The sequence below is a fragment of the Trachurus japonicus genome, chromosome 15 (genome assembly GCF_045865225.1).
Source record: "Trachurus japonicus isolate A0001 chromosome 15, Traja_1.0".
Classification (NCBI taxonomy): domain Eukaryota; kingdom Metazoa; phylum Chordata; class Actinopteri; order Carangiformes; family Carangidae; genus Trachurus; species Trachurus japonicus.
Genome location: NC_140921.1, coordinates 1,740,142 through 1,799,323, shown reverse-complemented (window position 1 = coordinate 1,799,323; position 59,182 = coordinate 1,740,142). Strand labels below are relative to the sequence as shown.

The 59,182-nt window shown below is 43.6% G+C and overlaps 9 protein-coding genes across 14 annotated transcripts; all 9 read left to right on the top strand.

Moving 5' to 3' along the window:
- Positions 1-9,433: 9,433 nt before the first annotated feature.
- LOC146972981 (tripartite motif-containing protein 16-like) lies at positions 9,434-11,174 on the top strand. 2 transcript variants are annotated; one of them, XM_085799190.1, is made up of 2 exons: positions 9,455-10,546; positions 10,577-11,174. In XM_085799190.1, exons 1-2 carry the CDS (start codon positions 9,455-9,457, stop codon positions 11,126-11,128), a joined length of 1,644 nt encoding a protein of 547 aa, XP_085655316.1. In that variant the 3' UTR covers positions 11,129-11,174. The 2 variants fall into 2 exon arrangements, with proteins under 2 accessions (XP_085655317.1, XP_085655316.1); XM_085799191.1 differs by having other exon boundaries at positions 9,434-11,174.
- An 883-nt stretch (positions 11,175-12,057) lies between these two features.
- Positions 12,058-13,786, top strand: LOC146972980 (tripartite motif-containing protein 16-like). Its single transcript, XM_085799189.1, has one exon. The coding sequence runs from the start codon at positions 12,058-12,060 to the stop codon at positions 13,717-13,719; it is 1,662 nt and encodes a 553-aa protein (XP_085655315.1). The 3' UTR covers positions 13,720-13,786.
- A 948-nt stretch (positions 13,787-14,734) lies between these two features.
- Positions 14,735-16,523, top strand: LOC146972979 (tripartite motif-containing protein 16-like). Of its 2 annotated transcripts, XM_085799192.1 has the most exons (2): positions 14,747-15,835; positions 15,866-16,523. In XM_085799192.1, exons 1-2 carry the CDS (start codon positions 14,747-14,749, stop codon positions 16,415-16,417), a joined length of 1,641 nt encoding a protein of 546 aa, XP_085655318.1. In that variant the 3' UTR covers positions 16,418-16,523. The 2 variants fall into 2 exon arrangements, with proteins under 2 accessions (XP_085655319.1, XP_085655318.1); XM_085799193.1 differs by having other exon boundaries at positions 14,735-16,523.
- Positions 16,524-17,447: 924 nt separating this feature from the next.
- Positions 17,448-19,126, top strand: LOC146972978 (tripartite motif-containing protein 16-like). The gene has a single exon (XM_085799195.1). It carries the CDS (start codon positions 17,448-17,450, stop codon positions 19,086-19,088), a length of 1,641 nt encoding a protein of 546 aa, XP_085655321.1. The 3' UTR covers positions 19,089-19,126.
- A 978-nt stretch (positions 19,127-20,104) lies between these two features.
- On the top strand, positions 20,105-21,870 carry LOC146972977 (tripartite motif-containing protein 16-like). The gene has a single exon (XM_085799187.1). It carries the CDS (start codon positions 20,113-20,115, stop codon positions 21,799-21,801), a length of 1,689 nt encoding a protein of 562 aa, XP_085655313.1. The 5' UTR covers positions 20,105-20,112; the 3' UTR covers positions 21,802-21,870.
- A 931-nt stretch (positions 21,871-22,801) lies between these two features.
- Positions 22,802-24,517, top strand: LOC146972976 (tripartite motif-containing protein 16-like). The gene has a single exon (XM_085799188.1). The coding sequence runs from the start codon at positions 22,802-22,804 to the stop codon at positions 24,458-24,460; it is 1,659 nt and encodes a 552-aa protein (XP_085655314.1). The 3' UTR covers positions 24,461-24,517.
- A 979-nt stretch (positions 24,518-25,496) lies between these two features.
- Positions 25,497-27,321, top strand: LOC146972975 (tripartite motif-containing protein 16-like). Of its 2 annotated transcripts, XM_085799184.1 has the most exons (2): positions 25,497-26,588; positions 26,619-27,321. In XM_085799184.1, exons 1-2 carry the CDS (start codon positions 25,497-25,499, stop codon positions 27,171-27,173), a joined length of 1,647 nt encoding a protein of 548 aa, XP_085655310.1. In that variant the 3' UTR covers positions 27,174-27,321. The 2 variants fall into 2 exon arrangements, with proteins under 2 accessions (XP_085655310.1, XP_085655309.1); XM_085799183.1 differs by having other exon boundaries at positions 25,497-27,321.
- An 885-nt stretch (positions 27,322-28,206) lies between these two features.
- LOC146972974 (tripartite motif-containing protein 16-like) lies at positions 28,207-29,975 on the top strand. Its single transcript, XM_085799185.1, has one exon. It carries the CDS (start codon positions 28,207-28,209, stop codon positions 29,860-29,862), a length of 1,656 nt encoding a protein of 551 aa, XP_085655311.1. The 3' UTR covers positions 29,863-29,975.
- A 915-nt stretch (positions 29,976-30,890) lies between these two features.
- On the top strand, positions 30,891-38,073 carry LOC146972973 (tripartite motif-containing protein 16-like). 3 transcript variants are annotated; one of them, XM_085799180.1, is made up of 2 exons: positions 30,891-32,237; positions 34,908-35,300. In XM_085799180.1, the coding sequence occupies exons 1-2, from the start codon at positions 30,891-30,893 to the stop codon at positions 35,250-35,252; spliced, it is 1,692 nt and encodes a 563-aa protein (XP_085655306.1). In that variant the 3' UTR covers positions 35,253-35,300. The 3 variants fall into 3 exon arrangements, with proteins under 3 accessions (XP_085655306.1, XP_085655307.1, XP_085655308.1); XM_085799181.1 differs by lacking the exons at positions 30,891-32,237; positions 34,908-35,300 and adding exons at positions 33,588-34,064; positions 36,758-38,073; XM_085799182.1 differs by lacking the exons at positions 30,891-32,237; positions 34,908-35,300 and adding exons at positions 36,281-37,369; positions 37,400-38,073.
- Positions 38,074-59,182: the final 21,109 nt, after the last annotated feature.

The following is a 59,182-nucleotide window of genomic DNA, read 5'->3' as shown; positions in this document are numbered from 1 at the left end:
AATCATAGCTTTCTTTGCCTTCATTCATACATTTCTTCCAATGTTTTTTAATTTAATTTCCCAGGGAGAAGAGGGAGTTCAGGGAGCACCTGTAGGATGGTGGTCTGGTCTCTGCCCACGGGACCCGACCAGGCGCCGCCACAGCTCCCCACAGCTCCACTCAGCCTCCATGTGTTGGCGTTCTCCCCGCTGAACGAGAGCGTCGCCGTCGCCTCCCTGTGCCTTCGGGCCGGGGGAGGGGAGGGGGGAGGGAAGTCTGGCTGCCCCTGCTCACACTGTTGCCCCCCCATCCCCTTCAAGCAAGTAAGCAAAACTTTATTTATATGAACATTTCATTCCATATGGAAACTAGGGATGGGCATTTTGAATAAATTTCCTAATCGAGTAACCTAACCTGGTGTTACCCGGGTAACCGAATACTGTAATAAAAAATAAAATGATGTCATGTCTGATGGACAGAGAGCAGCCGGTGCATAAATGCGCTCTGTCCGTCAGACAGTCGCATTACTGACACACAGCGTCGTCAGACTAAATATCAGGTGGATAATAAGAGTAGAGATGGAGTTTAAAGCAGAAGTAAGTGATATATTTGTGTTAATCTAAGTCTTAAATAGTTATATCTTCCGACAGCAATCACTTCTATAGAGTGTTTGGTCTGAAACACGGGTCTGTCAGTCACTCTGCTCTGCTCTGAGCCGAAGAGAAAACATTTATTGTATCCTACAGTTTTTATCCAATGAGGAGAGAGAACGGCATAAAGGGGCAGTCCTCTCTGTGTGTGCAGCCAAGGAACGCGCTTGAATGTGGCGACGTAGGGACGAGGACTGTTATGGTGCGTTCAAGGAAACTCGTAACTCCTGTTTTTCTGACCTGTGAAGTGGTACCAGTTCGATCTGGTACGAGTTCACCGGTCGGAAGTTACGAGTGGCCGTTATAGTGACTTTCACAGGTATAACAGGTCGGAAAAACACGAGTGGGTTGCCTGGAACGCTACAAAGTCGTAAGTTGTGACTTGAAGCTGTAATTTACGATTTCAAAAGCCTGCCTGGAACGCAGCATTAGCCAAAACGACCGGATCGCTTACTTCTGCTTTAAGATGCATCTTTATGCCGGGGAATAAAGGCGCTGCGCTCTGAGCGCTGAGCGCAGCACCTTTATGCCGCGGCTGCCTCGGAGGAGAAAACTTTTTTTTCTTTTTTTAAAATCATTAGCGGTGCTTATTTATTAGTCCACGCTACATGTTGGTGCCTTCAGTCCTCTCTGCCTCGCATCGTCTCAGGAAATAACTGGGAAGGTTTCAGAGTGTTTGTAAACTGAAAGCAGCTGATTTTCTAACAGACTTGATGACACCTGTCGTCTCCGAGGGAACCACCACAGATTATTGTAAAAGGTTTGAAAGTCCGAGGCTCGATCCAAAAATGCTTTTACACAGCAGAAAATCATGTTGCTTGATCTGAAACTGTTGAACGCTACAAAAAGCCGAACCACGGCATGATGATGTAGTTTGATCCGACGCTAGACTGTTGCTCTAACGTGACGTTTTTTTAATCCGAGGTTAACCGGGTAATAAATTCATAACCGAGGAGCAGATTACCTACTCGGGTACCCGGGTACTCGGGTAACCGTGCACATCCCTAATGGAAACACCATAGATATACAGTGAGAGCCTCAGCGGAAGCAGGAAGTAACGTCGCCATGGGTCCTCAACTCGGAAAGAGTCTCCATGTATTTGAACTAGGGCTGTCAGAGTTAACGCGTTAATCGCGATTAGATTAATTAAAAAAATTAACGCGATTAAATTTTTTAATCGCGGCCCATTTTGTCCTCTGTCTGCTGGACTGGAGGACTGGAGTGTGGGACCTCCAGTCCAGTAGGTGGCGGTAAGGCACCTTCAAGTTGGTTGCTACACAAATATACACAGTCTAACATATATCCACAGCTCCATCCATTGATTGTTTGACGGCTTTGTTGTCAACAAATGCACATGGCATGTATTGATTTTTTGACGGCTTCTGTTGTCAACAAATGCACATGGCCAGGCAGAGGCGTAGCAAAGTAAAGGGCAATTTCCACTGGATGCAATTCGTTTCAATTCTGTGTGAGTTTCATGCATCATGTGTTATGATTAGGTACTAGGCCTGCTAGGTCTGGTCTAAAAGTTGTTTGTCTAGAGATTATAACACTTTGGAGGGATGAAAGTCCAAAGCGCCATATATAATATTTTTAATAGAGATTAATCGCGAGTTAACTATGGAAAAAAATGCGATTAATCGCGATTAAAAAAATTAATCGTTTGACAGCCCTAATTTGAACGGAGTCAAAGTTTTATTTCGTGATCCGATTGAATTGCGCCATGAGAAAAAAATATGACCTCTACCTGTTTAAAACATCACGTTTCATGCCGAGAAATCAGCAGTTTGTTGTAAAACTATTGTAAAATAAAAATGATCCACCGTTTCCTGTGTGTTAAGTATGAACTAAATTAGAATCATAGCTTTCTTTGCCTTCATTCATGCATTTCTTCCAATGTTTTTATTTCATTTCCCAGGGAGAAGAGGGACGCTGAGTTCACCACTGGCCTGATGATAGGTTAAAGGATGTTTTACATTTTGCACCTGTACAAAAATGACAGTAGGATGGTCTGGTCTCTGCCCACGGGACCCGGCCAGGCGCCGCCCGAAGGAGCGTCATGGGCTCCCCACAGCTCCCACTCAGCCTCCATGTGTTGGCGTTCTCCCCGCTGAACGAGAGCGTCGCCTCCCTGTGCCTTCGGGTCGGGGGGAGGGGAGGGAAGTCTGGCTGCCCCTGCTCACACTGTTGCCCCCCAAGCAAGTAAGCAAAACTTTATTTATATAGAACATTTCACTCCATATGGAAACACCATAGATATACTATATACTGACTAGATGCCACCTTCTGCTTCTCAGCGTACGTCAATAGCGCCGCCATCTTGGTCCGGGGTTCTGACCATAGACATAATATACGTCTGACCAGCAGTCAGACCCCGTAGAACAAATTTCAGTGTATTTATGCATGTGGGTGTCTGTAGTATTTGTAGTAAGTGTATGTTTAATACATTTTTAAAAAATTATAAAAAGAATAATATACATTTTCAAAAAAAATTTTTTGTTGTATCATAAATATATGTCTGCACTGCAAAAACTCAAAATCTGTCCAAGAGTATTTGTCTTATTTCTTGTCAAAATGTCTAATTTCTAGTCAAAACTAATCTCTTTCCACTCAAAATAAGACTCATCACCTAAAAATTAACTTGTTTTCAGATAATTTTCACTTGAAATAAGTAGAAAAATCTGCCAGTCAAAGCAAGTTTTTTTTTTTGTGCTTGTAATAAGAAAGAAAAACTTGCTCCACTATCAGATTTTTCTACTTATTTCAAGTGAAAATCTGCTTGAAAGAAGTAAAAAGTGTCTAAAAACAAGCTGCTTTTAATGTGATGAGTCCTATTTTAAGGATAATGAGATGTGTTTTGACTAGAAATGACATTTTCACTAGAAATAAGACAAATATTCTTGTAAAATATTTGAGTTTTTGCAGTGTGACATAAAACGGCTTGAAAATCGGTTGAATATTTGTTGAGTTATGGCGATTTTAATGGTTAGACTAGGGATGGAGTGATTTTCGATCGGATCGGCGATCGAAGGGACGATCGTGATTTTTATTTTTTTTTTCAAATGGCGATCTTTAAGGCGATCTTTAATTAATTTACTGCTATAAGATGTTAAAGAAATAATCTCTAGAACCTGCGCTCTACTGTGTAGCTACTTGAAAAATGTTTCGTGGAGCAACATGTCTGCATACAGAGCCCTTGGATCTGTGCAACAGAGGAGTGAATATTAAACTCTGTTGCTGTGCTGTGTGTGTGTCGTAGTTGTGCTAGTGTGCGCAATGGCACAGGCTGCACTTGTCAAGTTTGTCCCGATTGCTTTTAAATCTCCCCCCACACGCTTGGCCACTTAATCCATGCTTGCACACTATATGTAAATATACGTTCCGCCGGCAAAACGTCACCAAAGTGTGGTAACCAAGCGCACTGAGCCAAGTGTGGAGGACTGGGACAGACCCAGAGACTCTCCTCCTCACGAGCTCCACACTAACAAGCTACCGGCAACACAGCGCCTCTGTCTGCCCTTTCAAAGTAAAAAGCCGCTGTCTGACGTTTAATAGCGGCGGGGCAGGTTGTGAAAATAGATGCGGTGGTGCGGGGCGGCCCCCCCCCCGCGATTGACAGATCGACAGTGTCCACGATCGAATGATCTGAATATAGGGCCGATTTCTCATCCCTATGATTCCCATCCCCCTACCCAAGATGGCCGCCGCGTTGACGCATTCCACTCAATAGAGCTGCCTGGGAACGTGGCATCTAGTCAGTGTGTATCAGTGGCGTCATTAGGCATATTTTTATATATTTTATATCTTAAGCCCCCCCAAATAATTTGGTGTTCTTTTATTATTTGATTTTTTGTGACATATATTCTCCTTTTAAGAACCCCAGCTGTCATCGCATTTGTCTCTTGTTATTTCTGATTTGTTTAATTTAATTAGTTTGTTGAATGTGTGACCACCCCCCCTGCCAGTTGTGAGTTGGTAGCGCCCAGGTAGCGGCGGCTTGTTTGAAGCTCCGCTGCCTCCGACGACGAGCTGCAGGAGGGAGAGAGTCAGTCCACCTGTAGCTAAAAGTGTGTGTGTGTGTGTGTGTGTTGTTAACATCTGGTACTTTATAGCTTGGCTGTGTTTAAGAAAATAACATTTAGCAGTAAAAACAGGTTATTTAATGGATCAATTTAAAATACTAATGCTATCTGGTGACACTGCAGGCAGCACAGACAGACAGGGAGAGAAATGCTGTAGGGAGAGGCCAGACTGAGACATGCCCTGAAGATGCAGAAGATCAGGTAAGACACAGGAATATATAAAAACAGCATGATAACAATATATAGGTAGGCTATAAATATATATATTTTTAAACCTAGTCCAAATAAAACTACTAATAAAAGCAGAATATTCAAATTAAAATGATTCTCAGGATCAGTCATTTGAACCACCCACCAATGTCTATTTCAGCTCAGAAAAAAAAAATCAGAAATTTCTTGTGAAGGTCCTGGTTGTGTAGAAGATGAAGGGGTTTCTAGGGTGAAATGTGCATATAAATATCTGCTCCAGTTGGAGTCGCACTTCATTTCTGTTGTCTGGTCTTATTTGAATGGGAAAATGTGAAGAGGTCTGAGTGAAATCAAAATGAGCCAAAAACAGCTGTATTTGGATGGAGTGTATAACCATTATGACACAGGCTACTAATTCCACCTGGACATATCCATGATAGTCAAACATCTGAAAAATTACTCAGGTTCACTTTTTTTTAGCATCAACTTTTACCCAGTTACTCATTAGATGTACTACTATACTTATTCTTAGATTCAACTAGCCCATGATTCAATACTCAAAATTTACTCTAAATTCTAAATATTGTGTTTTTTCCGGGCCATTGTGAAAGTTCGTGCTTGCGCACTACATTCGCTCACATCCTGTGCATCTACTGGGGGCTAAGCCCCCCCTGTCCTTAAAACCTAGTGACGCCCCTGGTGTGTATATATCTATGTGGAACCACAATGTGCTTTACAGAGCAGACAGTTTAACCTCTTCATGCAGAGGCCATTTTTGGCAATTTCCGCCTGTTTTTGTATCACTGCAATTAAAGCTTTATAACTACAGAAGTACTAATCCCACAACTATGGTTTATGGCTTAAATGAAAGACAACCTTTGTCCCTTTACATCTATATGTATAAAATATTGAATTGAGTCATTCCATAAAAAACTGAGCTTCTGAAGTTTGAAATTTTTGGTGAAAAGGTGATATTTCAAAATCCTAATTATAAAACAGGTTGAATTTTACATATATGGTTCACACACTCCCTGTCCACATATGTACCAAATTTTAGGTTGATATGTAAAACTACTGAGGCACTATAGAGTTTTTCCAAACAGTGTCCCTTGGTGATGTCCAGTGTGCAAAACCTGTCCAAAATTGTCCAATTTGGCTAAAATGCACACTGCAAGATTTTAGTGAGATTTTTTTTTTCCAACAGATAACCTATTGGGGCCAATCACAAACTTGATGGCTTTTAGGAACACCAGTTACATAAGTAAAATGCCATTTGTAAATTTAATTTAGGGGGATGGATATTTGGTGTCCAAAACCCATCCAAACAGGAATTTGACCTATTTTCGCCTGTATTATATTGTTATTTTCCTTTATAACTCCAGAAGTAAACATGCCACAACCACCAGTGATGGCTTAAATTAACAAGGACATTTGAAATAGAATAGAAAAATAGAATAAAACATTATTACATTAAAACTGGGGCAGTAAAAACACACATTTTGTGGAGACTTGTATTGCTTACTTGTTGACACTAGGGGGAGAGGGAACCACAGGAACCAGCTGGGTGCAGGCTTAAGCTTTGCCCAACCAGGGATCATTATATATCAGGTCACACCTTAGAGTCTCTGCTATTGGACGAACGACTTTTCACCCCCGTGACTTTGACAGGAGACGAGAGATGCGCAAAGCGGGTGCCCAGTCTGACGGGGAATGACTCATTAGCATTAGCACTGCGGCTAAACGTAACCTATGATGGATTATCTGGTCACGATGGATAAAATCGAGCCATGCATCCTTGTCGAGCACATCTTCAGCTTTAAAAAGAGGGTAAGCTATTTTATTCAGTGTCTTAGTGGGTCTTTTATTGATTGATGATTGTCCGTATTTTTCGGGACTCGAAAATGACTTCCGGGTTTGTTTGTGTTCAGTGAGCAGGCTTGTTTAAAACTTTGATGGGGTAAAAACTGCATTTTTGTTCTTTGCTTTTGTTTATATGACAGTATACGATTTTTTTTGGTGGTGAAAGAAGAGGTGTACAGATGGTACATATATGTTTAAATCACCTTTGTTGTTGACGTGACTTCGCTTGTGGGCTGCCGTAGTCTGATATTATTTGAGACATTTTCAGTGACTGTGAAAAAACCGTAGCGGGCAGATAACTGTAATAATCGTTCACTTCTGGAAACAAGCACCAAAATTGGCACACATACTCCTTAGGGATTGCTCTTTTGATAAAACCCGTTAGCCACCTAAAAATTAAAGATGGCGGCCAGTGAGTAAGTCCATGGGTCCAAATTTGGATTCTGCATAGTAAAAAATGTATTATTTGATACCAAGATAATTAAAATAGGACAAGTCTTTGCGATTGTATTCCGAAATGCAATATTAACAAAGACGGTTTATAAACCAAGACCTTCCATGACGAGTCAGCTTCCTGTATGCATGTCACGTGGGCTTCTGCACGGCCACGCCCCTTTAGGGAGACCAGAGGCAGCATAGAGTGTCTCTACGACACACTCTCGCCAGATTTGGCTCAGATCTCCTAGGCAACGTCAAACAAACGGCCGCGAACCCCCGTGAAAATGATTAAAATTATTTTTGGCATGCTGAATATGACTGTTAGTAGTGTAAATATTTAATGTTATCATAAGAAAATATAAATATCTCACTTTCATCTACCTACAAATTGTATAAAACCACACACACGTTCACAGACGAGGTGGGGTGACGGTTGGCCACGCCCACTTAGAGAGACAGAAAGTGTATACCATTTCATATCATTGAAGCAGCCGCTCATGGAGTATCTTTCCATTTATTGAATATCTTTGATATTACTGTGTATTCAATGGCGGCCATCTTGAAAAATGGCCGCCATCTTTAATTTTTAGGTGGCTAACAGGTTTTATCAAAAGAGCAATGTGTGCCAATTTTGGTGCTTGTTTCCAGAAGTGAACGATTCTCCTGTAATTTTGCAGTTATCTGCCCCACTATAGAAACTTCTTTTTTTTTTCTACATGTTGCCGAAAGTGTCCTTAAAAGGTCTGTGTTTTCACTACCTACTTTTTGTTGTATTAAGGACGCCCTTCATGTGTTAATTTGGGACGCCGGCGTCCCAACCACTAGGGGGCCCTGCGTGAACAGGTTAAACAATGGGCCACCAGGAATGTTTTGTCTCTTGTTAATTTTCTTTATGTCTTGATTAGTTTGATGTGTTGGTGCTTTATGTTTTAGTTTAGTCAAGTCACTCATGTCCTGTCCTGCACTTCCTGTTTTATTTTCTACTCACCTTTGCCTCTCCTCCTTCCAGATCATGACTTCCTCCCTCTGTGTCCTTTCCCTGTTTGGTTCCACCGTTGTCCCCCCCCACCACCTCATGTTCAGAGAGTCCTCGTCACGTTTTTTGGGTTTATAATCTTTCCTCCAAGTGTTTTTGTTGTATTTTATTAGCCTCCTTGAGAGCGCTTTTTGTTTGCAAATAAATTTCCTTTGAGTGGTGCATTTGAGTCCTTCCTGTCATCATTAACCGTGTTTCTATTATTTTAACCGGGTTTTTATTGTAATTACTTGCAACAACCTTAAAGGGATAGTTCAACATTTTGTCAAATTGGCCCATTGCCATAACCCCTATAGTCATAGCAGTACAGTAGGTTTGTTACCTTTTTATTAATTGTCGGTGCAAGCTATTTTTAGAACGGCGGAGCAGAGCCGTGAGCTGCTCAGAGAAGGAGGCTCATGGGATTTCTTGGTTTCCCTCATCAAATACACAATCCAACAACTCCACAACGCTCTGGTGGACAAGTTGTGACCTGCACATTCACCACGCTATGAGATAATAACACAACGTTACCACACAGAGTTGTTTTAGAGGGAAATACAGAGACTGCTTGATGAAAAACTGTCCCTGAAGGCAACGCTCATGAGAGGTTTTGCATGAATTTCCCTCTAAAACAACTCAGAGATAAATTAATCAGTCTGAGCTAAACGACCTCCTTAGTCAATCAGCTCCATATTTCATCTCCACAGCGACTGATGAGCGTATAGTTTGGAGCAGCACCAGCTTCAGTCTGGGCGCTATAACGTCCATATTGGATATTAAAATAAAAAAACCCTTCAGCCATCTGGTGCTGGAGCAGCTGATACCACAAGTGTTCCCACGCCGACGCCGTCAATCATCTGCCACATCATTTATCACAGAGGAGCGATGGATCCTGTATTCAAACACATGCTGAAATCCCACAATGCATCATACTTAATTAACCCAGCATGTGTTCAGGTGTTAGAGTTAGATGTTCAGCCACAAACAGACACACCTCATCCTCTTTGATTGTGTGGTATATTGATGTTGACATCTACAGCTGCTGCTCCTCGCACTGGAATGAGGAAATATCTGATTATCTGCTGTCAAACACACTGAGCTGCTGCAGCCTGTTCACTGTAGATCTGAAGGGGAGGGAACAAGGAAACACACCTTGTTCCCTCCCCTTCAGATCTACAGTTACACTTCTGAGCAACAGAAACCCAGACAGTCGTCGTCGTCGTCTGTGAGAGGTGAAATGGCGCAGAAAGGAGTTCATCTGGACCAGGAGACCTTCTCTTGTTCCATCTGTCTGGATCTACTGAAGGATCCAGTGACTATTCCCTGTGGACACAGCTACTGCTTCAACTGTATTAAAACCCACTGGGATGGAGAGGATGGGAAGAAAATCTACAGCTGTCCTCAGTGTAGGCAGACCTTCACACCGAGGCCTCCTCTGGTGAAAAACATCATGTTTGCAGCTTTAGTGGAGCAGCTGAAGAAGACTGGACTCCAAGCTGCTGCTGCTGCTGATCACTGCTATGCTGGACCTGAAGATGTGGCCTGTGATTTCTGCACTGGGAGGAAACTCAAAGCTGTCAAGTCCTGTCTGCAATGTCTGGTCTCTTATTGTGAGAAACACCTGCAGCCTCATTATGAATCTCCTTCATTTAAGAATCACAAGCTGGTGGAGCCCTCCAAGAAGCTCCAGGAGAACATCTGCTCTCGTCATAATGAGGTGATGAAGATGTTCTGCCGCACTGATCAGAAGTGTATCTGTTATCTCTGTTCTGTGGATGAACATAAAGGCCACGACACAGTCTCAGCTGCAGCAGAAAGGACTGAGAGGCAGAGAGAGCTGGAGCTGAGTCGACAGAAAATCCAGCAGAGAATCCAGCTCAGAGAGAAAGATGTGAAGGTGCTTCAACAGGAGGTGGAGGCCATCAATGGCTCTGCTGATAAAGCAGTGGAGGACAGTGAGAAGATCTTCACTCAGCTGATCCGTCTGATGGAGAAAAGAAGCTCTGAGCTGAAGCAGCAGATCAGATCCCAGCAGGAAACTCAAGTGAGTGGAGTCAAAGAGCTTCAGAAGAAGCTGGAGCAGGAGATCACTGAGCTGAAGAGGAAAGACGCTGAGCTGAAGCTGCTGTCACACACAGAGGATCACACCCAGTTTCTACACAACTACCCCTCACTGTCAGCACTCAGTCCATCTACACACTCATCCAGCATCAACATCCGTCCTCTCAGACACTTTGAGGATGTGACAGCAGCTGTGTCAGAGCTCAGAGACAAACTACAGGACCTTCTGAGAGACACATGGACAAACATCTCACTGACAGAGACTCAAGTGGATGTTTTACTGTCACCACCACCAGAGCCCAGGACCCGAGCTGACTTCTTAAGATATTCACAGGAAATCACACTGGATCCAAACACAGCACACAGAGAACTGTTGTTATCTGAGGGAAACAGGAAAGTAACATTAATGAGTGAAGTTCAGTCTTATTCTAGTCACCCAGACAGATTCACTAGATGGCCTCAGGCCCTGAGTAGAGAGAGTCTGACTGGACGTTGTTACTGGGAGATGGAGTGGAGAGGAGGAGGAGTTTATGTAGCAGTCGCATACAAGAATATCAGCAGAGCAGGGAGGGAAAGTTTGTTTGGACGTAACGACAAATCTTGGTCATTAGATTGTTCCAACAACAGTTTCACATTTATGTTCAACAACATCCAGACTCCAGTCTCAGGTCCTCGGTCCTCCAGAGTAGGAGTGTACCTGGATCACAGAGCAGGTATTCTGTCCTTCTACAGCGTCTCTGAAACCATGACTCTCCTCCACAGAGTCCAGACCACATTCACTCAGCCTCTACATGCTGGAGTTTATCTTTACTGTTATGGATGCACAGCAGAGTTGTGTAAACTCAAATAGACAAAGATGATTGAAGGAGCAGTTGGTTAAAATCTGTATTTTAGTTCATCACTTTCTTTAGTCTCCATGTTTGTTGCTAAAAGGTCATTGCTGTCGTGTCTCTGCACTGCACAGAGATCAGCTGTCAATCATTAAACATTGTGGGCGGGACTTTGACCTCTAGTTGTCATTTCTTCTTGCGTTGATGTTTGAAACTAAGAAATCTACAATCACATTTACATTGACGTGTTTGTCAGATCAAAATGTTGTTGTTAGAATCCACTCACTAATAAGGTCTATGAGCTTTAATCAAAGTGTAAACATCATGATTATAATCATACCCATGTTACTAATTAACCTAACTAGTTGCTCCTCCAGCTGTTTATTATTCCTATCATTTACTTTTCCAGCCTTTCGTTGCTCTTGTTCCAACTTTACAGAAACAATCAGTGTATGTTGAACTCCAGGTATCAATAGATGAGATCATTACACTACAGAGAATGATGTATGACAGCTAACAGACCAATGTTTGCATTCTCTGAGTGAAATGTTTGAATATATAGTTAATGTTGTTGACAATAAACTTTGTGTGATATATATTTTTGCACTTTGTATGTATATGTTGTGTGGGAACTGAAAATAAATATGTTGAGCAACATCTTCCATGTCTGGAATGGATGTTTTCTTGAGTCTATAAGGTAACAATAATATAACCAGACTTCATTGTAAACGGGAGAAGTTGAGTTTTACAGCTGCTGCTCCTCGCACTGGAATGAGGAAATATCTGATTATCTGCTGTCAAACACACTGAGCTGCTGCAGCCTGTTCACTGTAGATCTGAAGGGGAGGGAACAAGGAAACACACCTTGTTCCCTCCCCTTCAGATCTACAGTTACACTTCTGAGCAACAGAAACCCAGACCGTCGTCGTCGTCGTTTGTGAGAGGTGAAATGGCGCAGAAAGGAGTTCATCTGGACCAGGAGACCTTCTCTTGTTCCATCTGTCTGGATCTACTGAAGGACCCAGTGACTATTCCCTGTGGACACAGCTACTGCTTCAACTGTATTAAAACCCACTGGGATGCAGAGGATGGGAAGAAAATCTACAGCTGTCCTCAGTGTAGGCAGACCTTCACACCGAGGCCTGTCCTGGTGAAAAACACCATGTTAGCAGCTTTAGTGGAGCAGCTGAAGAAGACTGGACTCCAAGCTGCTGCTGCTGATCACTGCTATGCTGGACCTGAAGATGTGGCCTGTGATGTCTGCACTGGGAGGAAACTCAAAGCTGTCAAGTCCTGTCTGCAATGTCTGGTCTCTTATTGTGAGAAACACCTGCAGCCTCATTATGAATCTCCTTCATTTAAGAATCACAAGCTGGTGGAGCCCTCCAAGAAGCTCCAGGAGAACATCTGCTCTCGTCATAATGAGGTGCTGAAGATGTTCTGCCGCACTGATCAGAAGTGTATTTGTCACCTCTGCCTGGATGAACATAAAGGCCACGACACAGTCTCAGCTGCAGCAGAAAGGACTGAGAGGCAGAGAGAGCTGGAGCTGAGTCAACAGAAAATCCAGCAGAGAATCCAGGACAGAGAGAAAGACGTGAAGGTGCTTCAACAGGAGGTGGAGGCCATCAATGGCTCTGCTGATAAAGCAGTGGAGGACAGTGAGAAGATCTTCACTCAGCTGATCCGTCTGATGGAGAAAAGAAGCTCTGAGCTGAAGCAGCAGATCAGATCCCAGCAGGAAACTCAAGTGAGTGGAGTCAAAGAGCTGGAGAAGAAGCTGGAGCAGGAGATCACTGAGCTGAAGAGGAAAGACGCTGAGCTGAAGCTGCTGTCGCACACAGAGGATCACACCCAGTTTCTACACAACTACCCCTCACTGTCAGCACTCAGTCCATCTACACACTCATCCAGCATCAACATCCGTCCTCTCAGACACTTTGAGGACGTGACAGCAGCTGTGTCAGAGCTCAGAGACAAACTACAGGACCTTCTGAGAGACACATGGACAAACATCTCACTGACTGAGACTGAAGTGGATGTTTTACTGTCACCACCACCAGAGCCCAGGACCAGAGCTGACTTCTTAAGATATTCACAGGAAATCACACTGGATCCAAACACAGTACACAGAGAACTGTTATTATCTGAAGGAAACAGGAAAGTGACATGGGGTCAACCACAGTCTTATTCTCGTCACCCAGACAGATTCACTACATATCCTCAGGTCCTGAGTAGAGAGAGTCTGACTGGACGTTGTTACTGGGAGGTGGAGTGGAGAGGAAGAGGAGTTCGTGTAGCAGTCACATACAAGAATATCAGCAGAGCAGGGAGGGAAAGTTGGTTTGGAGGTAACGACAAATCTTGGTCATTAGAGTGTTTCAACAACAGTTTCACATTTTGGTTCAACAGCATCGAGACTCCAGTCTCAGGTCCTCGGTCCTCCAGAGTAGGAGTGTACCTGGATCACAGAGCAGGTATTCTGTCCTTCTACAGCGTCTCTAAAACCATGACTCTCCTCCACAGAGTCCAGACCACATTCACTCAGCCTCTACATGCTGGAGTTTGGGTTGGTTCTGGATCCACAGCAGAGTTGTGTAAACTCAAATAGACAAAGATCATTGAAGGTGCAGTTGGTTAAAATCTGTATTTTAGTTCATCACTTTCTTTAGTCTCCATGTTTGTTGCTAAAAGCTCATTGCTGTTGTGTCTCTGCACTGCACAGAGATCAGCTGTCAATCATTAAACATTGTGGGCGGGACTTTGACCTCTAGTTGTCATTTCTTCTTGCGTTGATGTTTGAAACTGAGAAATCTACAATCACATTTACATTGACGTGTTTGTCGGGTCAAAATGTTGTTGTTGTTAGAATCCACTCACTAATAAGGTCTATGAGCTTTAATCAAAGTGTAAACATCGTGATTATAATCACACCCATGTTACTAATGAACCTAACTAGTTGCTCCTCCAGCTGTTTATTATTCCTATCATTTACTTTTGCAGCCTTTTGTTGCTCTTGTTCCAACTTTACAGAAACAATCAGTGTATGTTGAACTCCAGGTATCAATAGATGAGATCATTACACTACAGAGAAGGATGTATGACAGCTAACAGACCAATGTTTGCATTCTCTGACTGAAATGTTTGAATATATAGTTAATGTTGTTGACAATAAACTTTGTGTGATATATATTTTTGCACTTTGTATGTATATGTTGTGTGGGAACTGAAAATAAATATGTTGAGCAACATCTTCCATGTCTGGAATGGATGTTTTCTTGAGTCTATAAGGTAACAATAATATAACCAGACTTCATTGTAAATGGGAGAAGTTGAGATCTACAGCTGCTGCTCCTTGCACTGGAATGAGGAAATATCTGATTATCTGCTGTCAAACACACTGAGCTGCTGCAGCCTGTTCACTGTAGATCTGAAGGGGAGGGAACAAGGAAACACACCTTGTTCCCTCCCCTTCAGATCTACAGGTTGAAGATGGGTGGAACCAACATGTGGTGAAGAGGAGGAGCCGACAGGCCCCGTTCACCGCACAGACACATGTTGTTGAGATCAGAGCTCAGACTAGTTTCACTTCTGAGCAACAGAAACTCAGACAGTTGTCGTCGTCTGTGAGAGGTGAAATGGCGCAGAAAGGAGTTCATCTGGACCAGGAGACCTTCTCTTGTTCCATCTGTCTGGATCTACTGAAGGATCCAGTGACTATTCCCTGTGGACACAGCTACTGCTTCAGCTGTATTAAAACCCACTGGGATGCAGAGGATGGGAGGAAAATCTACAGCTGTCCTCAGTGTAGGCAGACCTTCACACCGAGGCCTCCTCTGGTGAAAAACATCATGTTTGCAGATTTAGTGGAGGAGCTGAAGAAGACTGGACTCCAAGCTGCTCCTGCTGATCACTGCTATGCTGGACCTGAAGATGTGGCCTGTGATGTCTGCACTGGGAGGAAACTCAAAGCTGTCAAGTCCTGTCTGCAATGTCTGGTCTCTTATTGTGAGAAACACCTGCAGCCTCATTATGAATCTCCTTCATTTAAGAATCACAAGCTGGTGGAGCCCTCCAAGAAGCTCCAGGAGAACATCTGCTCTCGTCATAATGAGGCGATGAAGATGTTCTGCCGCACTGATCAGCAGTGTATCTGTTATCTCTGTTCTGTGGATGAACATAAAGGCCACGACACAGTCTCAGCTGCAGCAGAAAGGACTGAGAGGCAGAGAGAGCCGGAGCTGAGTCGACAAAACATCCAGCAGAGAATCCAGGACACAGAGAAAGACGTGAAGGTGCTTCAACAGGAGGTGGAGGCCATCAATGGCTCTGCTGATAAAGCAGTGGAGGACAGTGAGAAGATCTTCACTCAGCTGATCCGTCTGATGGAGAAAAGAAGCTCTGAGCTGAAGCAGCAGATCAGATCCCAGCAGGAAACTCAAGTGAGTGGAGTCAAAGAGCTTGAGAAGAAGCTGGAGCAGGAGATCACTGAGCTGAAGAGGAAAGACGCTGAGCTGAAGCTGCTGTCACACACAGAGGATCACACCCAGTTTCTACACAACTACCCCTCACTGTCAGCACTCAGTCCATCTACACACTCATCCAGCATCAACATCCGTCCTCTCAGACACTTTGAGGATGTGACAGCAGCTGTGTCAGAGCTCAGAGACAAACTACAGGACCTTCTGAGAGACACATGGACAAACATCTCACTGACAGAGACTCAAGTGGATGTTTTACTGTCACCACCACCAGAGCCCAGGACCAGAGCTGACTTCTTAAGATATTCACAGGAAATCACACTGGATCCAAACACAGCATACACATGTCTGTTATTATCTGAAGGGAACAGGAAAGTGACATGGGATGATGTTCAGTCTTATTCTAGTCACCCAGACAGATTCACTATGTATTATCAGGTCCTGAGCAGAGAGAGTCTGACTGGACGTTGTTACTGGGAGGTGGAGTGGAGAGGAATAGGAGTTCGTGTAGCAGTCACATACAAGAATATCAGCAGAGCAGGGAGGGAAAGTTGGTTTGGAGGTAACGACAAATCTTGGTCATTAGATTGTTCCAACAACAGTTTCACATTTTGGTTCAACTACACCCACACTCCAGTCTCAGGTCCTCGGTCCTCCAGAGTAGGAGTGTACCTGGATCACAGAGCAGGTATTCTGTCCTTCTACAGCGTCTCTGAAACCATGACTCTCCTCCACAGAGTCCAGACCACATTCACTCAGCCTCTACATGCTGGACTTTGGCTTGACTATGCTTTTGGATCCACAGCAGAGTTGTGTAAACTCAAATAGACAAAGATGATTGAAGGAGCAGTTGGTTAAAATCTGTATTTTAGTTCATCACTTTCTTTAGTCTCCATGTTTGTTGCTAAAAGCTCATTGCTGTTGTGTCTCTGCACTGCACAGTGATCAGCTGTCAATCATTAAACATTGTGGGCGGGACTTTGACCTCTAGTTGTCATTTCTTCTTACGTTGATGTTTGAAACTAAGAAATCTACAATCACATTTACATTGACGTGTTTGTCGGATCAAAATGTTGTTGTTGTTAGAATCCACTCACTAATAAGGTCTATGAGCTTTAATCAAAGTGTAAACATCATGATTATAACCATACCCATGTTACTAATGAACCTAACTAGTTGCTCCTCCAGCTGTTTATTATTCGTATCATTTACTTTTCCAGCCTTTTGTTGCTCTTGTTCCAACTTTACAGAAACAATCAGTGTATGTTGAACTCCAGGTATCAATAGATGAGATCATTACACTACAGAGAATGATGTATGACAGCTAACAGACCAATGTTTGCATTCTCTGAGTGAAATGTCTGAATATATAGTTAATGTTGTTGACAATAAACTTTGTGTGATATATATTTTTGCACTTTGCATGTATATGTTGTGTGGGAACTGAAAATAAATATGTTGAGCAACATCTTCCATGACTTGTTTGGGTGTTTTCTTGAGTCTATAAGGTAACAATAATATAACCAGACTTCATTGTAAATGGGAGAAGTTGAGATTTACAGCTGCCGCTCCTCGCACTGGAATGAGGAAATATCTGATTATCTGCTGTCAAACACATTGAGCTGCTGCACCCTGTTCACTGTAGATCTGAAGGGGAGGGAACAAGGAAACACACCTTGTTCCCTCCCCTTCAGATCTACAGTTTGAAGATGGGTGGAACCAACATGTGGTGGTGAAGAGGAGGAGCCGACAGGCCCCGTTCACGGCACAGACACATGTTGTTGAGATCAGAGCTCAGACTAGTTTCACTTCTGAGCAACAGAAACTCAGACAGTCGTCGTCGTCTGTGAGAGGTGAAATGGCGCAGAAAGGAGTTCATCTGGACCAGGAGACCTTCTCTTGTTCCATCTGTCTGGATCTACTGAAGGATCCAGTGACTATTCCCTGTGGACACAGCTACTGCTTCAACTGTATTAAAACCCACTGGGATGCAGAGGATGGGAAGAAAATCTACAGCTGTCCTCAGTGTAGGCAGACCTTCACACCGAGGCCTCCTCTGGTGAAAAACATCATGTTTGCAGCTTTAGTGGAGGAGCTGAAGAAGACTGGACTCCAAGCTGCTGCTGCTGATCACTGCTATGCTGGACCTGAAGATGTGGCCTGTGATTTCTGCACTGGGAGGAAACTCAAAGCTGTCAAGTCCTGTCTGCAATGTCTGGTCTCTTATTGTGAGAAACACCTGCAGCCTCATTATGAATCTCCTTCATTTAAGAATCACAAGCTGGTGGAGCCCTCCAAGAAGCTCCAGGAGAACATCTGCTCTCGTCATAATGAGGTGATGAAGATGTTCTGCCGTACTGATCAGAAGTGTATCTGTTATATCTGCCCTGTGGATGAACATAAAGGCCACGACACAGTCTCAGCTGCAGCAGAAAGGACTGAGAGGCAGAGAGAGCTGGAGCTGAGTCGACAGAAAATCCAGCAGAGAATCCAGCTCAGAGAGAAAGACGTGAAGGTGCTTCAACAGGAGGTGGAGGCCATCAATGGCTCTGCTGATAAAGCAGTGGAGGACAGTGAGAAGATCTTCACTCAGCTGATCCGTCTGATGGAGAAAAGAAGCTCTGAGCTGAAGCAGCAGATCAGATCCCAGCAGGAAACTCAAGTGAGTGGAGTCAAAGAGCTTGAGAAGAAGCTGGAGCAGGAGATCACTGAGCTGAAGAGGAAAGACGCTGAGCTGAAGCTGCTGTCACACACAGAGGATCACACCCAGTTTCTACACAACTACCCCTCACTGTCAGCACTCAGTCCATCTACACACTCATCCAGCATCAACATCCGTCCTCTCAGACACTTTGAGGACGTGACAGCAGCTGTGTCAGAGCTCAGAGACAAACTACAGGACCTTCTGAGAGACACGTGGACAAACATCTCACTGACAGTGACTGAAGTGGATGTTTCACTGTCACCACCACCAGAGCCCAGGACCAGAGCTGACTTCTTAAGATATTCACAGGAAATCACACTGGATCCAAACACAGCAAACACATGGCTGTTATTATCTGAAGGAAACAGAAAAGTGACTTATTCTAGTCACCCAAACAGATTCACTAGATGTCCTCAGGTCCTGAGTAGAGAGAGTCTGACTGGACGTTGTTACTGGGAGGTGGAGTGGAGAGGAATAGGAGTTATTGTAGCAGTCGCATACAAGAATATCAGCAGAGAAAGTTTGTTTGGACGTAATGACAAATCTTGGTCATTAGATTGTTACAACAACAGTTTCACATTTTGGTTCAACAGCATCCAGACTCCAGTCTCAGGTCCTCAGTCCTCCAGACTAGGAGTGTACCTGGATCACAGAGCAGGTATTCTGTCCTTCTACAGCGTCTCTGAAACCGTGACTCTCCTCCACAGAGTCCAGACCACATTCACTCAGCCTCTACATGCTGGAGTTTATCTTTACTGTTATGGATCCACAGCAGAGTTGTGTAAACTCAAATAGACAAAGATGATTGAAGGTGCAGTTGGTTAAAATCTGTATTTTAGTTCATCACTTTCTTTAGTCTCCATGTTTGTTGCTAAAAGCTCATTGCTGTCGTGTCTCTGCACTGCACAGAGATCACCTGTCAATCATTAAACATTGTGGGTCGGACTTTGATCTCTAGTTGTCATTTCTTCTTGCGTTGATGTTTGAAACTAAGAAATCTACAATCACATTTACATTGACGTGTTTGTCAGATCAAAATGTTGTTGTTGTTAGAATCCACTCACTAATAAGGTCTATGAGCTTTAATCAAAGTGTAAACATCATGATTATAATCATACCCATGTTACTAATTAACCTAACTAGTTGCTCCTCCAGCTGTTTATAATTCGTGTCATTTACTCTTCCAGCCTTTTGTTGCTCTTGTTCCAACTTTACAGAAACAATCAGTGTATGTTGAACTCCAGGTATCAATAGATGAGATCATTACACTACAGAGAATGATGTATGACAGCTAACAGACCAATGTTTGCATTCTCTGAGTGAAATGTCTGAATATATTGTTGACAATAAACTTTGTGTGTTATATATTTTTGCACTTTGCATGTATATGTTGTGTGGGAACTGAAAATAAATATGTTGAGCAACATCTTCCATGTCTGGAATGGATGTTTTCTTGAGTCTATAAGGTAACAATAATATAACCAGACTTCATTGTAAATGGGAGAAGTTGAGATTTACAGCTGCTGCTCCTCGCACTGGAATGAGGAAATATCTGATTATCTGCTGTCAAACACACTGAGCTGCTGCACCCTGTTCACTGTAGATCTGAAGGGGAGGGAACAAGGAAACACACCTTGTTCCCTCCCCTTCAGGTCTACAGGTTGAAGATGGGTGGAACCAACATGTGGTGAAGAGGAGGAGCCGACAGGCCCCGTTCACTGCACAGACACATGTTGTTGAGATCAGAGCTCAGACTAGTTTCACTTCTGAGCAACAGAAACTCAGACAGTCGTCGTCGTCGTCGTCTGTGAGAGGTGAAATGGCGCAGAAAGGAGTTCATCTGGACCAGGAGACCTTCTCTTGTTCCATCTGTCTGGATCTACTGAAGGATCCAGTGACTATTCCCTGTGGACACAGCTACTGCTTCAACTGTATTAAAACCCACTGGGATGCAGAGGATGGGAAGAAAATCTACAGCTGTCCTCAGTGTAGGCAGACCTTCACACCGCGGCCTGTCCTGGTGAAAAACATCATGTTAGCAGCTTTAGTGGAGCAGCTGAAGAAGACTGCACTCCAAGCTGCTGCTGCTGCTGATCACTGCTATGCTGGACCTGAAGATGTGGCCTGTGATGTCTGCACTGGGAGGAAACTCAAAGCTGTCAAGTCCTGTCTGCAATGTCTGGTCTCTTATTGTGAGAAACACCTGCAGCCTCATTATGAATCTCCTTCATTTAAGAATCACAAGCTGGTGGAGCCCTCCAAGAAGCTCCAGGAGAACATCTGCTCTCGTCATGATGAGGTGATGAAGATGTTCTGCAGCACTGATCAGAAGTGTATCTGTTATATCTGCCCTGTGGATGAACATAAAGGCCACGACACAGTCTCAGCTGCAGCAGAAAGGACTGAGAGGCAGAGAGAGCTGGAGCTGAGTCGACAGAAAATCCAGCAGAGAATCCAGGACAGAGAGAAAGACGTGAAGGTGCTTCAACAGGAGGTGGAGGCCATCAATGGCTCTGCTGATAAAGCAGTGGAGGACAGTGAGAAGATCTTCACTCAGCTGATCCGTCTGATGGAGAAAAGAAGCTCTGAGCTGAAGCAGCAGATCAGATCCCAGCAGGAAACTCAAGTGAGTGGAGTCAAAGAGCTTGAGAAGAAGCTGGAGCAGGAGATCACTGAGCTGAAGAGGAAAGACGCTGAGCTGAAGCTGCTGTCGCACACAGAGGATCACACCCAGTTTCTACACAACTACCCCTCACTGTCAGCACTCAGTCCATCTACACACTCATCCAGCATCAACATCCGTCCTCTCAGACACTTTGAAGATGTGACAGCAGCTGTGTCAGAGCTCAGAGACAAACTACAGGACCTTCTGAGAGACACATGGACAAACATCTCACTGACAGTGGCTGAAGTGGATGTTTTACTGTCACCACCACCAGAGCCCAGGACCAGAGCTGACTTCTTAAGATATTCACAGGAAATCACATTGGATCCAAACACAGCACACAAACATCTGTTATTATCTGAAGGAAACAGGAAAGTAACATGGGGTCAACTACAGTCTTATTCTAGTCACCCAGACAGATTCACTAGATGGCCTCAGGTCCTGAGTAGAGAGAGTCTGACTGGACGTTGTTACTGGGAGGTGGAGAGGAGAGGAATAGGAGTTTTTGTAGCAGTCGCATACAAGAATATCAGCAGAGAACGTTTGTTTGGAGGTAACGACAAATCTTGGTCATTAGATTGTTCCAACAACAGTTTCACATTTTGGTTCAACAACATCCAGACTCCAGTCTCAGGTCCTCAGTCCTCCAGAGTAGGAGTGTACCTGGATCACAGAGCAGGTATTCTGTCCTTCTACAACGTCTCTGAAACCATGACTCTCCTCCACAGAGTCCAGACCACATTCACTCAGCCTCTACATGCTGGAGTTTGGGTTGGTTATAAATCCACAGCAGAGTTGTGTAAACTCAAACAGACAAAGATGATTGAAGGTGCAGTTGGTTAAAATCTGTATTTTAGTTCATCACTTTCTTTAGTCTCCATGTTTGTTGCTAAAAGCTCATTGCTGTCGTGTCTCTGCACTGCACAGAGATCAGCTGTCAATCATTAAACATTGTGGGCGGGACTTTGACCTCTAGTTGTCATTTCTTCTTGTGTTGATGTTTGAAACTAAGAAATCTACAATCACATTTACATTGACGTGTTTGTCGGATCAAAATGTTGTTGTTGTTAGAATCCACTCACTAATAAGGTCTATGAGCTTTAATCAAAGTGTAAACATCATGATTATAATCACACCCATGTTACTAATTAACCTAACTAGTTGCTCCTCCAGCTGTTTATTATTCCTATCATTTACTTTTCCAGCCTTTTGTTGCTCTTGTTCCAACTTTACAGAAACAATCAGTGTATGTTGAACTCCAGGTATCAATAGATGAGATCATTACACTACAGAGAATGATGTATGACAGCTAACAGACCAATGTTTGCATTCTCTGACTGAAATGTTTGAATATATAGTTAATGTTGTTGACAATAAACTTTGTGTGATATATATTTTTGTACTTTGCATGTATATGTTGTGTGGGAACTGAAAATAAATATGTTGAGCAACGTCTTCCATGTCTGGAATGGATGTTTTCTTGAGTCTATAAGGTAACAATAATATAACCAGACTTCATTGTAAATGGGAGAAGTTGAGATTTACAGCTGCTGCTCCTCGCACTGGAATGAGGAAATATCTGATTATCTGCTGTCAAACACACTGAGCGGCTGCACCCTGTTCACTGTAGATCTGAAGGGGAGGGAACAAGGAAACACACCTTGTTCCCTCCCCTTCAGATCTACAGTTTGAAGATGGGTGGAACCAACATGTGGTGAAGAGGAGGAGCCGACAGGCCCCGTTCACTGCACAGACACATGTTGTTGAGATCAGAGCTCAGACTAGTTTCACTTCTGAGCAACAGAAACTCAGACAGTCGTCGTCGTCGTCTGTGAGAGGTGAAATGGCGCAGAAAGGAGTTCATCTGGACCAGGAGACCTTCTCTTGTTCCATCTGTCTGGATCTACTGAAGGATCCAGTGACTATTCCCTGTGGACACAGCTACTGCTTCAACTGTATTAAAACCCACTGGGATGCAGAGGATGGGAAGAAAATCTACAGCTGTCCTCAGTGTAGGCAGACCTTCACACCGAGGCCTCCTCTGGTGAAAAACATCATGTTTGCAGCTTTAGTGGAGCAGCTGAAGAAGACTGGACTCCAAGCTGCTGCTGCTGCTGATCACTGCTATGCTGGACCTGAAGATGTGGCCTGTGATTTCTGCACTGGGAGGAAACTCAAAGCTGTCAAGTCCTGTCTGCAATGTCTGGTCTCTTATTGTGAGAAACACCTGCAGCCTCATTATGAATCTCCTTCATTTAAGAATCACAAGCTGGTGGAGCCCTCCAAGAAGCTCCAGGAGAACATCTGCTCTCGTCATAATGAGGTGCTGAAGATTTTTTGCTGCACTGATCAGAAGTGTATTTGTCTTGTCTGCCTTGTGGATGAACATAAAGGCCACGACACAGTCTCAGCTGCAGCAGAAAGGACTGAGAGGCAGAGAGAGCTGGAGCTGAGTCGACAGAAAATCCATCAGAGAATCCAGCTCAGAGAGAAAGACGTGAAGGTGCTTCAACAGGAGGTGGAGGCCATCAACGGCTCTGCTGATAAAGCAGTGGAGGACAGTGAGAAGACCTTCACTCAGCTGATCCGTCTCATGGAGAAAAGAAGCTCTGAGCTGAAGCAGCAGATCAGATCCCAGCAGGAAACTCAAGTGAGTGGAGTCAAAGAGCTGGAGAAGAAGCTGGAGCAGGAGATCACTGAGCTGAAGAGGAAAGACGCTGAGCTGAAGCTGCTGTCGCACACAGAGGATCACACCCAGTTTCTACACAACTACCCCTCACTGTCAGCACTCAGTCCATCTACACACTCATCCAGCATCAACATCCGTCCTCTCAGACACTTTGAGGATGTGACAGCAGCTGTGTCAGAGCTCAGAGACAAACTACAGGACCTTCTGAGAGACACGTGGACAAACGTCTCACTGACAGAGACTCAAGTGGATGTTTTACTGTCACCACCACCAGAGCCCAGGACCAGAGCTGACTTCTTAAAATATTCACAGGAAATCACACTGGATCCAAACACAGTACACAGAGAACTGTTATTATCTGAAGGAAACAGGAAAGTGACATGGGGTCAACCACAGTCTTATTCTCGTCACCCAGACAGATTCACTACATATCCTCAGGTCCTGAGTAGAGAGAGTCTGACTGGACGTTGTTACTGGGAGGTGGAGTGGAGAGGAATAGGAGTTTATGTAGCAGTCGCATACAAGAATATCAGCAGAGCAGGGGTAGAAAGTTTGTTTGGACGTAATGACAAATCTTGGTCATTAGAGTGTTTCAACAACAGTTTCACATTTTGGTTCAACAACATCCAGACTCCAGTCTCAGGTCCTCAGTCCTCCAGACTAGGAGTGTACCTGGATCACAGAGCAGGTATTCTGTCCTTCTACAGCGTCTCTAAAACCATGACTCTCCTCCACAGAGTCCAGACCACATTCACTCAGCCTCTACATGCTGGACTTTATGTTCCTTATGGAGCCACAGCAGAGTTGTGTTAACTCAAATAGACAAAGATGATTGAAGGTGCAGTTGGTTAAAATCTGTATTTTAGTTCATCACTTTCTTTAGTCTCCATGTTTGTTGCTAAAAGCTCATTGCTGTTGTTTCTCTACTCTGCACAGAGATCAGCTGTCAATCATTAAACATTGTGGGCGGGACTTTGACCTCTAGTTGTTATTTCTTCTTGCGTTGATGTTTGAAACTAAGAAATCTACAATCACATTTACATTGACGTGTTTGTCAGATCAAAATGTTGTTGTTGTTAGAATCCACTCACTAATAAGGTCTATGAGCTTTAATCAAAGTGTAAACATCATGATTATAATCATATCCATGTTACTAATGAACCTAACTAGTTGCTCCTCCAGCTGTTTATTATTCCTATCATTTACTTTTCCAGCCTTTTGTTGCTCTTGTTCCAACTTTACAGAAACAATCAGTGTATGTTGAACTCCAGGTATCAATAGATGAGATCATTACACTACAGAGAATGATGTATGACAGCTAACAGACCAATGTTTGCATTCTCTGACTGAAATGTCTGAATATATAGTTAATGTTGTTGACAATAAACTTTGTGTGATATATATTTTTGCACTTTGTATGTATATGTTGTGTGGGAACTGAATATAAATATGTTGAGCATCTTCCATGTCTGGAATGGATGTTTTCTTGAGTCTATAAGGTAACAATAATATAACCAGACTTCATTGTAAATGGGAGAAGTTGAGATTTACAGCTGCCGCTCCTCGCACTGGAATGAGGAAATATCTGATTATCTGCTGTCAAACACACTGAGCTGCTGCAGCCTGTTCACTGTAGATCTGAAGGGGAGGGAACAAGGAAACACACCGTGTTCCCTCCCCTTCAGATCTACAGTTTGAAGATGGGTGGAACCAACATGTGGTGAAGAGGAGGAGCCGACAGGCCCCGTTCACTGCACAGACACATGTTGTTGAGATCAGAGCTCAGACTAGTTTCACTTCTGAGCAACAGAAACTCAGACAGTCGTCGTCGTCGTCTGTGAGAGGTGAAATGGCGCAGAAAGGAGTTCATCTGGACCAGGAGACCTTCTCTTGTTCCATCTGTCTGGATCTACTGAAGGATCCAGTGACTATTCCCTGTGGACACAGCTACTGCTTCAACTGTATTAAAACCCACTGGGATGCAGAGGATGGGAAGAAAATCTACAGCTGTCCTCAGTGTAGGCAGACCTTCACACCGAGGCCTGTCCTGGTGAAAAACATCATGTTTGCAGCTTTAGTGGAGGAGCTGAAGAAGACTGGACTCCAAGCTGCTGCTGCTGCTGATCACTGCTATGCTGGACCTGAAGATGTGGCCTGTGATGTCTGCACTGGGAGGAAACTCAAAGCTGTCAAGTCCTGTCTGCAATGTCTGGTCTCTTATTGTGAGAAACACCTGCAGCCTCATTATGAATCTCCTTCATTTAAGAATCACAAGCTGGTGGAGCCCTCCAAGAAGCTCCAGGAGAACATCTGCTCTCGTCATAATGAGGTGATGAAGATGTTCTGCCGCACTGATCAGAAGTGTATTTGTCTTGTATGCCTTGTGGATGAACATAAAGGCCACGACACAGTCTCAGCTGCAGCAGAAAGGACTGAGAGGCAGAGAGAGCTGGAGCTGAGTCGACAGAAAATCCAGCAGAGAATCCAGCTCAGAGAGAAAGATGTGAAGGTGCTTCAACAGGAGGTGGAGGCCATCAATGGCTCTGCTGATAAAGCAGTGGAGGACAGTGAGAAGATCTTCACTCAGCTGATCCGTCTGATGGAGAAAAGAAGCTCTGAGCTGAAGCAGCAGATCAGATCCCAGCAGGAAACTCAAGTGAGTGGAGTCAAAGAGCTTGAGAAGAAGCTGGAGCAGGAGATCACTGAGCTGAAGAGGAAAGACGCTGAGCTGAAGCTGCTGTCGCACACAGAGGATCACACCCAGTTTCTACACAACTACCCCTCACTGTCAGCACTCAGTCCATCTACACACTCATCCAGCATCGACATCCGTCCTCTCAGACACTTTGAGGATGTGACAGCAGCTGTGTCAGAGCTCAGAGACAAACTACAGGACCTTCTGAGAGACACGTGGACAAACATCTCACTGACTGTGACTCAAGTGGATGTTTTACCGTCACCACCACCAGAGCCCAGGACCAGAGCTGACTTCTTAAGATATTCACAGGAAATCACACTGGATCCAAACACAGCAGAAACACAACTGTTATTATCTGAAGGAAACAGGAAAGTAACATTCATGAGTGAAGTTCAGTCTTATTCTAGTCACCCAGACAGATTCACTACATTTCCTCAGGTCCTGAGTAGTGAGAGTCTGACTGGACGTTGTTACTGGGAGGTGGAGTGGCGAGGAATAGGAGTTTATGTAGCAGTCACATACAAGAATATCAGCAGAGCAGGGGGAGAAAGTTTGTTTGGACGTAACGACAAATCTTGGGCTTTAGTTTGTTCCAACAACAGTTTCACATTTTGGTTCAACAACATCCAGACTCCAGTCTCAGGTCCTCGGTCCTCCAGAGTAGGAGTGTACCTGGATCACAGAGCAGGTATTCTGTCCTTCTACAGCGTCTCTGAAACCATGACTCTCCTCCACAGAGTCCAGATCACATTCACTCAGCCTCTACACGCTGGACTTTGTGTTTACCCGTCTAATGGAGCCACAGCTGAGTTGTGTAAACTCAAATAGACAAAGATCACTGAAGGTGCAGTTGGTTAAAATCTGTATTTTAGTTCATCACTTTCTTTAGTCTCCATGTTTGTTGCTAAAAGCTCATTGCTGTTGTGTCTCTGCACTGCACAGAGATCAGCTGTCAATCATTAAACATTGTGGGCGGGACTTTGACCTCTAGTTGTCATTTCTTCTTGTGTTGATGTTTGAAACTAAGAAATCTATAATCACATTTACATTGACGTGTTTGTCGGATCAAAATGTTGTTGTTAGAATCCACTCACTAATAAGGTCTATGAGCTTTAATCAAAGTGTAAACATCATGATTATAATCATACCCATGTTACTAATTAACCTAACTAGTTGCTCCTCCAGCTGTTTATTATTCATATCATTTACTTTTCCAGCCTTTTGTTGCTCTTGTTCCAACTTTACAGAAACAATCAGTGTATGTTGAACTCCAGGTATCAATAGATGAGATCATTACACTACAGAGAATGATGTATGACAGCTAATAGACCAATGTTTGCATTCTCTGAGTGAAATGTTTGAATATATAGTTAATGTTGTTGACAATAAACTTTGTGTGATATATATATTTGCACTTTGTATGTATATGTTGTGTGGGAACTGAAAATAAATATGTTGAGCAACATCTTCCATGTCTGGAATGGATGTTTTCTTGAGTCTATAAGGTAACAATAATATAACCAGACTTCATTGTAAATGGGAGAAGTTGAGATTTACAGCTGCTGCTCCTCGTACTGGAATGAGGAAATATCTGATTATCTGCTGTCAAACACACTGAGCTGCTGCAGCCTGATCACTGTAGATCTGAAGGGGAGGGAACAAGGAAACACACCTTGTTCCCTCCCCTTCAGATCTACAGTTTGAAGATGGGTGGAACCAACATGTGGTGAAGAGGAGGAGCCGACAGGCCCCGTTCACCGCACAGACACATGTTGTTGAGATCAGAGCTCAGACTAGTTTCACTTCTGAGCAACAGAAACCCAGACAGTCGTCGTCGTCGTCGTCGTCTGTGAGAGGTGAAATGGCGCAGAAAGGAGTTCATCTGGACCAGGAGACCTTCTCTTGTTCCATCTGTCTGGATCTACTGAAGGATCCAGTGACTATTCCCTGTGGACACAGCTACTGCTTCAGCTGTATTAAAACCCACTGGGATGCAGAGGATGGGAAGAAAATCTACAGCTGTCCTCAGTGTAGGCAGACCTTCACACCGAGGCCTCCTCTGGTGAAAAACATCATGTTTGCAGCTTTAGTGGAGGAGCTGAAGAAGACTGGACTCCAAGCTGCTGCTGCTGATCACTGCTATGCTGGACCTGAAGATGTGGCCTGTGATGTCTGCACTGGGAGGAAACTCAAAGCTGTCAAGTCCTGTCTGCAATGTCTGGTCTCTTATTGTGAGAAACACCTGCAGCCTCATTATGAATCTCCTTCATTTAAGAATCACAAGCTGGTGGAGCCCTCCAAGAAGCTCCAGGAGAACATCTGCTCTCGTCATAATGAGGTGCTGAAGATTTTCTGCTGCACTGATCAGAAGTGTATTTGTCTTGTCTGCCTTGTGGATGAACATAGAGACCACGACACAGTCTCAGCTGCAGCAGAAAGGACTGAGAGGCAGAGAGAGCTGGAGCTGAGTCGACAGAAAATCCAGCAGAGAATCCAGCTCAGAGAGAAAGACGTGAAGGTGCTTCAACAGGAGGTGGAGGCCATCAATGGCTCTGCTGATAAAGCAGTGGAGGACAGTGAGAAGACCTTCACTCAGCTGATCCGTCTGATGGAGAAAAGAAGCTCTGAGCTGAAGCAGCAGATCAGATCCCAGCAGGAAACTCAAGTGAGTGGAGTCAAAGAGCTTGAGAAGAAGCTGGAGCAGGAGATCACTGAGCTGAAGAGGAAAGACGCTGAGCTGAAGCTGCTGTCACACACAGAGGATCACATCCAGTTTCTACACAACTACCCCTCACTGTCAGCACTCAGTCCATCTACACACTCATCCAGCATCAACATCCGTCCTCTCAGACACTTTGAGGATGTGACAGCAGCTGTGTCAGAGCTCAGAGACAAACTACAGGACCTTCTGAGAGACACATGGACAAACATCTCACTGACAGAGACTGAAGTGGATGTTTTACTGTCACCACCAGAGCCCAGGACCAGAGCTGACTTCTTAAGATATTCACAGGAAATCACACTGGATCCAAACACAGCACACACATGTCTGTTATTATCTGTAGGAAACAGGAAAGTGACATATATGAGTAAAGTTCAGTCTTATTCTAGTCACCCAGACAGATTCACTACATTTCCTCAGGCCCTGAGTAGAGAGAGTCTGACTGGACGTTGTTACTGGGAGGTGGAGTGGAGAGGAAGAGGAGTTTATGTAGCAGTCGCATACAAGAATATCAGCAGAGAAAGTTTGCTTGGAGGTAACGGCAAATCTTGGTCGTTAGTTTGTTCCAACAACAGTTTCACATTTTGGTTCAACAGCATCCATACTCCAGTCTCAGGTCCTCTGTCCTCCAGAGTAGGAGTGTACCTGGACCACAGAGCAGGTATTCTGTCCTTCTACAGCGTCTCTGAAACCATGACTCTCCTCCACAGAGCCCAGACCACATTCACTCAGCCTCTACATGCTGGAGTTGGTCTTGGTTATGGAGCCACAGCAGAGTTGTGTAAACTCAAATAGACAAAGATGATTGAAGGTGCAGTTGGTTAAAATCTGTATTTTAGTTCATCACTTTCTTTAGTCTCCATGTTTGTTGCTAAAAGCTCATTGCTGTCGTGTCTCTGCACTGCACAGAGATCACCTGTCAATCATTAAACATTGTGGGCGGGACTTTGACCTCTAGTTGTCATTTCTTCTTGCGTTGATGTTTGAAATAAGAAATCTACAATCACATTTACATTGACGTGTTTGTCGGATCAAAATGTTGTTGTTGTTAGAATCCACTCACTAATAAGGTCTATGAGCTTTAATCAAAGTGTAAACATCGTGATTATAATCATACCCATGTTACTAATTAACCTAACTAGTTGCTCCTCCAGCTGTTTATTATTCCTATCATTTACTTTTCCAGCCTTTTGTTGCTCTTGTTCCAACTTTACAGAAACAATCAGTGTATGTTGAACTCCAGGTATCAATAGATGAGATCATTACACTACAGAGAATGATGTATGACAGCTAACAGACCAATGTTTGCATTCTCTGACTGAAATGTCTGAATAATATAGTTAATGTTGTTGACAATAAACTTTGTGTGATATATATTTTTGCACTTTGTATGTATATGTTGTGTGGGAACTGAAAATAAATATGTTGAGCATCTTCCATGTCTGGAATGGATGTTTTCTTGAGTCTATAAGGTAACAATAATATAACCAGACTTCATTGTAAATGGGAGAAGTTGAGATTTACAGCTGCCGCTCCTCGCACTGGAATGAGGAAATATCTGATTATCTGCTGTCAAACACACTGAGCTGCTGCAGCCTGTTCACTGTAGATCTGAAGGGGAGGGAACAAGGAAACACACCTTGTTCCCTCCCCTTCAGATCTACAGTTTGAAGATGGGTGGAACCAACATGTGGTGAAGAGGAGGAGCCGACAGGCCCCGTTCACTGCACAGACACATGTTGTTGAGATCAGAGCTCAGACTAGTTTCACTTCTGAGCAACAGAAACTCAGACAGTCGTCGTCGTCGTCGTCTGTGAGGTGAAATGGCGCAGAAAGGAGTTCATCTGGACCAGGAGACCTTCTCTTGTTCCATCTGTCTGGATCTACTGAAGGACCCAGTGACTATTCCCTGTGGACACAGCTACTGCTTCAACTGTATTAAAACCCACTGGGATGCAGAGGATGGGAAGAAAATCTACAGCTGTCCTCAGTGTAGGCAGACCTTCACACCGAGGCCTCCTCTGGTGAAAAACATCATGTTTGCTGCTTTAGTGGAGCAGCTGAAGAAGACTGGACTCCAAGCTGCTGCTGCTGATCACTGCTATGCTGGACCTGAAGATGTGGCCTGTGATGTCTGCACTGGGAGGAAACTCAAAGCTGTCAAGTCCTGTCTGCAATGTCTGGTCTCTTATTGTGAGAAACACCTGCAGCCTCATTATGAATCTCCTTCATTTAAGAATCACAAGCTGGTGGAGCCCTCCAAGAAGCTCCAGGAGAACATCTGCTCTCGTCATAATGAGGTGCTGAAGATGTTCTGCCGCACTGATCAGAAGTGTATCTGTTATCTCTGCCCTGTGGATGAACATAAAGGCCACGACACAGTCTCAGCTGCAGCAGAAAGGACTGAGAGGCAGAGAGAGCTGGAGCTGAGTCGACAGAAAATCCAGCAGAGAATCCAGGACAGAGAGAAAGACGTGAAGGTGCTTCAACAGGAGGTGGAGGCCATCAATGGCTCTGCTGATAAAGCAGTGGAGGACAGTGAGAAGATCTTCACTCAGCTGATCCGTCTCATGGAGAAAAGAAGCTCTGAGCTGAAGCAGCAGATCAGATCCCAGCAGGAAACTCAAGTGAGTGGAGTCAAAGAGCTTGAGAAGAAGCTGGAGCAGGAGATCACTGAGCTGAAGAGGAAAGACGCTGAGCTGAAGCTGCTGTCACACACAGAGGATCACACCCAGTTTCTACACAACTACCCCTCACTGTCAGCACTCAGTCCAGCTACACACTCATCCAGCATCGACATCCGTCCTCTCAGACACTTTGAGGATGTGACAGCAGCTGTGTCAGAGCTCAGAGACAAACTACAGGACCTTCTGAGAGACACATGGACAAACATCTCACTGACAGAGACTGAAGTGGATGTTTTACTGTCACCACCACCAGAGCCCAGGACCAGAGCTGACTTCTTAAGATATTCACAGGAAATCACACTGGATCCAAACACAGCACACACACGTCTGTTATTATCTGAAGGAAACAGGAAAGTGACATATATGAGAGAAGTTCAGTCTTATTCTAGTCACCCAGACAGATTCACTGACTGGTTTCAGGTCCTGAGTAGAGAGAGTCTGACTGGACGTTGTTACTGGGAGGTGGAGAGGAGAGGAGGAGGAGTTTATGTAGCAGTCGCATACAAGAATATCAGCAGAGCAGGGGATGAAAGTTTGTTTGGACGTAATGACAAATCTTGGTCATTAGAGTGTTTCAACAACAGTTTCACATTTAGGTTCAACAGCATCAAGACTCCAGTCTCAGGTCCTCAGTCCTCCAGACTAGGAGTGTACCTGGATCACAGAGCAGGTATTCTGTCCTTCTACAGCGTCTCTGAAACCATGACTCTCCTCCACAGAGTCCAGACCACATTCACTCAGCCTCTACATGCTGGAGTTTGGCTTTACCCGTCTAATGGAGTCACAGCAGAGTTGTGTAAACTCAAATAGACAAAGATCACTGAAGGTGCAGTTGGTTAAAATCTGTATTTTAGTTCATCACTTTCTTTAGTCTCCATGTTTGTTGCTAAAAGCTCATTGCTGTTGTGTCTCTGCACTGCACAGAGATCAGCTGTCAATCATTAAACATTGTGGGCGGGACTTTGACCTCTAGTTGTCATTTCTTCTTGCGTTGATGTTTGAAACTAAGAAATCTACAATCACATTTACATTGACGTGTTTGTCGGATCAAAATGTTGTTGTTAGAATCCACTCACTAATAAGGTCTATGAGCTTTAATCAAAGTGTAAACATCGTGATTATAATCATACCCATGTTACTAATGAACCTAACTAGTTGCTCCTCCAGCTGTTTATTATTCCTATCATTTACTTTTCCAGCCTTTTGTTGCTCTTGTTCCAACTTTACAGAAACAATCAGTGTATGTTGAACTCCAGGTATCAATAGATGAGATCATTACACTACAGAGAATGATGTATGACAGCTAACAGACCAATGTTTGCATTATCTGAGTGAAATGTTTCAATAGTTAATGTTGTTAAAAATAAACTTTGTGTGATATATATTTTTGCACTTTGCATGTATATGTTGTGTGGGAACTGAAAATAAATATGTTGAGCAACATCTTCCATGTCTGGAATGGATGTTTTCTTGAGTCTATAAGGTAACAATAATATAACCAGACTTCATTGTAAATGGGAGAAGTTGAGATTTACAGCTGCTGCTCCTCGCACTGGAATGAGGAAATATCTGATTATCTGCTGTCAAACACACTGAGCTGCTGCAGCCTGTTCACTGTAGATCTGAAGGGGAGGGAACAAGGAAACACACCTTGTTCCCTCCCCTTCAGATCTACAGGTTGAAGATGGGTGGAACCAACATGTGGTGAAGAGGAGGAGCCGACAGGCCCCGTTCACCGCACAGACACATGTTGTTGAGATCAGAGCTCAGACTAGTTTCACTTCTGAGCAACAGAAACTCAGACAGTCGTCGTCGTCGTCTGTGAGAGGTGAAATGGCGCAGAAAGGAGTTCATCTGGACCAGGAGACCTTCTCTTGTTCCATCTGTCTGGATCTACTGAAGGACCCAGTGACTATTCCCTGTGGACACAGCTACTGCTTCAACTGTATTAAAACCCACTGGGATGCAGAGGATGGGAAGAAAATCTACAGCTGTCCTCAGTGTAGGCAGACCTTCACACCGAGGCCTGTCCTGGTGAAAAACACCATGTTAGCAGCTTTAGTGGAGCAGCTGAAGAAGACTGGACTCCAAGCTGCTGCTGCTGATCACTGCTATGCTGGACCTGAAGATGTGGCCTGTGACTTCTGCACTGGGAGGAAACTCAAAGCTGTCAAGTCCTGTCTGCAATGTCTGGTCTCTTATTGTGAGAAACACCTGCAGCCTCATTATGAATCTCCTTCATTTAAGAATCACAAGCTGGTGGAGCCCTCCAAGAAGCTCCAGGAGAACATCTGCTCTCGTCATAATGAGGTGCTGAAGATGTTCTGCCGCACTGATCAGAAGTGTATTTGTCACCTCTGCCTGGATGAACATAAAGGCCACGACACAGTCTCAGCTGCAGCAGAAAGGACTGAGAGGCAGAGAGAGCTGGAGCTGAGTCGACAGAAAATCCAGCAGAGAATCCAGCTCAGAGAGAAAGACGTGAAGGTGCTTCAACAGGAGGTGGAGGCCATCAATGGCTCTGCTGATAAAGCAGTGGAGGACAGTGAGAAGATCTTCACTCAGCTGATCCGTCTGATGGAGAAAAGAAGCTCTGAGCTGAAGCAGCAGATCAGATCCCAGCAGGAAACTCAAGTGAGTGGAGTCAAAGAGCTTGAGAAGAAGCTGGAGCAGGAGATCACTGAGCTGAAGAGGAAAGACGCTGAGCTGAAGCTGCTGTCACACACAGAGGATCACACCCAGTTTCTACACAACTACCCCTCACTGTCAGCACTCAGTCCATCTACACACTCATCCAGCATCAACATCCGTCCTCTCAGACACTTTGAGGATGTGACAGCAGCTGTGTCAGAGCTCAGAGACAAACTACATGACCTTCTGAGAGACACATGGACAAACATCTCACTGACAGTGGCTGAAGTGGATGTTTTACTGTCACCACCACCAGAGCCCAGGACCAGAGCTGACTTCTTAAGATATTCACAGGAAATCACACTGGATCCAAACACAGCAAACACATCTCTGTTATTATCTGAAGGAAACAGGAAAGTAACACGGGATGAAGTTCAGTCTTATTCTAGTCACCCAGACAGATTCACTTCATTTCCTCAGGCCCTGAGTAGAGAGAGTCTGACTGGACGTTGTTACTGGGAGGTGGAGTGGAGAGGAATAGGAGTTTATGTAGCAGTCGCATACAAGAATATCAGCAGAGCAGGGTGGGAAAGTTTGTTTGGACGTAATGACAAATCTTGGTCATTAGATTGTTCCAACAACAGTTTCACATTTTGGTTCAACAACATCCAGACTCCAGTCTCAGGTCCTCGGTCCTCCAGAGTAGGAGTGTATCTGGATCACAGTGCAGGTATTCTGTCCTTCTACAGCGTCTCTGAAACCATGACTCTCCTCCACAGAGTCCAGACCACATTCACTCAGCCTCTACATGCTGGAGTTCGTCTTTACTTGCCTGATGACACAGCAGAGTTGTGTAAACTCAAATAGACAAAGATCATTGAAGGTGCAGTTGGTTAAAATCTGTATTTTAGTTCATCACTTTCTTTAGTCTCCATGTTTGTTGCTAAAAGCTCATTGCTGTTGTGTCTCTGCACTGCACAGAGATCACCTGTCAATCATTAAACATTGTGGGCGGGACTTTGACCTCTAGTTGTTATTTCTTCTTGCGTTGATGTTTGAAACTAAGAAATCTACAATCACATTTACATTGACGTGTTTGTCAGATCAAAATGTTGTTGTTGTTAGAATCCACTCACTAATAAGGTCTATGAGCTTTAATCAAAGTGTAAACATCATGATTATAATCATATCCATGTTACTAATGAACCTAACTAGTTGCTCCTCCAGCTGTTTATTATTCCTATCATTTACTTTTGCAGCCTTTTGTTGCTCTTGTTCCAACTTTACAGAAACAATCAGTGTATGTTGAACTCCAGGTATCAATAGATGAGATCATTACACTACAGAGAATGATGTATGACAGCTAACAGACCAATGTTTGCATTCTCTGACTGAAATGTCTGAATATATAGTTAATGTTGTTGACAATAAACTTTGTGTGATATATATTTTTGCACTTTGTATGTATATGTTGTGTGGGAACTGAAAATAAATATGTTGAGCATCTTCCATGTCTGGAATGGATGTTTTCTTGAGTCTATAAGGTAACAATAATATAACCAGACTTCATTGTAAATGGGAGAAGTTGAGATTTACAGCTGCCGCTCCTCGCACTGGAATGAGGAAATATCTGATTATCTGCTGTCAAACACACTGAGCTGCTGCAGCCTGTTCACTGTAGATCTGAAGGGGAGGGAACAAGGAAACACACCTTGTTCCCTCCCCTTCAGATCTACAGTTTGAAGATGGGTGGAACCAACATGTGGTGAAGAGGAGGAGCCGACAGGCCCCGTTCACCGCACAGACACATGTTGTTGAGATCAGAGCTCAGACTAGTTTCACTTCTGAGCAACAGAAACTCAGACAGTCGTCGTCGTCGTCGTCTGTGAGGTGAAATGGCGCAGAAAGGAGTTCATCTGGACCAGGAGACCTTCTCTTGTTCCATCTGTCTGGATCTACTGAAGGATCCAGTGACTATTCCCTGTGGACACAGCTACTGCTTCAACTGTATTAAAACCCACTGGGATGCAGAGGATGGGAAGAAAATCTACAGCTGTCCTCAGTGTAGGCAGACCTTCACACCGAGGCCTCCTCTGGTGAAAAACATCATGTTTGCTGCTTTAGTGGAGCAGCTGAAGAAGACTGGACTCCAAGCTGCTGCTGCTGATCACTGCTATGCTGCACCTGAAGATGTGGCCTGTGATGTCTGCACTGGGAGGAAACTCAAAGCTGTCAAGTCCTGTCTGCAATGTCTGGTCTCTTATTGTGAGAAACACCTGCAGCCTCATTATGAATCTCCTTCATTTAAGAATCACAAGCTGGTGGAGCCCTCCAAGAAGCTCCAGGAGAACATCTGCTCTCGTCATAATGAGGTGCTGAAGATGTTCTGCCGCACTGATCAGAAGTGTATCTGTTATCTCTGCCCTGTGGATGAACATAAAGGCCACGACACAGTCTCAGCTGCAGCAGAAAGGACTGAGAGGCAGAGAGAGCTGGAGCTGAGTCGACAGAAAATCCAGCAGAGAATCCAGCTCAGAGAGAAAGATGTGAAGGTGCTTCAACAGGAGGTGGAGGCCATCAATGGCTCTGCTGATAAAGCAGTGGAGGACAGTGAGAAGATCTTCACTCAGCTGATCCGTCTCGTGGAGAAAAGAAGCTCTGAGCTGAAGCAGCAGATCAGATCCCAGCAGGAAACTCAAGTGAGTGGAGTCAAAGAGCTTGAGAAGAAGCTGGAGCAGGAGATCACTGAGCTGAAGAGGAAAGACGCTGAGCTGAAGCTGCTGTCGCACACAGAGGATCACACCCAGTTTCTACACAACTACCCCTCACTGTCAGCACTCAGTCCATCTACACACTCATCCAGCATCAACATCCGTCCTCTCAGACACTTTGAGGATGTGACAGCAGCTGTGTCAGAGCTCAGAGACAAACTACAGGACCTTCTGAGAGACACATGGACAAACATCTCACTGACAGTGACTGAAGTGGATGTTTTACTGTCACCACCACCAGAGCCCAGGACCAGAGCTGACTTCTTAAGATATTCACAGGAAATCACACTGGATCCAAACACAGCATACACACGTCTGTTATTATCTGAAGGAAACAGGAAAGTGACATATATGGGTAAAGATCAGTCTTATCCTAGTCACCCAGACAGATTCACTAGATGGGCTCAGGTCATGAGTAGAGAGAGTCTGACTGGACGTTGTTACTGGGAGGTGGAGTGGAGAGGAATAGGAGTTATTGTAGCAGTCGCATACAAGGATATCAGCAGAGAAAGTGTGTTTGGACGTAATGACAAATCTTGGTCATTAGATTGTTCCAACAACAGTTTCACATTTTGGTTCAACAACATCCAGACTCCAGTCTCAGGTCCTCAGTCCTCCAGACTAGGAGTGTACCTGGATCACAGAGCAGGTATTCTGTCCTTCTACAGCGTCTCTGAAACCATGACTCTCCTCCACAGAGTCCAGACCACATTCACTCAGCCTCTACATGCTGGAGTTTGGCTTTACTGGTCTGATGACACAGCAGAGTTGTGTAAACTCAAATAGACAAAGATCATTGAAGGTGCAGTTGGTTAAAATCTGTATTTTAGTTCATCACTTTCTTTAGTCTCCATGTTTGTTGCTAAAAGCTCATTGCTGTCGTGTCTCTGCACTGCACAGAGATCAGCTGTCAATCATTAAACATTGTGGGCGGGACTTTGACCTCTAGTTGTCATTTCTTCTTGTGTTGATGTTTGAAACTAAGAAATCTACAATCACATTTACATTGACGTGTTTGTCAGATCAAAATGTTGTTGTTAGAATCCACTCACTAATAAGGTCTATGACCTTTAATCAAAGTGTAAACATCATGATTATAATCATACCCATGTTACTAATTAACCTAACTAGTTGCTCCTCCAGCTGTTTATTATTCGTATCATTTACTTTTCCAGCCTTTTGTTGCTCTTGTTCCAACTTTACAGAAACAATCAGTGTATGTTGAACTCCAGGTATCAATAGATGAGATCATTACACTACAGAGAATGATGTATGACAGCTAACAGACCAATGTTTGCATTCTCTGAGTGAAATGTCTGAATATATAGTTAATGTTGTTGACAATAAACTTTGTGTGATATATATTTTTGCACTTTGTATGTATATGTTGTGTGGGAACTGAAAATAAATATGTTGAGCAACATCTTCCATGTCTGGAATGGATGTTTTCTTGAGTCTATAAGGTAACAATAATACAACCAGACTTCATTGTAAATGGGAGAAGTTGAGATTTACAGCTGCTGCTCCTCGCACTGGAATGAGGAAATATCTGATTATCTGCTGTCAAACACACTGAGCTGCTGCGACCTGTGAAGTGGTACCAGTTCGATCTGGTACGAGTTCGCGGGTCGGAAGTGGCCGTTATAGTGACTTTCACAGGTAAAACAGGTCGGAAAAACACGAGTGGGTTGCCTGGAACGCTACAAAGTCGTAACTCGTGACTTGAAGCTGTAACTTGCGGTTTCAAAATCCTGCCTGGAACGCAGCATTAGCCAAAACGACCGGATCGCTTACTTCTGCTTTAAGGCTCTGTGAACAACAAAAACACATTCTCCTATGGGTAGCCTACATCTCACAAGAGTCACTCATGCCTCATCTATTACTGTTACTTACTCTTACACTTTCCTTCAGTTCCAAGAAAGACAGAAGGACATGATGCATGATGTTAAAGCAAAAAGTTCAGGTGGATAATACACTCCAATTGACCCTTCGCCAACTCCTCCCACAAAAGGCTATTGTCCAATCCTACGTTAGCAACCGTAACTATAGGCCTGGCAAGCTTTCCGCAGTGAGTCATTACGTTTGCTTTTGTGGACACATTTTGAGACTAGGACGAAAAACATTTGTTTGTAGAGAAGGATGTTGTTGTTGTTGCTGCTACTACGGCGGTGGCGGCGGCGGCAATATAGAGATGTTCAGATACGAGCTGACAGATGTTTCATCCTCCTGCGCGAGTCACGTCACTGAAAACTATGAATGATCTTTGTGACTTCTTCTCTCTATTATCTCAGAACAGTTTATCTGCTGATATTTCCTTTGAAATCGATACCAAATATTGCCAGGAGCATGGTTGGGAGTGAAAGCTTGCCCGGCGTAGCAACAGTAACCAAGGGGGCGGGGCTTACGCGAAGGGTCAATTGTATTTGGATGAACTGGCCTTTGGGGGCGGAGTCAAAGCCAGACGGCGGCCGTGCAGCAGCCGAATCCTGACGTTCAGGGCTGTGCAGCGCTGATAACTGCACATTCAGGAGCAGCTGAACACAAACTGACAAACGTCTGGACCAACAGCTACAGGCTGTAACAAACGCTGTGTGTGTCAGTGTGTGTGTTTACACTGCAAAAACTCAAAATCTTTCCAAGAATATTTGTCTTATTTCTAGTCAAAATGTCTCATTCTACTTAAAATAAGACTCATCACATAAAAAGCAGCTTGTTTTTAGACACTTTTTACTTCTTTCAAGCAGATTTTCACTTGAAATAAGTAGAAAAATCTGCCAGTGAAAGCAGGTTTTTTTGTGCATGTCAGATTTTTCTACAAGCTTCTAAACAAGCTGCTTTTAATGTGATGAGTCTTATTTTAAGTATGAGATTGTTTTGACTAGAAATTAGACATTTTGACTAGAAATAAGACAAATATTCTTGCAGTGTACTGATTGCTTCTTGTCGGTGTGTGTGTTTTCAGTCTCTCTGTGTCGTCAGAGTGGTTCAGGATTTTGAGAGTGTGGAGGAATCAAACCTGTGGTGACTGATAAACACACCTGACACTTCACATCTACACAACCTGATACTGATCTGACATTTTACCCACAAAGCCTCTTTTTCTTTAATCTCAGTCGTCTGGTGTGAAACCTCAAAGACACAGAGACACCGATCAGCAGAGTAAAGCCGACGTCTGACGCCGACATTCATCTAATGTGTAGAGGGTTAGGCTCACACTGACAGCAGCTGATGGTATCTGTCACCAGCAGAAACCTACAGGACAAAGAGGAGGAGCCTGTGAGTCCAAAAAAAACGATTATTATTGCGTTTTTTCACCGTAATACAAACCAGTGACTCTTTCAGTCAAGCTTTAGCTTTAGGACCGATAACGTGCGACTAATGTTGACAACTGATGATTTTATTGTGTTACATTTTTAACGTTCCAAAGCTTCATCTTTGTTCTGAAGGAAACTACGCTAGACTATAGACATTCATTAAAGCAGAAGCAAGTGGAATATTTGTGTTGCGTAATCTAAGTCTTAAATAGTTGTATCTTCCGACAGCAATCACTTCTATAGAGTGTTTGGTCTGAAACACGGGTCTGTCAGTCACTCTGCTCTGCTCTGAGCCCAGGAGAAAACTTTCCTTGTATCCTACAACCTTTATCCAATGAGGAGAGAGAACGGCATAAAGGGGCAGTCCTCTCTGTGTGTGCAGCCAAGGGATGCGCGTGAATGTAGATAGATACAGATAGATGCAGGTATTATAAGTTTTCTTCATCCTGCTCCTTTTCATTCATGGTGAAAATGTGTACACTATGTATATGTGCAACTATGTGAGAATGTACACCATGAATGAAATAAATCGAAAATGAAAATGAAATGTGGTGACGTAGAGACGAGGGCGGGGACTGCTAACTCCATCGGCTGACAGGAAGTTAGACAAAACCACCGGATCGCTGACTGATAGCTTTAACATCTGTGATGATATAAAACTCTTAAATTTATAGCTATAACCAAACTTCTGTCCAGCAGTTTAAGGACAGAAATCCCTCATCTCATCTCATCTCATCTCATCTCATCTCATCTCATCTCATCTCATCTCAATCTAAATCTAAATCAGTCTCCAGCCAGTGAAATCTGAACTGTCCTGTTTTTATGTCATGGATTAAAAAGAACACAGTATAAAACCTCAATGATTTATAGATCTTAAAGCAGCTCTTGGTTGTGTTGGTGAAGCCTGAAAGCAGCTCACAGATAAAAGTGTCAGTGGTGGAGGTGGTGGGGGGGGTAGGGGGGCTGAGGTGGGGGCGACGTTAACCGGTGACTAATTGACTTTCTCCAAGGACATGACGACAGTGAAAATGACAAACTGACACATGACACAGACAGGACGACAGCTGTCTCGTTAGCATATTGTCGTTGGGTCTCTGTGGGACAGTGATGAGGACGGACCGGTCCCCTCGGGGTGGGGGGGGGGGCTTCAGTTCAGTCGCTGCTGTAAAAACGGACTTTTACAACCTGGTTGTTCCATTTTATTGAGTTTTTCCTCAACACGGCAGCAGCTGAAGGAAAGAGACGTCTCAGAGGCTTTTACTGTGAAAGAGATGGATGGATGGATGGATGGATGGATGGGTAGATAGATGGATAGATAGATAGATAGATAGATGGACGGACGGACGGACGGACGGACGGACGGACGGACGGACAGATAGATAGATAGATAGATAGATAGATAGATAGATAGATAGATAGATAGATAGATAGATAGATGGATGGTTAGATGGATAGATGGGTGGATATATGGATGGATGGATGGATGGATGGATGGGTGGATGGATGGATGGATGGATGGATGGATGAATAGATGAATGGATGGATGAATAGATGGATGGATGGATGGGTGGATAGACAGATGGATAGCTGGGTGGATGGATAGTTTAGTTTAAGTTTATTTGTCCCCATGGGGAAATTTGTTTTCACAGACTGCACAATGAGAGACAATACATCACAAGACAGACAATGGTATACACAACAACATCCACAGCAACAGTGACAACATACAGTACATGACGACACAGTGAAACAGCAGACAGACAGATCAATATTGGACAGACAGATCAGCGGGGCCTGCTGTTCAGGGCCGCTATAGCTGCAGGGATCAGGCTTTTTCCCAGGCGAGCCCTCCTGAATTTGAGGGTTCTGTATCTTCGTCCTGAGGGTAGTGGGGTGATGTATTTGTGCAGTGGGTGAGTGGTGTCTTGGACTATGGAGTTTGCTAGGCGGTTGATGGATTTTTCATTTAGTTCTGTGAGGTTGGGTGTGGGGAGACCAATGATTTTAGCAGCTGTGTTTGTGATGCGTGTGAGTTTGGCCCGATTTGTGACAGAAAGCATGGTGAAGAAGCATGTGGAGCAGTACAGAAGGATGGGTTGAATAATGCTTTGGTAGAGTAATAACAGAAGGGGAGGTGCAACGTATAGTCCTTTGAGTTTGCGGATGGCTGACAGTCTTTGTTGGCTTCTTTTTTGAATGTCCGTGGTGTGCTGATCAAAGGTGAGTTTGTTGTCCATAGTTATTCCCAAGTATTTGAATGTGTCCACTGTCTCGACTGTTTGGGTGTTTATGGTGGTGGGGTGCTGGGGTGAGGGGGGGGCTGAACAGTAATTCCTTTGTTTTATTGACATTGATTTGGAGATGATTGTCTGCGCACCATTTGGTGAAATGGGTGACTGTATTGTGATAATCCAGAGTGGATTGGTTGTCTGAGAGAAGTGCAAGGATGGCTGTGTCGTCAGAATATTTGAGATATGATGTGGTGGGTGAAATGCTAAGACAGTCATTGGTGTAAAGAGTGTACAGGAAAGGGCTCAACACACATCCCTGTGGGACCCCGGTGTTGATGGTGAGTACAGGGGATGTGGTTGAGCCCACCCTTACTGCTTGCAGTCTGTCGGTCAGGAAGTTGTGGGTGAGGTGGATCAGATGGGGGGGATGTTGAAGTGGTGTAGCTTCCGGATCAGCAGGTGTTTCTGTAGGGAGTCGAAGGCGGAGCTGAAGTCCACGAAAAGGATCCTGGCGAAGTTGCCTGGGGAGTCCAGGTGCTGGAGGAGGAGGTGCAGCAGGCAGGCCACAGCGTCCTCTGTGCCTCTTTTTGCCTTGTAGGCAAATTGGAGGGAGTCCAGATGTGGGGTGACAAGTGGGAGAATGATGTTCAGCAGCAGTCTCTCCAGGCATTTCATGATGATGGATGTTAAGGCTATGGGGCGGTAGTGGTTAGGTTCTGTGGGTCTGGGTTTCTTTGGTACTGGGATTATGGTGGCAGTTTTCCATAGTATGGGTATTGTGGCAGTCCGGTAAGATTGGCAGAAAAGTGAGTGCAGTATTGGAGAGAGCTCCATGGCACAGGATGGATGGATGAATAGATGGATGGATGGACGGATGGATGAATGGACGGACGGACGGACGGACGGACAGATAGATAGATAGATAGATAGATAGATAGATAGATAGATAGATAGATAGATAGATAGATAGATAGATAGATAGATAGATAGATAGATAGATAGATAGGTGGGTGGGTGGGTGGATGGATGGATGGATGGGTGGATGGACGGATGGATGGATGGATGAATTGTTCAGTTTATCAGTGAGGCTGAAGCACCAACAACATGAAACTGAATCTGATCTGATGCTGCTCATGTAAGAGGAAGTGATGCTTGACGGCGTCTTTGAACGCAGCACGGACGAGTCAAACAGAGACACAGAACAGACTTTAACTGGCTGTGGTTTTTATTGTAGTTTCTCTTCTTTTTGTTTTGTTCGAGCCGATGAATCACAAACTTAAAAAAGTCAACGCTTTCTGCTGCTGCAACGACATCCATCATGGATGATGAGACTCAGATAAGCTGCGTCTCAAACACACACACACACACTCGTTCATAAAAGAATGAAAAGCCTAAAATCCATTTCCCCCCAGAGACAGAAAGAAAGAGAGAGATATAAATAGCAGGAGACAGAAGGAGAGATGGACATAGATAGAGAAGGAGGGAGAGAGGTGGAGGAGGAGAGGAGAGGAGAGATTCTCTTGGTCTCGCTCCAGAAACGACTTTCAGGATGAGCTTCATATTCTGGGAGTCAGATCCTCTTCAAGGGCACCGGGAGTTCAGGGAGACGGATTTGGGCAAAGAATCCAGAGCCTCAGTCGTCCAGTTTATTACACACACACAGGCTGTGAAAGAGTCTGTCAGGTGTGTGTGTGTGTGTGTGTGTGTGTGTGTGTGTGTGTTGGGGTTGGGCATCTCTGGCGTGGGGCCGATACGATAAACATCTTGTTACACTGTCCACAATCTGATGCATCTGAGATGAATATGCAGCACCGACCGATGCAGTGACAGTTCAATGAGTTTGATTATTTATTAATCAAATCAAATAAAGACGTCTCACAAACTGGCCTTGTTCACAAGTTCTGTATACATTTTACAACATTTTAAATGTTTAAATGTTCCAGTGCAGGAGACTTTAAACACATCCTAGCTTAAGGATGCTCATTAATAACAAGAACAATTAAAGGGACAACGACGAGTTTCTATTTGGTTTTAAAAATGAATGGATGAATCTCCGTTACCACTTGTTAATGGTCCATTTTAGATAAATCTATGGTTTTGTCTCTATGGTTATTGTTGTTATTATTAGTGGTGGTGGAAATGCTGGGCGAGCCGACCAGCGTTTCTTTACTTTCGGTTTCGTGGCGAGTCATGAGAATAACGCCGCCGAATCTCCGTTTATGGTGGGAACTACGACGGTATGTGATCGTCTTCCAACCTCTGACTTTAATTCTTGATGAATGAAAACATGAGTCTGTCTTGCACCGGTCAAAGAATTTCACGGTGCGGAGGCTCATAAATGTAGTGGGGAAACACTTCGCTTTAACAAAACTCCTGGTTGTCCCTTTAACTACAAACTGTATGAGCTTAGCACTCTTTATGCTGCAGGTCAGCAAACTCACCAGTGAGTAAATAAATCTCTGTCTCACAAGGAGAGCTCGTCCATAAACATGTAAACTAGTTTCTTATTAAGTGCTGTGAACAAACACCCGTCTCAGGCTGGATTTCTTTACTAATAAAGCCTCATTCATTATCTCTGCCTGAGTGGAAACAGCTTCAGTACCAACCGACCCTGACCACATGCATCCACTGTGAATGTTAATGTAACATACATCTTATTTAGGCAGAGTAAACAACATCTTATTTGGTTGGATACCTGTACAAATTAATGTAGAAAAGACTCAGTGATCAATGATATCGAATTTTACCAATGCAAACCTTTAATAATCGCTGCATCTCCATTTTTTTTTCCAAAACTGCATCCATTCACAGCTGTTCTACCGATGCACTAACATCTGGCCTGTGTGTGTCCAGTTAATCTTCCCGTCCCCGGTGTGTACAGGTGTGTGTGTTGATGTCCTACATGGCTCAGTGCAGCTCCTCTGGTTGATTCCTGTTGGACGGCTGCTGCTCATTGTTGAGCTCCACATTCATCTGCTGCCATAAGGTTGGTTTGTTTTGTCTTCTTCCACACAAAGACAACAGGAAATAGAAAATGTCATTATAGGATACGCTGCTGCAGCCTGATGAGTTATACAGGACAACTTTTACATCCCATCACAGGCACCGAGGGGGGGTTGATTTATACTACACACCAGATTATCATCAGCTTCCTTTGTCTTGTGCTACAGAGACACTTAACACCTTGTAGCTATTACATCTGGGACATCAGAGGAGACTAAAACATACAGACAGAACAGTATAGGTCACGTTGGTGATTAATCTTTAATATTTAATAATAAGTCTTTGCTTTTTGTGATAAAGTTGTATTTTTCTGTAACAAAATGTACAATAATAAAGACTTTGTTAGAGAATATTCAGTAACACTGAATTATTTGACGTCTATCTCTATAGCACATTATAACCATACTTATAATGAGTTATAATGCACTGCACTGTATAACTATAGTTATAAACACTCATAAATGATCATAATGCTTTATAACAATAATCATAACACACTATAAAGCACAATAATCATAACACACTATAAAGCATTTTATCAGGACTTATAAGGTCAGATATTATAATACGTTATAATTGTTAGTAACTCACTGACAATGCCCACATTGATAATACATTATAAATATAGTTATAATGTGTTATTATTGGCTTATAAATGTGTATAACTATTATAAACACTTATAAATGATCATAAGACTTTATAACAATGAGTATAACATATTATGGAGCATTATAACTCTATTATAATACTTGACCTTATAGACATTATAAAATGCTCTATAATGTGTTATGCTTATTGTTATAAAGCCTTATGATAATTAATGAGTGTTTATAATGATAGTTATACATGTTTATAAGCCAATTATAACACATTATAACTATATTTATAATGCATTATCAATGTGGTCATTGTCAGTGAGTTACTAACAATTATAACCTATACCTGACCTTATCAGTCATGATAAAATGCTTTATAGTGTGTTATGATTATTGTTATAAAGCATTATGATCATTTATAACTACAGTTATACAGTGCTATAACTGCATTATAACTCATTATGAATATGGTTATAATGTGTTATAGAGACAGGCTTCAAGTAAAGTGTTATATTACCGAATATTCAAATTAAATTATGAAGACTCACTCTAGTGGTCAGGAGAGGAACTGCAGCTGCTGCTTCTCCTAAACATGTGATTCTTTTTAAATCTCCCAGTTGTTGTTGTAATTATGATTGAAAGTGAAGTTTAGTCTCTGTTTGTTTTCATCTGAACAGGAGCTGAGTGTTGTTGTTAGTTGGACATGACTTCACTGGGAGCACTGCCAACATGGCTGCCAACATGGCTGCCAAGTGGCGAGACCGGCCTGTAGGGATCATCTGTCATCTGCTCTGCTGTGTTACAATGAATAAATGAGGATTTACAAGATGCAAAGAGACCGGCCATGTTCACAGTGTTCACCGTTATCTTCCATTGTCCAGCTGATGGGACACAAGGCCAGACCAGAGACCAGAAAGTCCAGAGACCAGAGAGACCAGGTGTGTCTTAGCTCCGTTAGCTCTGGACCGGTCCGTTTATAAAACCAAATGACCAGTGCTACAAATAACCCATGTGGACTGCGTACGCGTGCCTCCATTGTGAGAGTTTAGCGTTGCTTCTCAGAGTTTCATCTTTACACTCAGGACTCATGTAAACATGACATAGCCTACCACATGTATTTTTCCAGTCAATTGTTTAGATTAGGCTATAATGTTCTTTTTCAGTTGTGTCTGACTGACAAACTAGGCAAGGCATCTTTATTTATACAGCGCATTTCATACCAAGGCAACTCAATGTGCTTTACATAAAGACAAAACGAAGCATAAGACAGAATAAAAACAAACAAAAGACTAAAAACAGAGTTAAAAGCAAGAGCAAATAAAAGTAAATAAATAAAGTTTTAAGTTCTCAGCTATAAGCACGTGAAAAGAGAAATGTTTTTAACCTGGATTTAAAAGTGCTCACAGTTGGGGCTGATCTCAGGTCTGCTGGTAGTTTGTTCCAGTTGTGAGCAGCATAACAGCTAACTAGACAATAAAAGAAAACTAAATGGCTTCAAAGGGTTTACCCTGAACCAGGCCTTTCAACTATAATAATGAAATCAAATTCATGCAGACGTAACAGCAATTCCAACATACTACTGTAGCCTATATACTGTATATATACATGCACGCCTGTTGACAAACCAGTCAGTGTGATGAGTGATGAGGACAGGACGTCAACATGTCGGGGGGCGACCGCCATTCCGAAGGACCGCCATTCCGACGGTCTGCCAGTCTGAAAATTCCCGAAGGTCCGTCATTTCGAACTTCCCGAGGGGCCGCCGTTCCGAATGTGTTTTATTTTGAAAATTGACTGGATTCTCTCGTGGTTTAACTTCCTGCCCGGCTTGACACGACGCGCCGCGGGGACAGCGCCCGACCGGCCCCTCCCCCTCCCCCCCCTCCCCCTCCCCCTCCCCCTCCCCCTCCGCCTCCAAAGTTTCACCCAGGTGCGAGTCTGATGCATTACATCCATGGTCTGATGCAGCCGCGGCACTCCTGCTGAAAATAAATGTCCTTGCTCTGTGCTTTGGTTAGGTTTAGGCAATGTAGAAAGGAGTTGGTTAAGTTTAGTAAAAAGGTTAGGTAGAGGCCAATAAAATCGCAGTTAATATGTATCTCCCCCGGGAGTCGGACCCTGATCCACCGCGTCAAAAGCAGAGGCTCTGACCACTACGCTACCACCAGAATTAGACTTATTTACTCCGTGCCGTAAACCATTCAAGATTTTTTCAGGTTCGGAATGGCACCCTTTCTTTCAGGTTCGTAATGGCACCCTTTTCCCATAAATAATTAAGGGTCGGCATTCCGACAAATTAAAGTAAACATTCGGAGTGGCGGCCCTTCGGAATGGCACCCTGGAACCCAACATGTCATAACCAGTTCTTTAGTGTGAAACCAGAACCAACCGGATCAGTAGAAACACCTTGACCCTAGAAACGTCCTGAGTCGCCACGGCAACACGTTGTTTACTCTGGTTAAAACCTCTGTGAAGTCTGAGTGAAGCTGAGACTCCACCGACTCCTCATCCTATCACAGCTTCACTCTGATCTGATCTGATCTGATCTGATCTGATCTGATCTGATCTGAGCTGCATCTCATCAGCTCTGTGATATTTTGGGGAAGTCTCAGTGAGTGGGATTCAAGTTCTGAATATTTCCACTAATGAGCAACCGGCAGCGTCACAAAGGAAGATGAAATGATGGTCGTTAAGAGCTCCTTCCTCCTCCTCCTCCTCTTCCTCGTGAGGAGAAGGTAATCACCAGATGTGTGTGGAGGTATTCGAGGGTCTGTTCATATGTAAATGAGGATGTTAAAGAGCTCCACACATTGTTTATAACTGGGAGATTTATGCAGAGGACGTTGTATGGTTAATGTGCTACTTTAGACTTAAAGGGAGAGTTCAACATTTTGTCAAATTGGCCCATTGCCATAATCCCTATACTAGTCATAGCAGTAGGTCCGTTACCTTTAAAGCAGCAGTAAGTGATCCGGTGGTTTTGGCTAACTTCCTGTCAGCAGATGGAGTTAGCAGTCCCCGCCCTCGTCCCTACGTCACCACATTCACGCGCATCCCTTGGCTGCACACACAGAGAGGACCGCCCCAAACTCATCAAATACACAATCCAACAACTCCACAACGCTCTGGTGGACAAGTTGTGAGCTGCACATTCACCACGCTATGAGATAATAACACAACGTTACCACACAGAGTTGTTTTAGAGGGAAATACAGAGACTGTTGATGAAAAACTGTCCCTGAAGGCAACGTGCATCAGTGGTTTTACATGAATTTCCCTCTAAAACAACTCTGTGTGGTAACGTTGTGTTATTATCTCTGTTGCGATGACGATGAAGATGAAGATGAGATGAATGGTGCAGCTCTAGTCCTCGGTGTGTACAGACCTTTAGTCGGTCGGTGTTTCACCACGTGTGAGTCACCGTCGTTGCATCACCGTTCATTTAGAGCGTATAAACTCACGTATAGAGGAGGAATCTCCTTCAGCCTGACATCCCAGCGTGAGCTCTGAGCAGAGAAACATGAAAGGATTCTGCCTTTTAATTGGAAATTACAGCTTTGTGAGCACTTTGAAGCTGCTGCTGCTGCTGCTTCATAAGCATCTTCCTCCCAGCTCCCACTGAAGACATATTTATTTAGGGATCGTCTGCATGTCAAACTCTTAATACTCCTGCAGACTTCCACTCGACCTCGCTCTTTAAAATCTCCTCTGCAGGCGAAGGCCAGACGCTGCTCCCACTGGACTCATTTTATTAACCCTTTCCTTATTCTGAACTTATGAATTTATTACAGGAACATGGCAGTGAGAGAACTCTCCGTGTGATTTATCAGGGTGACACCTCTTTCTTCTGGCTCTAGTTTTTTTTATTTTATTCCGGCAGTTAATGGGATTAGTCCGGCTGAATCCACCATGTCGTTCCTCTAACAGAGTCCTCTGCTCAGCGTGACAGCAGCTACATGACTGCTGCATGTGTGATGATGAGGACGTGAACAGGATGTAGATGTGAAATAAAACATGAGAGGGAAACAGGACATACAACAGATAGAACTCATGGATTCCTGAGAGATTTATAGACGCGGTCTGTTATAGAAGCTCAGAGGTCAGACTAAACCATCAGACACTAAATACTGTCAGAATGAAATATTAAACTATGTAGCCTACTGCAACAACTAATCATCCATCTTCTCACCTCTCATTACTGAGCATCAGTTAATGCTAAGATCAATTAAGTAAAACACTGGAAATGAAAGGAAGCTAACAGCTAGCCATCTTAAAATCTAATGGCCCTTCTCCACTACACAGCTACAGCTCTACTCATCATTTTCCATTTTCCATGTCATTTTCCATCACAGATGAGTAGAGTTGTGGCGAGTCGAGCCGAGTCACGCTGGTGGAAAAGGGCCGTACAACTAGCTAGTTATCTTAACTGCCAGTTTAAGCTGTATGCAACTTATTTGTCTTTTTATGATCAAAAATCAAACCTGTCTTTCATAAATCCGTATTTGACTGAAGGTGAATCTCAGCTGCATCCAAATGAAAGCTTTCTGGTTCCTTAGAATGAGTTGTTACAAGTCGTTACAAATACATAAGTGGGCGACGCACCGAACCGAGGCGGCCATGTTGCATCGTGACCGTAGGTAACCACGGAAATGGCCTGTTAAAACTGTCACCACTGTGTAGTGTGAGGAAGGACGGAGGCACCGGTGTTGCATTCAGGTGCAGTCAGGCAGACGGCCGTCGACTCGGCAAACCAACCGGATGTCGTTTTACTCCACCAGAGAAAGACGGTAAAACAATACCACATCACCATGACAACATGTTGTCAGGCCACTTGTTTACATAGACGCTTGTTTATCCTGTTACATGCAGCGTCTGTTGTCTGTCTGACGTCTGCCCCATTTCACCTGAATGCAACATCAAGAATACGTTCAGATATGCAACCGCACCGCTAGATGGGGGGAATTCATACATACTATACCTTTAATTAAATTTTAATTGTATTGTACCAAATTATGTTACACTTCACCTCAACGTAGCTACTTTACAGGGTCAAGACCTAAACTACAGTAGCAAATTAGCTAACTTAAAGCTAAAGCTAACTTAAAGCTAAAGCTAAAAACTAGCTCGTTTAGTTTAGTTTATTGTTTATTTGCCAGCTAGGCTACGGCTACAAACTGGTTAGTTCGCCAAAGTGCAACTTAAGGCTAAAGTTGAAACTACAGTAGCTAACATTAGTGTTTATTCACAGATGCTTGACAGAATCCATTCTGTCAACACTCCAGATTTACGCGGGAGTTTCCCTATTTTTAACCCTTTCTCTCGCTATTCTCCTGATTTCAGATTTCATTTCGCTCGAGGAAGCTCTTTACTAACTGTAACAAAACAGCTCCCAAAATTAAATATCCATGGAAATATCCATCTATAGTCATGTTGGTCCAACTTTAGTTTAGTCAGGTTCTTCATCTCCCTCTTTTTCTATCTAGTTTCTAAACCTGGAGGGTAACAAAGTTTATGAAACAGGCTCGATCATCATCATCTACTGCAGAGACAGAAGCAACCAGACAGGTGGACGAGTCCTTCAAATAACATCAAAGTTCAGAAATGGTACGGTCCAAATTCAGGGGTTTGAGAAATGGTATTAAGAGATTTGTAGTTCTTATCTTACAGTTCCTTCTAAGAAGGCTAGACCCAAACTGTTGTTTTTACCTCTTTTGGATGGATGTGGGTTCAGTCAGTGGAGGTCAGGACCCCCCCCCCCAATCCTCCCAGTAATCTGAGCCCTGACTGGGATGGATTAATCGTGAGCAATGAAACTCACAAGGAGACGGAGAAAGAGGAGATTGAAGCAGACAAAGAGGTCAAACGTGTGAATGAACGACTGTGAGCTGGAGAAACAAAGACGATGAGAAGGAACCAGATACTGTGAATGGAGAAGAGAGAGGATGATGAGTGTCAGAGTTGGAGGTTTGGTTTGTGGAGGAGGAGGAGGAGGAGGGAAACCACCAAACCACGTGCAGCAGCAGCAGCAGCAGCATCACGGGCTGTGAAGTGTGAATGGAAGAAAAATAGATGTAAAAAAAAAAAGAAATAAAAGCATGCAAACAGACCCAAAAATAGAGACTCGTGTGGAAGCAACAGAACGGGAGGATCAAGTGAAGCGGTGGCGGAGCGACAGATGAAACTTGAATGAAATCGGAGGGTATTTTTGTGAATGAGAGGAACAAAGAGGACAGGATCGGGCTTTTACATGGGGATGCACAAAAACGCCACCAGAGGCAAAGAAAAACGCTGCTGAAACCACATCACACAACATATTTAGGTCGCAATTTTCACCGAGCGGCCTGAGAGACGAGGGTTTATTCTGCTGCTGCTGCCACACGAGATAAAAAATGGTCTTAAAACAGAGGCTGAAGGGGCAGAAAGCAGCATACGGGGTATACGGGGTAAAGACTGTCATGTTGGAATAAGTGGCTGCTGCAGGAACCTAGAAAGCAGAGCAGCTCCTCTCAACACATGAAAAGTTAAAGACATGCATTATGGACTCAGGGTTTAATGGAGAAGGAGCATTTTATATGAAACTCTGTTCCATCCTGCATGTAAAGTGGCTCAGCATGAAAATTCATCATCTTTCATTATTCACAGTCTTTTATCCAGCGAGACACAAGCGAGTGTGTGTGTGTGTAAAATGCAGCAACAAACACCATCAGGACTTTCTCATGGAGGTGACGTGATGCTCAGGTTACTGAAGTGAATTTAAAGGGACAACGAGGAGTTTCTATTTGGTTATAAAAAAGTCTCACGTTAATGTGGATGAATCTCCGTTACCACTTGTTAATGGTCCATTTTAGATAAATCTATGGTTTTGTCTCTATGGTTATTTTGTTATTATTAGTGGTGGTGGAAATGCTGGGCGAGCCGACCAGCGTTTCTTTACTTTCGGTTTCGTGGCGAGTCATGAGAATAACGCCGCCGTATGAATCTCCGTTTATGGTGGGAACTACGACGGTATGTGATCGTCTTCCAACCTCTGACTTTAATTCTTGATGAATGAAAACATGAGTCTGTCTTGCGCCGGTCAAAGAATTTCACGGTGCGGAGGCTCATAAATGTAGTGTGGAAACACTTCGCTTTTCCAAAACTCCTCGTTGTCCCTTTAAAGGGGAATTGCCGTTTTTTTTTTTTACAATCTGGACTTTATTTCTAGCATAAAATACGATAATTTCCTCACCCAGATAACTTTGGTGTCATTACAAGTCGTTGGCTCTGACCTCGTTGGTCCGGACTTTCAGATTTTTCTGTTTGATCCGAACCAGACTTACAGGTGTGGAAGCTCCACTGGACCAAAGACCAGAACTCTGGTCCGACCAAAAGAGGTGGTCACAGTCCAGACTAGGGGTGTACCCGAACCTGAATACGAATTCGGAAGTACACTATAACTAGGGCTGGGACGATATGCTTTTCTCCCGATTCGATTCTTCTACGATTTTTTGGATGGCGATTCGATTTAAATTGCGATTCTACGATATTGCCGATTCTCTCGATTTTTAGGCTGCATTTTTAACATTTATCTTCACACAAGGAGCCTATAAATTAACATACTCCATTATAAAGTGAACTTAAACCCTTTTCAAAACCTGGACTCTCTGTATGTAAAAGAGGCGAACAAATACACATTGCACAATATTTAAAAAATTTCAAAAAAAAAAAAAAAAATTCAAATTTTTTTTCAAAAAAAAAAAATCGATTTTTGAAAAAAAAAAACGATTTAACAATCGTCAAAAAAGATATCGCGATATCTATGTGAATCGATTTTTTCTCCCACCCCTACTAATAACGCTTTGATCCCGAATAGTTTTTCTGTCTGAAGTTTCTCCTCATTATTCGGGAGCTTTTTTCTAAAGAAAAAGAAACGTTTGGATCAGCAGCAGCAACATAACCAGGTGGTTCTGGTTCACACTCCAACACAGCAGGTGGCGCTAATGCACCGTAACGTTGGTGCGCCGCAGACAGCGCTGCCGGCTGCCACGGCGACAGGAGTCACCCTGCTTCATTTGTGTCTAGTTCACGTTAGGATTGTTAAGAAACAGCAACTCCCTGCATGCATTGCATTACAAAAAGATGGGAAAAGAAGCGGCTATAAAACGGTGGATAATTATTTTTGAGTGTCACAACCCCCGCGAATAGGGTTGCCACCTTTGAGTTTTGAAAATAAGGGACACTCGACCAAATGTCGACCGGGGGGGGGGTGACACGGGTCAAAACGCCACACTTTTCATGTAGGTCTATGTATTTTGTACATGTTCAATTTCTTATATTAACACATATTTTAAACTGGAATGGGGGCAGGTACAGTGCACCTTATTGAGGTTATCACTTGACGTAGCTAAGGCCGACGGGCTAGCCTACTTACAACATAAAGTTGCAATATCCCACTTAAATATAATAGTCATACATATTAATGCCTATTTTTTGACTAATCTAACGATTAATTTTTGGTTGACGATTAGTCATTTACAAAAAAAAACACCTCTGAACACTTCTCTTATTTAAATTCTTCAGATACTCTTTCTGGTGTGCATTCCTCTAAATCAGTGGTTCCCAACCTTTTTTCCTCAAAGCCCCCCCCCCCCCCTTGCTTTTTTCAAAGACAAGCCTTTTTATTCTATTTTGTGCCATCCTTATTTTGTCTTTATGTCAATTTTCCTTTGTTGTGTCATAATTGTTATCACGTCCCTATAAGCAGGTAGGTTGTATGTAGGTTTTTGTTCCTATTGATTTTGATGATTTTGATTATCCAATTGGATGTGTTATTGGAATTTTAAAATATCAATATGCACAAATCTAATTTTGATAACCTCACAACCTCAGAACAGACAAAGCTCTGTGGACCCCCTGACATCTCTGACGCCCCCCTGAGGGGGGCCCGGACCCAAGGTTGGGAACCAATGCTCTAAATAATCTTTTTTTTTGGAGGGGAAAAACTATGCCACATCAGTTTGCTTTAACCTGGAAAATAGACAGATGAGTGCACACTGAAATATTAACACAGTGATTTTGAATAGGCACATTTATTTAGTATAGAAGTCTAGAAGAGCCGCACCATTAAATTATATTATTCCCATTCTCGTTAGCTGAGAGCTAAAGCGGAAGTTAGCCGGCTAGCTCGGCGTAGCACTAGCTCGGCTGAAGTCAGTGCGCCCACTTCCGGTTTCTTAACGAATCCGAAGTTTTTTTTAAAAGCCTGAATCCGAATCTGAATAGTGCACTGGCTGTACACCCCTAGTCCGGACCAAACTAAACCGTGGTTCAGACTTCATACGCACTAGGCGTAGGTGATGAGGACAGGACGTCATAACCAGTTCTGTGGTGTGAGACCAGAACCAACTGGATCAGATGGAGACGACGGAGCAGAAACACCTTGAACCAGAGTTCAGACTGTCAGGTCTGAAAACCTCCTGAGACTCTGGGCTCCTCGGCCTCAGCCTTTTAAAACTTCATTCATTACTTTTCTGTCTTTAATTTTTCATTTTTTTTGTCAGAATGACACTTTAATGAACCCGTGTGTCGCCTGCAACACTGGAGTGTAAAGTCGAGCTCATTGTAAATCTGAGCAGCAGCTTCAGTTAAAGTGAGCGACTCTGGAAGTAAATGATCTGGTTGTCATGGAGTTTTTCCTCAGTGGATGTGAGGGTCTAAGGACAGAGGATGTTGTTATGATGGGATGTAAAGCCCTTTGAGACAAACTGGTGGTAAAAACGGGCTATACAAATAAAATTGCCTTGTCTTGTCCTGGTGTCGGCTCACATTTCATACATGATGCAGATTCAGAGCTTTACAGATATATAATATAGGATATACAGTTTCATCATACAAGAGTGAACAGACTAATTACTATTCAATGCAGGTCAAATAAATTAAGCTATAATTTAAAATTCACCATTAAAATATATCAAAGTGCAGACAAGAAGTTGAAAAAACTTGTTCCAGCTCAATGAAGAAGTAAACACACACACAACAACAACAAAAATACAGTTTACAGGAAGTGAAATAATTTATGTGGCTGTTTTGAATTTGACACTTTTACTGTGAAAAGTGAGACGGGACGTCCTTCCTGAGTTTGTCCAGAGGTCGACTGAAACCACAGTGAAGTCCAGACTCAGACTTCATAAAAACATGGTCAGAAAGACGTGAGGAGCCGAGATGTCACCAGCTGTCAGTCAAAGAGCCAAGAAACGTCATAATGTCTAGAAATAGCCCAGAAATAACTGTCAACTTCATAGTAATGTAGAGAAATATCGCCAAGAAATAACAATTGATTGTGTAGAAAAAGCTCAGAAATAACGGTCAGTTGGTCAAGGACTTGGTGGAGAAAAATTCTGGCCCTTTCCAAAAAAATTAAAAGCATGAAAAGAATGTGTAATGTTTTACCTTTATGTAAAACATGACATTACTGTGAAGTTGACTGTTATTTCTAGGCTACACAACTAACTGTATTTTAATAACGGAAAAATGACCGTATTTTTATGAGAAAGACATTTTCTGTTATTTTACGCTATTATTTTTATTTAATTTTTTTTTTTACAGTGTATGACTAATAACGTTATCCACCGCTCCATGGATTGACTTCTCACCGGCTTCGCTCAAAACAAACGCACATGGAGGAGAGGAGGGTTAGAGGCACAGAGGAGAGTTCAGGTTTAGCAGCTCTGCAGCTTTGAGCTACATAGAAGATGGTTTTTAGCTGCATCTTTGTTTTTTTTAATAATGATAATAATGATAGGTTTTGTTTTTATATCACTTGTCATAATGTTCAGTGATAGAATCCACAGCGTTTGGATGAAACAGTGTTTTGTCATAGTCATTAAAGATGCAGCAGCCTGTCTGGTCTCAGCTGCTCCGCTGTTCCTCCATCAGCTGCTGACAACACACACTCCTGCACATGAACGAGTCATGATTTAATGTTATTATTATTATTATTATTACAGTATTATATAATGCTTGTGTTTGTACTGTGGTGAAGTCTGGATGTTTGATGCTCGGTGCCGTCAGGTTGAAGTGAAGCTGCTGCAGCTGGTTGATCGACCGTCAGCTGACAGGAGCAGACGGAGCAGAGGATGAACTCCTCTAGACGGAGATATAACAGACTGGAGAGGAGGAGGAGGAGGAGGAGGAGGAGGAGGAGGAGGAGGAGGAGGAGGAGGAGATATAACAGACTGGAGAGGAGGAGGAGGAGAGGAGGAGGAAGAGGAGGAGATATAACAGACTGGAGAGGAGGAGGAGGAGAGGAGGAGGAAGAGGAGATATAACAGACTGGAGAGGAGGAGGAGGAGGAGGAGGAGGAGGAGGAGGAGATATAACAGACTGGAGAGGAGGAGGAGGAGGAGGAGGAGGAGGAGGAGATATAACAGACTGGAGAGGAGGAGGAGGAGGAGGAGGAGGAGGAGATATAACAGACTGGAGAGGAGGAGGAGGAGGAGGAAGAGGAGGAGGAGGAGGAGGAGGAGGAGATATAACAGACTGGAGAGGAGGAGGAGGAGGAGGAAGAGGAGGAGGAGGAGGAGGAGGAGGAGGAGGAGGAGGAGATATAACAGACTGGAGAGGAGGAGGAGGAGGAGGAAGAGGAGGAGGAGGAGGAGGAGGAGATATAACAGACTGGAGAGGAGGAGGAGGAGGAGGAAGAGGAGGAGGAGGAGGAGGAGGAAGAGGAGGAGGAGGAAGAGGAGGAGGAGGAGGAGGAGGAGGAGATATAACAGACTGGAGAGGAAGAGGAAGAGAAAAAGAGGGAGAGGAGGAGGAAGAGGAGGAGGAAAGGAGGAATAGAGGGAAGAGGGAAAGGAGGAGGGGATTCAGGACATCATCATCAGTAGGATGAAGTCACTGTCCTCCCCTTCCTCTCCCACTCCCTCCTCCTCCTCCTCTTCCTCCCCTTCCTCTTCTTCCTCCTCCTCCTCTTCCTCCTCCTCTTCCTCTTCTTCCTCCCCTTCCTCTTCTTCCTCCTCCTCTTGTCCCTCTTTTTCTCTTCCTCCTCCTCCTCCTCTTCCTCTGACTCATCATAATCACAGTGTTTGACTCATTTGGCCGTTCACCCGTCGTCACGGTGTCACACTGATTCACAGTGCTGAGTGACTCTGACAGTCCATCCTCTTCCTCCTCCTCCTCCTCCTCCTCCCTCCATCATTCATTCATCTGTATCCTCCCATCATCATCATCATCATCACATCCTCTCCCTCTTTTCTCTTCAGTCAGTTTATAGTCTCTTAACTGATAAAGGGTTAGTGGGAACGGTGTCAGTCGCTTGAATGAAGTCATCAGAGCGATTAGATCTGTTGAACTGTTTCAAACTGACGAGCGACTGCAGCTGAGAGACAGAGAAGAGATTTTAGACTCTGGAAAGTAGTAGTAGCCTAGTAGTAGTAGTAGTAGTAGTAGTAGTAGTGTGATCCCCAAAAAGACAAATGTTTTGTTGCACATAGTAAACAGAGTCGCAAGAAATGTGTGGAGAAAAAAAGACGCAAATAACGACTAAAGACTTGAAAAGAATTAAACACGAAGCCACAAGGAATCCATTCTTATTATTATGATTAAAAACACCACACACAATCTTAAACAACTGTAGACAGGCAGACAGACAGACAGATAGACAGATAGACAGATAGATAGATAGATAGATAGATAGATAGATAGATAGATAGATAGATAGATAGATAGATAGATAGATAGATAGACAGTATTTAGACAAATTAACGACACACTGCTGATCTAAACGGCTACTTTCTCACCTAAACATATTTGAAATGTGGATAAAGTGATATATTTACAGAGTTTAGAGCTAAAATGAAATCAGCTTCTGACTGCTGATTTCAGCTCAGGTAGGAGGCAGG

Excerpts from the sequence above, each read along its gene's own strand:
- LOC146972981 (XM_085799191.1), top strand. The coding sequence starts at position 9,455 with ATGGCGCAGAAAGGAGTTCATCTGGACCAGGAGACCTTCTCTTGTTCC.
- LOC146972980 (XM_085799189.1), top strand. The coding sequence starts at position 12,058 with ATGGCGCAGAAAGGAGTTCATCTGGACCAGGAGACCTTCTCTTGTTCC.
- LOC146972979 (XM_085799193.1), top strand. The coding sequence starts at position 14,747 with ATGGCGCAGAAAGGAGTTCATCTGGACCAGGAGACCTTCTCTTGTTCC.
- LOC146972978 (XM_085799195.1), top strand. The coding sequence starts at position 17,448 with ATGGCGCAGAAAGGAGTTCATCTGGACCAGGAGACCTTCTCTTGTTCC.
- LOC146972977 (XM_085799187.1), top strand. The coding sequence starts at position 20,113 with ATGGCGCAGAAAGGAGTTCATCTGGACCAGGAGACCTTCTCTTGTTCC.
- LOC146972976 (XM_085799188.1), top strand. The coding sequence starts at position 22,802 with ATGGCGCAGAAAGGAGTTCATCTGGACCAGGAGACCTTCTCTTGTTCC.
- LOC146972975 (XM_085799183.1), top strand. The coding sequence starts at position 25,497 with ATGGCGCAGAAAGGAGTTCATCTGGACCAGGAGACCTTCTCTTGTTCC.
- LOC146972974 (XM_085799185.1), top strand. The coding sequence starts at position 28,207 with ATGGCGCAGAAAGGAGTTCATCTGGACCAGGAGACCTTCTCTTGTTCC.
- LOC146972973 (XM_085799180.1), top strand. The coding sequence starts at position 30,891 with ATGGCGCAGAAAGGAGTTCATCTGGACCAGGAGACCTTCTCTTGTTCC. Across the intron at positions 32,238-34,907 it reads TGGAGAGGAGAGGAGGAGGA|GTGGAGTGGAGAGGAATAGG; the intron begins GTTTATGTAGCA and ends TGTTACTGGGAG.